Below are 59,048 nucleotides of genomic sequence, written 5' to 3' on the forward strand. Positions count from 1 at the left end.
AATTACAACTATAAATAAGAATATTAATCTCCCACATTTGTCTTCGTGAACTTTTTTTTTTCGTGGAATTCATTTTAATCCACTGCAATTTGCAGTAATGCTTCATTTCCCGGCATTGTGATTTTTCCGTAATTTCAACAATATTTCGCAACTTTGTTCGGTTTTGGCGTCATTTTTGGCAATAATTGGCAATGTCCCGTATTTTCCCGTATTTGGAATCTCAATTTCTCTCGAGGAAATATGGTCAGCCTAGGTATTCTGTATGTATTTTGAGAATTTTTCTGGCATTGTTCAAAATTTTCTTTCCACACAATCGTTATTTTGACGCTGATTAGGTACTAATTGCCATGGAGAAAAGAATAACAGGAGGTGACGCGACCAACGCGTCCGTTGAGAAAGCATGGGGAATATGGGTTGCCAGATGAAGCCAGTGATCGCTCTGTTAAAGGGACCAAGTAAGCACAAACAAACCGTGGCTTCCCATGCTTTAATATGAGAAACAACCCCGTTTTTAAAAATCATTTAAAAATTTACTATTCACTTTAGGAACTCGATTTTTTTCCCTCAAATACCGTGGATATATTTATACAATTGAACGAGAGCTTTTACAATTTTAGTTGTTATTTGTTTTCGAATATTAACTTCAACAACATGGAGCCTTTTGCAAAAATAGCCAAAATTTACCCATATCTTGTGCCCCAAAATTCCTTCTCGGCACTTTAATTTAAAAAAAATTATGCCAAAGCATGTAACACCTCAGTGCTGAGAGAGACACAATGTTTAAAGACACTTGAACTAGCGGTGTTTGAAAAATCTTACTTTTTTTTTTTTGCGAAAAACGTTATATATGCAAAACATTAGCATATACCTTATATAATGCCTTTCAGTTGTTTATGTTAAAATATTGTAGAAATACTTCCAGTCCAGGTAGAACAACAAAAACTCGAGCACAGACAATTTTAGATTTCAAATTCAATTAAATTTCGAAACTGTTTTTTGTAAAATTTTCGTATACATACCACTTCAAAAGCAAAGTAGTGGGTACAAAATGAAGAAGGGAAAAAAACAGCCCAAGTGATTATTTTCCTAAATACTATAGGCTATTATAGGCCAGAAAGATGGTTTATCGCGGCTCGTAAAAAAAGATTTTTATTTTTAATATATTTTTTTCAATACTACATCTACATAGCGGAAGGTTCGGATGGGCGGCATGTATTTCAATCATACGTATTCAAGAATATGAGAGTGGAACGGAAGAAGAGGGTGGCGAAATTTGTACAGCCTACAAGCAGCAAAACCATAAATACACAGTGGTGGAGGACGCTCGAGCACTTCCAGTACTTTGAGGCACGGGGGCGGCAAAATGCTGTTTGCCCCGGGTGGCAAAAATCCTAGCTACGGCCCTGTCAGAAGGTGCTCGAGCATCTCAGGATTGATTCAGAAATAAAAATTCCTCATGTAAAGCTTAAGACGAGCGCCCACGGGCTTCAAACACTTTCGAAATGTCCCGGATCTACGATAACGATGAACGAAACAAAAAGGCAAAATAAACAGTTAAAAGAAAAAAATTATGAAAATTGCATTTTATTGGAGCTCCATATTATTCTAATTAATCATATTTCCATAGACATTAATGTGATACATCGAATTTTTAAAATAAATTGAACGCACTGAACTAAAAACGTATGACGAGTTGAGAGTGAAAAATGATCTTCCCCTTTCAAAAATAAATTAAAAATATAAAAACCCCTTACACAAGAATAAAGTTTTATCTTTCCCCATTATTGGATTATTTGATGACTGGTTTTATGTAAATAATTAGCCATAAAATGAAATTTTCTGATTATGACGTCACGACATCTTATTGTATGTCAATATATGGTCAGCATTTGAAGAATCGAATATAGTATTTGTGCTGCCATCTAGCGACAACTAAAAACAACCATGTTTATAAAACTCGTCAATAGATGGCAATAGTAAAGCCTGTTTGATTAATAAAATTAAAGCGCCAATTTGAAATGGTGTTAGGGAAAAAAATAATAACTGATAAACATTTCTCTCCAATTTTTATAAAAATTTTGAAAAAACTTAGGCAAAATTTAATTCATGAATTTATTTATTTGTTATAAGTTTGTATTTATTTATTTTTTACGCAATTCTAAAAGATTTAAAATCCCTGCAAAAAAATAATAAAAATCAATTAAAAAACTAATTAGCGAAGGTCTGTATAATATGTATCAGCATCATCATTTATTCTCTTGAGTGTTGCGAATTTTTGTTTCTTCAGTTTATTTCATTTCACAGAAAATAATTAACACGTTTTTAAGGCCGGGATTATACTATAAAAGTTTTACAAAAGATCTTTTATAATACTTGAAAAAAAAACCACAATAAATAATAATATTGCTTACATTCGCTCAAATGTAACTGATTACCTTATTGGTAGTATTTTTCAAGTTTTATAAGTGAACTTTAATGAAACTTTTTATTATAATTCCGGCAACCATTTTGTGTGAATTAAAACCAGGTAAAGTTCCTATTTTTTTAGATAATATTTATTTAATTTTTCACTTAAGACTCGCCTACTGAACTTTGAATTGGTATTTGAATTTTTTTAAAAGTTCATGGGACCACACGCCATGTACGGTATGTTAGCTTAAAAATGCGAAAAACCTCTATTTATGAATACTGTTTGCATATGTTACTGCGGAAGCCAGAAGTGAGGCCAGTTCACGAATTGGCTGAAAGTTTCGGCCAAAGTCAGATTTTCAGAAATGATCCTGGCTTTGGTCAGCCAATTCGTAAAGTGGCCGAAGATTCCTGGTCAAAGTTCAATGCGCTGATGTCAGATGGTCCGGTAGGCTCTAAATCTATTTTTTCAATCTCCAATGTGTGATACGTGGCTAAATATAGTAGCTATATTGGATTAGCTTCATGGGAAGAGAGAGAGAGAGAGAGAGAGAAAAGGGCATTTGTGAGAGAAAAACAAACTAATATAATATAGATATGTAAATTTTCTGTCACATTTTGAAGAAAAAATGATTACTGCATTGTGACTGCATGGTAAAGTGGACATAATTACCACGGAAAAAAACGTGAACTTGGAAATGAACCAGAACCATGGCTTTTGTTATCGGACATTGGCCGGGTCAATTTACAACGAAATTGACCAATTCGCGAACTGGCCCATTTCGGGCTTTGGCAGCAACACAAAGCCCCGTTCACATGTGCAATAAATCATCCCTGGAAGTTCCCGGTAACGAGGATTTTTGCTACAAACCATTCACATGACGTTTAATTTATGCCGGTAATCCCCCTCTTCTTTCCGGAAGTCGTCACTGGTTACGTGGGTTGAACGGAAATGGTTGATTCAAGATGGCTGACGAAGGAGCTTACAGTAGTTTTGGCGGCGCAAAGGATTATGGGAGAAAAGGTCGGTGTCGACCACCAATCCACCCTAAGAAAGATGGGTTTTTTTTTGTGTGATGAGCTTCTCTCCCATCTTTTTTTCCTGACGAGGGGGAAAAAAGTTGCCATGCCGGTAATTATCACCAAAGTGACCCCCAATCTTACACATGTGAACGGCGCTATATACGCTATAGCAGAGGTCCACAGAACTCTGGATAGATTTCAAGGTGTCCGTGAGCGTTTTGAATGAACAATTTATTTTTAATATCACCACTTTGTAAAAGGATGTCCAACAAAATGAAGACTATTGCCTCTATTTTATTGGCTGAGGTGATCTGTGAATTTCAGCTTATTTGCACAAAGGGTCTATGGAACTGAAAAAGTTAAGTACTCATGCGCTATGCCGTTTATACCGTACACACAGTTTATATCGACGTCCAACAGGGGCAGAAAAACGGAGACGTTATAAACGTGAGATCGAAGTTTTTAACCCCCACTGGAATACATCTCTTATTATAATTATTTCTTGCACTGGATCTTGAACTCCTGCACAAACCCTGTCGTGCAGTACCCCATGCAACATATGCAATTAGTGTAGTAGCCAGAAACTTTTCTCTCGGAGGGAGACAATAAGTACTCCGGGTTAGGGAACAAGCTGACATTACAGTAAAGCTAACCCTGTGATTTATATACGGTGCACAATTTTCTCACATTTCTGGGACGGGGATGGGGGGCATACACTAAAAATAATTCTTTCTTATAAAATTGTATCTTTCGGTAATGGGATTTGACCATGACCTCCTAGATAACTAGACATATCTATAATGTCAGAGGTTGTGATCGTGATCTTTCTCCCCAGGTTTGAATCGGGAGGGTGAGGAGTTCCTGAATTCAGTTTTTCTCTTCCTCTGAACCATAGGCGGAGATAGACTTGGAAGTCTGGGAGGCACGCTCATTATTTCTGGGGGGGGGCACGATGATGATGATGATGTCAATGAACATATACATATATATATTAGATCAGCCGACTCCACCTTTGACGCTAAGGGGGGGGGGGCAATGCCCCCACCAACGCCCCCCCCCGTATCTCCGCCCATGCTCTGAACATTTACAGAACATTGGCTTTGCAGGAAGAGATGACAAAATACATGCTTGACAACAAAAACCCAAGTGAATCTTTATACCTAGTTGCGATCCTGACGATGACGTTCCTTCAACCTGCGGCACATTTATGGTTTTACCGCCTGTGGGCTACTCAAATTTTACCATTCTTCTCCCATTATAATCCAATTTTCTTGACTACTATTTCCTCGAGTTCACCACCCTGTGCTATATAACCCGCTTGCCCTTCCCCCCTTCTGCAAGTATACCTGTACCTCTCCAAAGTTCTAGTGTTTTGGTCACTCACGTGCTATTTTTTGGTCCTTCACATGCTTGCACATTGTTTTGCTCAGTCACATACTTGCACATACTCTAGGTCACTCACTGACCTGGCCCCACCCGTTTGGTCACTCGTTAAGTCATTCACATGCTTGCTCAAGCTCCAAGCCACTCTCTTGCTCACTCACGTGCTTGCAAACTCGGTAGGTCACTCTTTTAGTCACAAACATATAACCTTTCTTTCTTTCAAACCAAGTACAGCTCCGGTCTACCGCCATGGGGAATTTATTACCGGGTGAGCTGTGCCGGAAGTGTGAGTGTGTGTACCAAACAGTCTGAGTGCGTATATGGTGTTGTCGGATTTTTTAGTGCCGCTATATATATTTAAGAAGTGTAATGAATGAGTATTTTTTTTAACATTGTAGGCTGTTGCCCTACAATGGTAGAGAGTAGACGGGAGGGTTTTCAACCGGGAGATCTCTCGGCTCGCATTCACGCCTCGAAGTTGGGAACCACAGAGAACCAACTGCAGCCGACCACTACTGTGGCTACAGGGGGGTGGGGGGTTCCGCATCCCGGTCCTCGCGATGCGAGTCCGTCACTATGGCCACTCGGCCACCACAGCAGCCGAATCCAATAGACTGAACTAGTCCCTACCTGTATGTATTTATTGAGGGCTATACAAAAAATTTCCCCCATCTTTTCCCCATTCTATTAATTTTCTTGGCCACTCGTTCCTAAAATTTGCCATCTTTCTGAACTTGCCGACCTGGGCTATAACCCGCTAAGAACCCCCCCCCCCTGTAAATACGCCACTGCCTTCAGCCCCTCACCCCTTCCCTAAGTCACCTTTATATGAAGAAGCCAATGAAATTCGCTTTTATAATATTTTTATCATCTATTGAAAACAAACCATTTTTCCAACTTAGTTCAATCATGAAATTTATTTCTCGCATTCATGATAGACAAAGAACTTTCATCCATGAAAACATGATTATTGAGCATTAAATTTTAGTAACGATTTCACTTGAAATATTCATCTGTGATTTTAACCGCAAACCATAAAATAAAGAAAGATTCGGAATAAGGAGAACCGCTCTGCGGAGAAAAAAGCACAAAGAGTTTTATACCTTTGTCAACATATGGCTGCTATTTTATAGACCTCCAACCATCTCTATAAAACTCGATCGTTACTTTTTTACGATTGTTCGTGTATTTACATAGAATACGGATTTTGAAAATTTCATGGTACTTGCTTCGAATTTTAAGCAAGAACTACGAGCTTATGCTCATGTGTTTTATCTGATATTATCCTTCGTGTAAAAAAAAAATTGGTTTACTGTTTATGTGATCGACTAAACCAGTGTTTCCCAAAGTGGGTGATATCGCCCACTGGGGGAGAGGAAAGTTTTTAAGGGGGCGGTAGAAGTAGGTAGGTTAGGGGGTGGTAGGTTTAGTATAGGATCCTATGTGTTGGATTGATTTTGGGGGCGATGGGGAGAGAATTTTTTGAACAGGGGGGCGATGGAACAAAATGTTTTGGAAACTATAGACTAACCATAGTTTCCCAAACTTTTTGTTTTTCATCACACATTCCCTTTTTCAGAATTTTTTTTCTCTCATCGCTACCCAACTCAAGCGAACCCATAGAATTATACCTGTAGCTTCTATCGCCCCCCCTGGACCACTCCATCGCCCACCAAGTTGCGATATTGCCCACTTTGGGAAACACTGGACTAAAGGTAAGTAATTAACCCTTTTAGACCTAGTAAACACATCTCAATGGACATAACCTTCAAATGTCCACAGCAAATTTGTTTCTCGTGTGATAAGGTTCATTGTGGGCTTTTTGGAATTGACAGCAATCCCCCTTTACTGAATCATGTACTTTACCCCTTTACTCATCATTTCAATAGTAACACTACGGTGGCAACGTTACCACAATTTATGTCAGTCATCGGTGCTTCTTGGCTTATACAATAAAGTTCACTTTTATTTCTTTCCCAAAAATCATTTTTCTTCACTATTTTTTTTACAGTATACCCTCTACTTCTTATGCCATAGAAGATTTTTTAATTTGCATGAAGATAATGTGATGTCCATTGAGATGGACACTGGGTCTTAAAGGTGGCAAAACTTCTTGTCACTTTATTATGCTTGAAATATTAATCATAGGTTCATTGGAAACCGATTCTACGACAAAAATTAAAAAAAAAAACCTATGATTCGAAAGATCAGCAGGACATTTTCAGCGATTTTGTGTAATGTACAGGGTGCGCGAAAAGTCCATGAATTATTTTATAAAAAAAAAATCAATGTAAAATCGACAAACTGACATCTTACAGCGATGCTTGCAATGTCATGGTAGACCATTATTTCTGGGGTATTAAAAGAAATCGTACAAAATTTTATGATCGCTTGGATTGTACCTTGAAACATGTTCACAACAAAAACAAAATTTAACAACAGAAACAAAATTTAACAACAGAAACAAAATTTAACAACAGAAACAAAATTTTGACAAATAGTGACAGTACTCATTTGAGCTTTGACCGGTTTTTTCAAAGAGGAATGACGCAGGACCCACGTTTGAAAAATATATCAATGAAACTGTACACGGGCCGCAGTTAGGGGAAAACGTGGGGGGGGGGAAGGTTCTGGTCCCCCGAGAGCTGGATCAGGATGGTTGCTAAGTTTACTGTTTTCTGTTCGAAATTCCGGGGGGGGGGGTGTGAAAATGGACACTGGCCTCGAGCAATAATTTCATTTCTATTTGTGTCTCTGAGTGTAGAGAGAAAGTGACGAAGAACTGGGTATATTTATGATGGTGACCATATCTCCCGCATTTTCCGGGACATTCCCGTATTTTCAAGTAATTTTTACCGTCCCAACTTCAACACGTATTTCAACGAAGTCTAAAAAACTTGAATGTTTGTTCGTTATTGAAGTCAAAGATTAAGACTTTCCATACTCATAAATTATGACGATTAAGTCTTTAATTAAGAATATTTACTTCACATATTTGTCATGTTTAAACGTTTCATTTAGAAAAATTTACATTGTAATCCACTTCAATTAGCAGCAGTGCTTTAGTTCCTGCCATTGATGATATCCAGTGGTTTTAACAATAGTTGGCAACTTTTTCCCCTTTTGGCATCATTTTAGCGGTAATTGGCAATGCCCTACATTTGGAATCCTAATACCCCGTAATTTTCACGGGGAAATATGGGCATCTTAGGTATACTAAATCTACCACCATCGATCGAATGGGTCGTGGTGGCATCCCTTAGTGAGAAATCCATCAAGGGACCATTCAAGTATTACGTAAGCAGATTTTCAGCCATTTTTGACCCCCCCCCCTTGTCAGCAAACGTCAGCAAAACACTGACCCCCCCCCCGTCAGCAGCTTAGGATATTTCATATCTTCAAAAAGGGGTGGTTGATGACGTAAGCAACCTTCAAACCCCATCCTCCCCTGTCATCAAAAGTCAGCAAATCCGAAACCTTTCCCCTTCTCGATGCTGACGTAATACTTGAATGACCCCCAACTTAAAAGAAAAAAAAAAACTGCTCACCGACTGCTAACACACAAAGCCTGCTAGATACTACGTCTAGGAAGCTTTGCTGCTAACCGGAACGGAATGATATTACGCATTTTCCCGCGTTTCAAGCGCAACAAACACCGATAACAGAGATCGATATTTTGTTACGAAAAATCTTTGCTTTGAATAAAACCGATAACCAAATTTAGGTTCAGATAATTGTTAAGACAATCATTCGAGGCGTGATTCCATCACGATGCGTCTCACATACATTTTGAAGGGGTGGGGGGTGAATAAATAATCAACCAATCAACCAATTAAAAAAAAACTACGCAATTTGATGCCAAGTTCAAGGCAAAGTGATCCTTCCCCGAGAGATACTACGTTATCAGGAGATTCTCTTATATTTTACACACATGTACGCCTCTGCTTGAAATCATAAAACGCAACAATTTCCGCAATTTATTTTCATAGTACTTGGCTTCATAATCAAACATATTGCCCCCCCCCCCTCCCCACCTTCCCTCAGAATGGTTTTTGTTTGAGGAGCGGTGGAACCCCGTGGTCCTCCCGCAAGTGTGGGGCTGACAGGGCCCAATACGATTTTTATTATATACGTGGGTTTTTCTTTTTTTTGTATTTTCATACTATAAATTCAGTCTTTACTGGGGGACCACCAAAGATCTCAGCCAAGGAGGAGTGAGAGGGAGGAGGAGCCCTGCAGCAGGATGAGGGGAGCCATGTTTTCATTTCTCGAGAGTAAACTAGATCGAGCCATCTTCTATCGGTAAATTGTTTCTTATCTGCATACTTGAACTCAGTGACGTCTTAACGTATGGGCCCACCCGGGCACGCCCGGGGCGCATCAAGAGAAGGGGACGGAGAGACTCCCAAAAATAAGAGTTGATTGAAATTTTCAAGAATTTGCCAGGTACGGCCTCTGAAAAATATTTGGTCCAAGGGCCCATGATGCTCTTAAAACGGCCCTTCTTGAGCTGTATTATTATATAATATTATTATCCCGCATTGGGTGCCAAGGTTTCCGATTTTTTAGCCTCATTAAAATCTTGCAGTCGGAAACCAGATTTCTCTAATTTATCATTTTTTAGAAAAATCACTAAAGTCAGTGTTGCGAATAGTTGAAAAATTTTTCAACTAGATTCTTCATCAAAAACAACTAGAAACCGGGCTAAAACAGCCAGAATTAATTTCAATAATTATTTAGATTGCCATACGTCCCGTGTTTCCCGGGACACTCATGTACTTTCACGTAATTTAATAGCAAACTACTGGTACACACAATTTTCTTTTCTTGAAAAAGACTGGAAAAACAACTAGATGGGTTGTTTATCCAACTAAATGGCAGGAGACTGATGACCAGATCTTTCCAGTTGGAAAATATCTAAGTTGGCAACATTGTTAAAAATCCTCAATCCACTTCGGTTTTTTTTGAATGAAAAATCCCAATAGAAATTTCACTTTCACTTTCAGTCCTTGTATTACAGGTTGATCATGTTTTCTCAGGAAAAATATGGGAAGTTAGGATTTTTCAAGTAGGGATGTCGGCGATTGTGGCCAAATATGGTGCCAAAAGTAAGCAAAGTTCGCCAGCATTGCTAAAATCCACCGAAAAAAAAAATCACCAATGGTGGGAAACTGATCGCTATTGCAAATCACAGTGGATTAAAATGAATTCTACAAAAAAAAGTTAATTATGACAAATATGTGAGATAATATTTATACATCTTTAGTCATAATTATTTTTACAAGTTAGCAAAACAGTTTCGATGACAGACAGTAGAGGAATCGCGCTCGAGAGGTGCAGTGGTAAGATGCTCGTCTTCCACCGTGAAGGTTATAGTCAAGGCCCACGGGCAGAGAACATCAGAAATGGGTAATTTTCCTACCGGGCCTAGGGTGACCACCGATCGATGGCTCCTTCATTTCCCATTCAACTCCACGGGTTGGAAATTTTCGTATGGCGATATATGACTTGTGTCGGGGTGCGGTATATAGTAGAGGAGGTAAGATTCAAGTTGCGGGAAGTTAATGGGGAAGAATGTAATGTTAAATTTTTTTTTATTTGGAGAGAACAACTGCTCCCTCCGGGGGGTCCCGGGAACCCCGTATGGTGAATTATATTCGCCGGGCAGAGTAAAGCATCTCATGCAAAATTCAAGTAAGCTTTATTGAAAATGCGGAAAAATGGGACATTTTTATAAAAAAATCAGTCGGGATGGCGAAAAATACGGAAATGTCCCGAGGAAATGGACCATATGGTCAGTCTATGCAATAAAAAAAAAAAAGAACAAAAACCCTCCAGTTTTCCCTTTTATCTGTATGACATGTTTTCTTCGGTGTGAAATATTTCATCATGTGATAAACTACAGGTTTATGAAGTCTGAGAATTGGCACCTATGATTACGGATACATAGAAAGAGCAGAGATTGATTGTACGTACTGTACCGTTTACCCACTATTCTAATATATTATGAAAGGGTAGTTGAACACGATCGGTCATGGACTATTGAGTCCGAGATCATGTGACAATACCGTGATATTCTCTATTGAGATAAGATATTTATATCTAATTCTTTCACACAAAAATGAAGCGCACACATTACGACATGATGGCGGATAAATGAAATTTTCCGAAACAATACCGTTTCTGCAGTATGTTGCCAGAACGAAATTACATCAAACAGATCGAGAGTATAGGCTGTTGGGCGTCCCCGACGCTAACCAATTGCTTTCTTCCTCTCTATGAAACTGAGCACCACTCCGGTCTCTCGCCGTGGGCAATTTACTACCAAGTGAGTTTTGCTGGAAGTGTGAGTGTGTTTACGTTACACTCTAAATGCGTATATATTGTTGCGTCTGATTTTTTAGTGCTGCCATCTATATTTCAAAAGTTAAGTGAGTAAAGCGTAATGATTGAATGTTCGTACCGTTGTAGGCCTGTTGCTCTTCCCCCTCTCTCTGTGGCGAGACATTTTAACGGGGAAATTGCTTTCTTTTTTGTTTGGATCCTCTGGAAGGTCGATAGCATTTAGATTCTGACTTAATTCAGGTATAGACAGTACTATCTTAACGCATGGACCCATTCGAGCATGGTCCTGGGTCCTCAATGCATAGAAGGGCATTGTGAGATCTGGTACTATGAATACAATACTGGTGCCGCATACAGTAAATATTGCACAAAAAAGTCTGTGACTATTTTCTAGGGGTTTTTTTGCAGTATGTTATATCCAGATTATTTTCTTGGTTAAGACCATTCGGTTTGTTTTATCCACAGTGTATGTTTTAAGCAGGGTATGTTATAACAGAGGTAAATATATATATAGACGTAAATGGTCCAAATTTTAAGGATTACACAACCGTATGTTATATCCACGGTTTATGTTATATCCGGGTTATGTTATAAGTGTACTTGACAATAGTTTCAGATATAATGAAAGAAATAGTTTCAGATATAATGAAAGAAATAGTTTCAGATATAATGAAAGAAATAGTTTCAGATATAATGAAAGAAATAGTTTCAGATATAATGAAAGAAATAGTTTCAGATATAATGAAAGAAATAGTTTCAGATATAATGAAAGAAATAGTTTCAGATATAATGAAAGAAATAGTTTCAGATATAATGAAAGAATTAATCTCGGAGTTAATGAAACACATGATTCCAGAATTGATGAGAATTCAGAATGACTAAAAAAAAATAATTTTAGAACTTTTGAAACAAATAATTCCACAATTAGTGAAAAAAAATAATTTATGAATTAGTGAGAGAAATAATTTCAGAATTAATGAAGAAAATATCGTAATTTCTGATAGAAATTATTTCACAATGAATAAAAGAGTAATTGCATAATTATTGAAAGAAATGGTTTCAAGATATATAGAGAAGGAAAATAATTTCGGAATTATCACCGAAATAAATAGTTAAAGAATCATTTAAAGGGATTTCAGATTAAAATTAACCACCGAATTAATTAATTTAATCAGTAATTAATCAAAAACTTTTACAGAATTTGCGAAAAAGTCATTTCAGAACTAATCAAAATTCATAACTAATAAAAGAAATAATTTCAGAATTAAATTGGAGTATAGACTGTTAAAGTATTTAATTATTATTACTCGCGGCCCCATTGGCCCCCCCCCCCATATATTTAGATGTCACTAAATTACATGAGTTGGTGTCCCGCGGGCTTCGTGAAAAGTTTCAATATTGGCCCGCCGTATATGAAAGTTTGAACACCCCTGCATTAACCCACGCTGCAATCATATGCAAGTTCATCTGGAGCATCTCGCTTGGATTCCTGATCACTCCCATTAGCTTCACGTCATTTGAGAGTCTACTAACAATCCAATCCAGGGCCGCAACTAGATGCGTGGTCACCCGGGGCAAGTGCGCATTTTGGCACCCCCTTGTAATGTGGAAGGAGAGGTGAGAATAAATTTTGCGACCCCTCTGCTCCAGTGTCAGGGGCACGAGACCCGCCTACTCCCCCCTAGTTGCGGCCCTGATCCAATCGATACCCTGATCGAGTTTATTGATAAAAATGAAAGAAGTACGGGCCCAAGGACACGTCCTTGAGGAACTCCACTTGTGACATCTGTCCAATCAGAACATTCCCCGTTCACCATAACCCGTTTTTACCTACCTCTCAACCACGATTCTATCCAATTCCTCAAGTCGCCCCCAATCCCAATTCCATGCAAACTTTTCAAGAGTTTGCCATGTTGGGCTCCATCGAATGCCTTGTGGAAATCAAGATGAACAACATCGACGTTTTTGTCTTTACTCAAAGCCATTTTTTTCACATTGCAAATGAGACACAATGGTTTATCCTTTACAACTGTGAAAATAAATAAGTATATTTTCATAATTTTATGCATATTCATTAAGGCTTGTTCCACTTCCTGCATATGCGAAAGTTTTTAACTCAGTTTCTATTTAAATTCTCACATTTGCATTTTCCATATGCCAGAAATGGAATACCCCCCCCCCCCCAAATGAAATTTTTTTGAAAAACTGAAATTGAAAATTTCTCTATACATATTTCTATACTGCTACTTTTTCTACTATATCTATTTTACTACTATTTCTATGCTATTAATAATTTTAAAATCTTCGGCAACTCTCTGTGGCAAAAATTTTACGCTTTTTTCATTCTAGTCTAATTTTATCAAGTCACTCGCATGCTTGCAAACTCTTTAGATGACTCGCATGCTTGCAAACACTTTAGGACACTCACCATGCTTTCAAATTCTCCATGTCACTCTTTTGAAAATTTAAACAGACTGACTCTGTCCCCCGCTCTCTAGCTTGGTCTTTCGATCACTTGCATGCTTACACACAGTTTTTGTTACTCACTGAACTGTGAGCGAGTACTCTTGCTCTCCAGGTCCCTCTTGTGTTTGCAAACTCTCTGGGTCATTCTTTTGGTCATTTACTTGACTAGTACCTTGCTCTCTACTCTCAAGTGGATCTATGGGTTTTCTGCGTTTGGGATATTAAACTTTTGTCGCCCTTCTTACACACTATTTAGTTTTTTTTTGACCACTCATTCCACAAATTTTGCTACACCTCCGAAATGAGCACCCTGGGCCCACAACCCCCCCCTTCCCCCCGTAAATACGCCTCTGCGTAAGGTGCATAAGAAAGGGCTTTCCGTCAGTCAAAAATTTAGGATCAAGTAATTTCTCAGAGAAATAACTACATAATTATCGTCCGTAAGTGTAAGTTTTTTACGAGCCAATAGCGCATTGGGAGCAAAAATTGGGCATTAAAAATTCAAAGCACGTCTTTGGTGTTCGGTACGTGTAGTTGTTTTCTTCTTTTCCATGTCCTCTCTGAGAAACAACGAAAATTTCACTCGAATACCCAGTTTATTTAAAAAAAAAAAGAGATGACCAAGGCCATGTTTGATATTCCGTCGTGATTTAATACTTAAAGAAAAGTGAGAAAAGACTATTACGTATGTACCTGATCTCTCTCTCTCTCTCTCGTTATATATATATATAACGATTATTATAAATCTATAATATATATTCACACCCCTCTCTCTACCTGTTATTTTAATATGTATCTTTTTATTATTATTATTATCATCATCAAGTGAAGTGTCTCGTTTTCTTCAAAACCTGTCTCTGGCAGGTGGCGCCAGAGACACTTGCGTATGGTTTTCTTGTTAATATGTCTTATAACAACGGTCACAGATCACAAATGAAACACATTTTCCAATAAAGTCCGCTGTCAGTCGGAGTAATATTTCCTATCAGTGTATATCAATTGTCATCTTCGATATAGAAGAAAATTGAGGTATGATATAATTTGCTTTTTTACATCTGTTATCTCAAATTTACTATCAGTATTACTGTACCAGGAAATTAAATCAACTTGAATTAAATCAAAAAAATATTCAAGTATTGAATTTATTATTTTGTTTTACCAGTTTTATAGGATTTTTAATTTAATTTCATAAAAACTACATTTTTATAAGTTTGTGATTTGATTATAATACACTAGTGAAACTACCCGGTACTGCCCGGGTCCTACTGGGAGCATTGAAGAAGTGACAAACATTGTACAAGGATAAACATGTTTGTAACGCATTGTTTGGAAACTACTGTAACCAAAGTAAACGTTCCAAAAGTGACTGTTGAGGCCAAAAAACTATTGTTTTCTGACAGTTTTTCCCGCCTATTTCGGGTAGTCGCAAAGCTCTGATGAACTTTGAAAGTAGCCTATCGTTCAAGTCGGGTCCAATTTGGTATACGAGCAAACTTCGACGAAAGTCGGTCCAAAATTGTAGATTTGTTTAGAGAACATACAAACAGACAGAAAATCAATTTTATGCATATAGATCAGTGTTTCTCAACCTATGGCCCACGGATAAGAGGTGGTCCACGATGATGGTATAGCAGGTCCGCAAACAGACTTGATGAAATTAGATTATTAGATATAGAGGCATCACAAAAACAGATGTTTGCCTCAGGTGACTAAATGCATTTTTGTTTCTAGGTGTCAGTCAAAGGGACCCACTGAGCCGTAAATCAAACAAGGAGGGGGGGGGGAACAATTGAAGGCTTTCACCACCCTCAAAATTATTTCTTTCAACAAAAAATTATCTTTCAATAAAATTTTGAATTTTCTTAAATTCTGAATTATTTCTTTCATTCAATCTGAAATTACTTCTTTCATCAATTGTGAATTTTCATAAATTTTTGGATTACTTCATTAATTCTGAATTTTCATGAATTTTGGGATTATTGCATTAATTCTGGGATTATTGAATTAATTCTGGGGTTATTCCATTAATTCTGGGGTTATTCCATTAATTGTGGGGTTATTACATTAATTCTGGGGTTATTCCATTAATTCTGGGATTATTCCATTAATTCTGGGGTTATTCCATTAATTGTGGGGTTATTACATTAATTCTGAATTTTCATCAATTCTGGGATTATTCCATTAATTCTGAATTTTCGTCAGTTCTGGGATTATTCCATTAATTCTAAATTTTAATCAATTCTGGGATTATTCCATTAATTCTGGGATTATTCCATTAATTCTGAATTTTCACCAATTCTGGGATTATTCCATTAATTCTGAATTTTCACCAATTCTGGGATTATTCCATTAATTCTGAATTTTCATCAATTCTGGAATTATTCCATTAATTATGAATTTTCATAAGTTCTGGGATTATTCCATTAATTCTGAATTTTCATCAGTTCTGGGATTATTCCATTAATTCTGGGATTATTTCATTAATTCTGGGATTATTCCATTAATTCTGGGATTATTTCATTAATTCTGGGATTATTTCATTAATTCTGAATTTCATCATCTGGGATTACTTCTTTCATTAATTCTGAATTTCATCATCTGGGATTACTTCTTTCATTAATTCTGAATTTCATCATCTGGGATTACTTCTTTCATTAATTCTGAATTTCATCATCTGGGATTACTTCTTTCATTAATTCTGAATTTTGATCAATTCTGTTAATATTCCATTAGTTCTGGGATTATTCCATCAATTCTGGGATTATTTCATTAATTCTGAATTTCATCATCTGGGATTACTTCTTTCATTAATTCTGAATTTCATCATCTGGGATTACTTCTTTCATTAATTCTGAATTTCATCATCTGGGATTACTTCTTTCATTAATTCTGAATTTCATCATCTGGGATTACTTCTTTCATTAATTCTGAATTTTGATCAATTCTGTTAATATTCCATTAGTTCTGGGATTATTCCATCAATTCTGGGATTATTTCATTAATTCTGAATTTCATCATCTGGGATTACTTCTTTCATTAATTCTGAATTTCATCATCTGGGATTACTTCTTTCATTAATTCTGAATTTCATCATCTGGGATTACTTCTTTCATTAATTCTGAATTTCATCATCTGGGATTACTTCTTTCATTAATTCTGAATTTTGATCAATTCTGGGAATATTCCATTAGTTCTGGGATTATTCCATCAATTCTGGGATTATTCCATCAATTCTGGGATTATTTCATTAATTCTGAATTTCATCATCTGGGATTACTTCTTTCATTAATTCTGAATTTTCATAAATTCTGGAATTATTTCATTGATTCTGAATTTTCATCAATTCTAGGATTACTTTTTTGTTCTTTTAATTTATCTTTTTTAAGAAAAACTCTTATATTAGAATACGGTTTACAAAAAAGTTATTTTAATAAAGGCGGATTTGGTCAGACAAAAAAAAATCGTTTCAAATTTTTGTTGATAGAGGGTGCTACACGAAAGCAAATCATTGGTGATTGTGGTTCAATCACTTCTGCGTCCAAAACGTTGGTAAAGCTCCAGGCCGGCGATTCTCTCTCTCTCGTGGCTGAGATAAAACAACTTCACCAATAGTGCTTTATCTACCAAATGTGAAGATCACAAATGAAAACCTTATGAAAGCGCCAGTAACGGGAAAATTCAGAAATGAGCTGCTAATTGTACAACCCCACATCTTATACAATTATGATTTGGTTATTTCCAGTGATTTGTTGTCACACACATTTTCAATCTTATATATATATATAATTTATTTTTATCCCCCTTCCTCAGACAAACTTTTTCACAATCCACATTTAAATATACCAGTTCCTTCAAATTTTAATGAATTTTCACTCTTTATGAATTTATGGGACAGCTTGGATTTCCCATCGCGTGCCACTATGTATATCAAAATAAAACTCAATTAAATGTGATTTATTAACATGATATTATTTGAGCAAAAAAAAATTACAATTTTTCGACACCAAATTGAACGTAAATTGAATACATATATATAAGGCACCGTTCAAGTATTATGCCAGCAGATTTTTAGGCATTTTTGATTCCCCTCCCCCGTCAGCAAAATTCAGCAAAACTATGGCCCTCTTCCCCCCACTTGAAAGCAATATTTCGTCAGCTCTGCCCCCCCCTCTACCTTTTAACGCATATTGGGACCAGAGACATAAGCAGGAGGAGGGCGACATACCCTCTATACCTATGTATGGCCCGCGGGCCAAATATCACATATCCTCGGGGATATGTGATATTTGGCAAAAACCTCAAACTAAATTTTGTAAAAATGCACTAAACAGCCCTTTTACAGTTCACTTAAGTAACCCGCGATACAGTTCCAGAACACTTAAGCGGTCCGTGGCACATTTCCCTAGTGGCACAATTTTAGAGCACTTAAGTGGCCCCCGGTGCAGTTTCAAGTTACCCGCGGCATATTTACAGACGACTTAAGTGATCCGTGGCACAGTTCCAAATCACTTAAGCGGCCCGCGACACATTCCTAGAGCACTTGAAGGATCCGCGGAACATTTAGAGATCATTAAAGTGGCCCTGTAGAGAATTTATTAATAGGGAGAATGTTAGTCAGGTACCCACAAACTAGCGAAAGGTTTTTCTCATTTTCGGCACACCCAGTAAGATGTCATTAAGAATATTCCATATTTTTATAAAGGGTGGTTGATGACGTTGGCATCATTCAAAGCCCCCCCCACCCCTTCCGCCCCCCCCCCCCGGTCACCAAAAGTTAGCAAACCCGAATCGCCCTCTATCGATGCTGAGATAAGACTTGAATGACTTTTAAATTTCAAGATTCCCATCTTGAAATTTAAAAGAAACCTAGAAAACTATGAATAATCTTACATTTAAACATAGATTTTCAAACTAATCCTTCAATAAATTTGAGAAATAACGTCAATGACTATTTCATATTTATGAAAGGAATTTTTTTCTAAATTTTAATTTTCAATGAAATATTCCACACAGTACGTATATGAATAAAAAAGAACTCAATTCAAATATAACTTTTCTATATCTTAACATCTGGATAAAGTCATTAAAACTCATGAAAAATGACAATCGGTTCTAAAAAAAATTGTTTCAACAATAACATTTTTCAATCGAAAAATGAATTTCATAATACTCATGGCTTTCGTAACGCTGATTGCGTAACATATTTTATCCACTGAGAAAATATCACTGAAAAATGTCTTTATACATTTGCGAAGGATTTTATTGCTGAAGAATCTTCTTCTTGGATTTTCGCCAAGAAAATCTTTTCGTATTCATTTACTTACATAATAACCTTGAAAGTTTTCTTCAAAGAAAAATATTTCGAAGAGAGCACACGCAAATCAGCCTCTTTCCTATTCCTAATCACGATTCTTCCCGGAAAAGAAATTCCGGGAAAGATGATTATTTTTTCCTTTAAAAATCGATTTCGAAATTTATTTCGCGATAAATCTTATTGAGCGAGGAAATGCATATGTAGTGATCGTTCAAATCATAAAAATGTAAAAAATAAATTCTCTCATAGAAAAATATACGTATAACTGATAAAAATTCGTTAACCCCTTTACGATCACGGACGAAATATTTCGCCAAAAGCCAGTCGACCAAATTCAATTCAGTCTTCTGTATCTTCTTTCCTCTTTCCTCACTACCGCGAAGCTTTATTGTAACCCTATGAACCGAAGTTGTTTCTTTATCTTCCTCGTTTTTTCCATATTCCTGTTAGTGATTCCCTCCCCCCACGTATAATGTATCTTTCTACTGTATCATGTAAGAGCGAAAAAGAACACGTAGGATGAAGGAGAAAAGGGATATCTAATGTATACACTATTATCCTCTGATCTATTATAGTGCTTTTCCTTTTCTATTTATTTATTTTTCTTCCTTTTCTTCTATTTTTTTTCTTCCCCCCCCCCTTTTTGTCTAACGTGCTGTTAGGTTAGGACAAAGTTACCAGATTCATCGCCGATTCTCGTAAAACAAAGATTATCAAAATTTGCCTCCAAAAGCTTGTTCGTGAAAGGGTTAATCTAATATATAAATGTGAAAGTATGTCTGTATGTATGTTCTTTATACAAATCTACAGTTTTAGACCGATCGTCGCCAGATTTTGCATATATACCAAACAGGACCGGGATTGAACCATAGGCTACTTTAAAAGTTCGTCAGAGCTGGGCAAATGCTCCAAATGGGTGAAAAAACTCTTCGGCAACAATGGTTTTGGGGCCTCAACAATTACTTTCCGAACGCTTACTTTGGTTACCGTGGTTTCCAACAATGCATTTCAGACGTGTATATATGCCTTTACAATGGTTTGTCTCACCTTTGATTCTGTCATTATAACAGTTCATTTCTTTATAACGGTTTGTAACTTTCCCAATCCTCCCAGTAATTGAAGGAAACCCGGGAAGTGCCGGGTATTTCTGCTAGCCTAGCCCCACTGTGTCCTGTAAGTGCTAATGCGGCCTTTATCTCATCAACCACCCATCGTAGAGGTATAGTTTCAACTTAAAAAATGCTTAAAAGGCGTTTGAATAATATTCGTTGCACAAGCTGGACATATGACGTCACTAACAACAGAGAACAATAACTACGACAACAAAACTGGGAATAAAAATGTTCAACGCCAGCTGATGAACTCAATGCTTTCTTCAAATCATCAACACTCTGGCACGAAGTTATAAAATTATCATTATCCACTAACATGCGAGTTCAACTGCAAAATGACTCAGCACTGCTATCATTTTCACATCAGTTGACCAACCAGTAGACCCAAGCACTAGACCGATTACGTTCCCAAATGGATTTTGCCAGTTGTTAAACTCAGTTCAAGAACTTGCAGACAAAGTCTTCCCAAACATTGAACAAAATCACCGAAACCATGAGTGGCTTTGTGAGAGAGCGATTCTTGCATAGAAAAATGACAGTGTGAACAAGATAAACGAAAAAATCCTAAAAATTATTCCGGGAGACTTCACACTTTACAAATCGGTTGACACTGTCACAGACACAGAGCAGACAGATCTGTATTCTGCAGAATTTCTGAACTCTTTGGATATTCCGGGTGTGCATAACTTGGCCCTCAAAGTCGGAGCACCTATAATGCTTTTAAGAAATTTGGAGACACCGAGACTCCGCATTGGCACCGGACTCTGCGTGAAGAAATTGCACAATTACATCATAGAAGCAACGATTCTAACTGGATGTGCCAAAGGAGAAGACGTCTTCACATTCCACGTATCCCAATTATCACTGAAGAAATGCCATTCGCTTTCAAGCGATTACAGTTCCCGATTCGTTTAGCTTTTGCCATGACAATAAACAAAGCGCAACGCCATTTCGTTAGCAGTGGCAGGTATCAACCTACTTGAGCCCTGTTTTTCACACGGACAGCTTTACGTCGCGTGTTGGTAATCCCAAAAATTTGGCATCTACACACCAGATGGAAAAACAAAAACTATTGTGTATCCACAAGCGATTGCCTCAAGTTTTTAACTAAAATATTAAAAAATAAAAGTAATTTTTTCTTACTTGATGCAGAAATGTTTTGATTAAGAAATAATTTTAATAAGCTATACATATATTAATTTTTTACGGGGCGGGCAACGTCGCCGGGTATCAGCTAGTTGGATATAAAAACAGAAATAAGATGAAAATTGGTTATAATATATCTGTGTTGAAACGACAACTCGGCTATAACGTCAATATACGAGATATTCCCGTAATTTTGCCCGAATTTTTTTTCTTTTTAATAAGGCTTACTTTTATTCACCATATTCACTAAAATGGATGGAGATGATTTGCATAATTTTTATGAACAAGGCTATGTTTGTGAAAAGCAAAATATTCACTAATTTAACGTGATGTTAAACTTTCGTGAAATACACTTTTGATTCACTGTATACTTGGTGGGTAGTACTTTCCCGCCAAGAGTTACTTATAAGCAAGGCTCGGATTAGGGTTTCCAAATTCCCGACATTTTGGAGCCTAAGGGAATCGGAAACGGGAAATCACTTATTTACAGTAAAACCTCGTTTATACAACGTATAGGTTAGGCCTCAATTATTCTCTATACTTTTTAATGTAAAAATAAATATATCATTTATGCATCGCATAAACTCCACGACGTTTTTACTACGACTCGAATCCCATATTTTGACAAAAATGTCATGTCAATTGATGTACGTGAAAATTCTTTGAAAAGCCACTTAATATCGTGTATATAAAACACTGCACAATTAGACAAATACATTTAATACACCTTAGATTTCAGTTTGTAACCCTTAACAATAAATGTTAAAATATAATGTTAAAATTTTGTAATGATACAGTCAATAGATATTTCTAGAAATCGTGTTTCAAACCAAATAAAATGTCAGAAACAACATTCTTCATAAAACGCTTTTCATTCACAGATTATTTGATGTAAGAACGCAACGCTAAAGTGGATGTAACTAAAACAAGGCGCCGTTCAAGTATTACGTAAGCAAATTTTTAGCCATTTTTGACCCCCTCCCCGACCATCGATGATGACGAAATACTTGAACGGCCCCCAAAGCCTGGTTTAGAATCACAAAAAATGGGGCTTTCATAAAAAAAATGAAAGGAAAAAAAATAGATATTTACTTCCAAAATGACATTTTAAACGAAGTCAGATACCTTAATCGACTTCTTTACTGATTTAAAATTCTTTTTCAAGATTAGTAACTTTAAATTTCTTTGGGAGGAAATTTTCCTGCAGCTATCAAATGACGTTTCACCCATTTTAATTTTTCTTATTTGGAATATTCTCAGTCTGTATGTATGCTGGAGGTAAAGGGCGCCATCTCCATTTTTCGTCAATTCTGGGATAACGCTATTAATTTGCAGTGCTTTCATCACACTACACATAGGTACAAGGACACTAAATCCCCTTTTTCAATAAATAACAAATGTATTAAAACAAACGAGCTCCATAGAGAGGCATACTATACTGAAAAAAAGTTTGTTTGCACCTAAAACAAGTGAGTTGGCTTTCTGTGGTTTTGTAACTTCGAGGCACGAATGCGAGCTGGTCCCATTTTGAAAAGTATCTCCACAAAGAGCAGGCAGATCTTCAATAGGATACTTAGGCAGCATGGAAACTTACTCACCCACCATTTTCACTTTAAAATAAAGAAAGACAGAAGGCAGCAAGCACCACCAGAACACGAAAAATGTATAACTCTGACAACATAAATACTCACTAGCTATGCATACGCAGAACATACATTCCAACATACACCAGTTCGAAGGAAAAAAGACTTTTTTCTGGATATTATGCCTAGGTGTCAAGTAGGACTATATTAGGGACTTTTTTCCCCTACTACATTGTATGGCTCGAGAAAAAAAAAATAAAAAATCATCTCAATTTCGCTACTCATCTCAATTTTCCAACCATTTGCTGAAGTTAAGGGGAGGGGCTACTACGGCTCTACTTCAGCGCGTCAAGCTACAGAAGCCCCATTTACATGCACAATATTGTGGTAGCATTGGGAGTTCTAGCACCCGCTTGACGACTTTTCTCCTTCGAAGGAAAGAAATTGAGAACAATTATTAATGAAAATTCTTGAAGCGGGTTTAAAACCCGCTTTTTCTATTTCCTGTGTAAACGGGGCTAGAGCGTGAATAAGGGAATAATGGTCAAGCCCTGTGGTGTACATGGATAGCGCCAGGGCCGTCGTTTCAACTTTTTCCGGGGGGGGGGGGGCAAAGCACATGTACTCAATGTATGTATATATATATACATACCATTTTTAGTGCATTTTCAAAAGCCAGAGGGGCAACGGCCCCCCCCCCCTAAATGACGGGCCTGGATAGTGCGCTTTTCCGGATGGCAAGAGCACTGGGTTCGATTCCCGGGGCGGAGACTAGTAGACTTTTCTTTCCGAGATCGCTAATATCCAAAGAAAAAGTCCTTTCCTTCATACACTGGAATTGACCAGCCGTTTTTACTGCACGATGCAATGCGTTCTAGCAGACAACCTTTTCGTCACATTTTGTGTGAAGGTGCTGGAACTTCCACCCTAAATTCCGGAACGTATCACTTGGTTGCCCCTCCCATCCAGAAAAAAAAAGTTGATTTTAAAAATTTTAGCCTCGGACATGATGGATTGACATACACCGGCAACAAAGGAATCTCAGTTTTCAGATCTAAACACAGTCATAACTGACAAGTAAATTAAAATCAACTTGGATCCCTTATTCGACTACGGCTGTTTAATAATTGTGATAACAATAAATTTCACATAAAGTCTGGGGAAAATTTTCTTCTTGGAGTGGTATCGTAATTATAATTAGCCTAATGATATCTTTTGTGTTTGTCTCCAAATAATTACGAAAATTTGTGGGTCGTTATTATAGTTTTCCCCTCTTCTGAGATTTATAGTATTATGTTCGAGATTGAAACTTCTACGGGAGAGTAATATTTCTGTTCGTGTAATAGATAACGCGTTAATTAAACAAGTTCGCATGAGCTATTTTTCCATCCGGATTCTTTTCCGTTGCTACACTGTAATGAAAACTATCTGACATGCACTTTTTCTTCTCTGTGTTCATGACACTCGAAAATACAGGGTGATTATAATTGAAGTTACGATTTCGAAATTTGCGTGAACACAGAAATGCTTTCTTTGGCAGCCACGATAAAAATGTGTATATTTGTTCTATTTTCACGGTCCTAATATTCAGCAACCTGGTGCGCTCATGGCGTCTCGTAACCTTTGAAAGTGCGTAACAGATTTACGTACCCACAGACACGTGGAGTTGTGTGGAGTTTCTCTCCAGAAATACATTAGAGCAACGGTTCTCAACCTATTCTGACTCGCGGAGTCCTTTTCATCGTATAATTTCTATGCCGGAGCCCCGTTTGGCTCGAGGAGCCCTTTTTTGTACATAACTTATACGGCGGAAACCCTTCAGACCTCTTCTTTTTAATTTATTAATCAAATTTACTGATTTATTTTACTTTCCTCAAGCTGCTGCGGAGCCCCTGGGAAGTGCACATGGAGACCCAAGGGTTCCCCGGAGCACCGGTTGAGAACCGCTGCATTATAGGATCCTGCACATGTGCAGGAGACTTGCTGACCCTGGAAATGCGTAGAACGCATGCTTATCATTTGGCATGCATCTGGAGCTTACTCACCCTAGAAATGCGTAAGAAATTTGCCATTTCCTGGACATACGCAAGAATCTTGTCGACCCTAGACATGCGTAAGAGATTCGATATCTCCTGAACATACACACGAGACTTACCGACCCTAGAAATGCTTTAATAAATTTGCTGTCTGGTGCCGCGAGATGTTTTCAGGGATAAACTTATAATTAGCTCGCTCATATAAGGCTGTGATCTTCAACCAATAAATGCAGCTGTATATTACTGGTGGTGCCGCAGTTCTTACGCATCGAGAGCAACGGTGTCGCAAGATATTACAATATTCTAATATCATTCCCAAGGGTGCCAAGAACCAAAAATAGCCTCATTACTTTAACAACTCAATTCAACCAAACGGTAAACAAACATAGTAGGTTTCTGAGATCAATATCGAAGGAGACATCAATTAGATCCAGCGAATGATGGCCCGTGGCCTCAGAAAAAAACAAAATGAAAGTTCCACGTCTCATTGGCCAAGGAATCATGAAATCTCATACCGGGTTTTCGAGACCTGTAATCATATGCTAACCGATAGAAATTAATTGATAATAATTATAATTGTCATTGTAGGAAAAGTGGCATCAGATATTTTACCAAATAGTTTAGGGACCGCTTTAGCCTCATCAAAAATGAAAAATGGACTATATATATATATTTTTTCCCTTGTCCAACCTTCTATTAATTTTGTTTTCCATAATAACTTAATCTCTCGCCTTTCGGACGTCACGTGTCCAGTGTCTGATCTGATGCAGTGTTAGGTATCATCTAGTCTCGATGCCCGTGTTAAGTATCATCTATCGCGTCTTACAGGCAAATTTGTTGTTATCTTGTCCTCGGCCTTCAGAATCATGAAATTTCATTGGTATCTTTTTCTCCTTCGTCCAATGAAAAAAAAAACCTGTTTTTTTTTTTATTCTTATTATTTTTGACAAGAGCTGATATTTCAAGTTTTCCTTTAATTACGCAGCTTCTACACCACACCAATAATGATAATAATAATAAACTATAGTTATCTGATCGAATGACAAGATTAATTGGAGTCGTGTAGATGTACAAATATATGTATTTTTTTAAAATTATTTCTGTCTTCTCACTGGGTGGTAAAACTTGTTTTTTCTACGAGAAAGAAAAAACAACAACCCTATTTAATTGCGTGTTACAAATGGAAAACAAATTCGGATTATTTCGTCGATGCGCAAGCTAGATTGGATTTTTCAAAGGCGCATAAAGAAGCCTTCTTGTTGCTCTTTTAAGTTAATATACAGTAGCCATCGCTTATAAGAACACTGGTTATAAGAATCAACCACTTATATGAATCAAATCGGCAAAATAAAAACTAAACTGTTTTAACGTAGGGGGTCATTAAAGTATTACGTCAGCATCGGGTAGGGGATTTGCTGATTTTTGATGACAAGGGGAAGGGGGGGGGTTGAAGGTTGCTTACGTCATCAACCACCCCTTTTTTGAAGATATGAAATATTCTAAGTTGCTGACGTGGGGGAGGGGGTCAGTGTTTTGCTGACAAGGGGGGGGGGGTCAAAAATGGCTAAAAATCTGTTTAAGTAATACTTGAATGGCCCTAGGGGGGAAATCTTCGTTTATAAGAATCAGATTACCACTTACAAGAACCAAAAAAAGAAATTCCCCAAAACTGCCGCCGTTCATTTCAGTAGTAGAAACTTGTAGAACACAGGATTTTTGTTGTTCTCAATGTCCATGAGGACTACTTATTGTCGCTTTTTTTTTACCTTTGTGCAGTGGAACCTCCCTAACGGACACTCCTCTATTAGCGGACACATCCCGTTAACTGACAATTTTCTGATTCCCGGTCCCGTTCAGTAGGACTTTAATATATTTCAGTTCCCGTTAGCGGACACTCTAGATCAGTGGTTCTCAACCTTTGGAAGATCGCGGCCCGGTAGGATTATTTTTCCTGAGTGGAAGGCCCGGTCATAAACACGACCAATGGAAAACGAACGGGGATATATATGAAATGATGAATCACTGACGGCCCAGTTTGATTCTTGCCAGGGCCCGATACCGGGCCACGGCCCGGTGGTTGAGAAACACTGCTCTAGACTGTAAAATCAGGCAAACTTTTATTTTTTTCCCCAAACTCTAATTTATCAATTTTTGTTCATAAATCGAGAATTTATCATATTCAACGGTGATTATATGAATAATCCCAAGCTCGTATCGTTAAAAATAATAATCCGTCAATCAATTACTTGATTAACTGAACATAACCAACTATGGTCCAGAATGCTGATTCCAAATGGTAATGTTGGTTTTATTTGCACATGTTGATACGTGTGAAGAAAGCCAACATTACAAGACTGATAATGATTTTTTATATATTTTTTAATCTTATACACAATTGTTAATTCAATTTTTATTGCAAAATATGTGTAGTGCACGTATCATGTACGGGCAGAAATAATTAATTGGTTTAATGAAGGGAAGAAAAGGTAAAATTTTTTCCATATCAGACTTTTCAACTTTATTTGTGAATTACGCATAATTGCCAATGAAAGAGATAAATCAATCGAAATTTAATCAAACTTCCTTTATCGAGACGATTGGTGATTATGCATAACCACTGGTTATCACTTTTATACACGCACGCACGCACGCACGCGCGCACGCACACAAATGTATATGTTAAAATAACATATATAGTTTTTAACATTGCAATGTATAGGGACCGATATTTCGACGAATAAGTCGAATAAGTATAAAATTAGGTTCCACCGTATAATCGTACCTCCCCAATAACGGACATTAGCGGACGAAATTTTTGGTCCCCATTGGTGTCCGTTATCGAGAGGTTCTACTGTAATAACCTTAACCATCTCATACTGACCCTTGTCTCATTAGCGGACGAAATTTTTGGTCCCCATTGGTGTCCGTTATCGAGAGGTTCTACTGTAATAACCTTAACCATCTCATACTGACCCTTGTCTCTCCCCACCCCCAAATAGTGAATATTACAACTTCGTAGTAAAGAAGTATAAGCTTAAATGAATGACAGAACTTATCGGCAAGAGGTTTATCATTTAAAAAAGAAGCTGGTTAGGAAACCAATTTATAGTATTTTGGGAAAAAAGTTACCGATAGGCTACAGTAGTGTTCAAAAGTCATTTGACAACAATAAATTTGCCTTCGAATTTTCGTATTTGAATTTTCTAATGAAATCTTTCCTATGAAACTCAAGCACTGAATACAAACTATTATGACAAAAAAAAATTGCTTATCTACACTTTGTAAACTCGGGAAAAAAATCACTATTATGGTTTGTCGAAAGTCTTTTGACACAAAACAAACAAGAATGCAAAAAACTAATAAAATAAAGTAGAATGAGTCAACTATCTTCATTGGAAAATCTTTGGATCGTATAACTACTTTCCATGTTTTGGGCATAATACAAATACAAATACAACACCACAACAGGCAAAATGCCCAGTGAGGTGGCTGAGAAAAAGATGCCCGTAAAAATATGGATGTGAAAAATACAGCAACCCAATTAAAAATGTAATTAGAAACATTATAAACAATATATACACATGATAAAATATTATACAATGCCCATAAAGAATGCTTATGGTTGTCTTATTTTAAGTATGAATAGCTTCTCGATTTACCCCAAAATGTTTATCATACTTCTTTTTAAACGTGTCAATTGTGTTACAATTTACTACCTCCGGGGGTTAGCTATTCCATTTATTGACAACCCTATTAGAGAACCCCCCCCCCCTGCGACACCATAACCTTGCATTGTCCCTTACCAATCGATACTGGTGTCCCCTTGTAAAAACAGGCATGGATCTAATAAGTTTTTCTCATGGTCAATATGTATTTTTTCCCCACTCTTTTTTTCACGCAATTGCTACTTCTGTTCTGAATGTATATTAACGAGATCCCAGAAACCCTCAACTGTACCACAAGACTTTTCGCTGATGATTGCGTAATCTACCTTACCATAAATCACGAGACAGAATCAATAACTTCTTCAACATAATCTCAATTCCATCTTCCAATGGTGCTCCACATAAGCAAACACTGCTCAACATTATTAAAACGGTTCTTAAGAGAGTTGCACGTAAACTTCCGCCTCTAGAATTTTCTTACTCCATCAATAACTCCACTATATTCCGGGTTTCTCAATAACCTCTGTGTCATCATTTCAGCAGACCTGCGCTGGAATAAACGTATCGATTATTTCTAACAGAGAAATGTCTCAATAAACTTTTCTTCCTTCTTCACCGCAACCTTAAGCATTCTATTCGCGATGTTAGACTCCTCCGCTACCAAACCTATATTTTCCTGTTCTTCCTATGCCCTCCGAAATTTGGAGTCTAGGAGTAGTGAAATGTGCGTTTCTGGGCCGTAGAAACTTCTATGGGAGACGTCGCATTTCTCTACTACTGAACACCGACAGAAAGACCTTTTAGAAGACCGAGTAATTGTCTCGCGGTGTATGTATGATACGTGCGTTTCTGGGCCGTTGAAGCTTCTATGGAAGAGTAGTAGTGAAATGTGACAGCAGTAGAGAAAATGCGACGTCTCCCACAGAAGCTTCTTCGGCCCAGAAACGGACATTTCACTACTACTACAGCTAGCAATATCGAGAAGCTGGAACCAGTACAAAATGAATCATCCCGCTTTAAAACGACAGTTGGTTCTCCTTTGTGTCTATTTCCGAACTAAAACGTGAACTTTATCTTATCCCTCTAAATACTCACCGTCTTTTTTTCTCGATTAACCATGCTATCTAAAATTCTCCATGGACTTCCGGTAAATAAATTTCGATACTTCCGGTATTATCTCCAAGCCAACATATATCTCTTGACCATCAACATAAGATAAGCCCTATCTGTGCTTTCACCGACTGCTTTAAATTTAGTTTCTTTGCATATCATAGCTGACTGGAACTTATTCCCCTCCATTGTCGTTGATTCACCCTACGCCCTTTATATTACCGGAAAATTTAAAACATTATCTCTGCCATCATCAATCGCATTCTCATGTATTGGCCAACATTATTGTATAGATAAGTAATTGAAAAAAAAACCCCATCGAATTTACATAATTTCTTACTCTGACTATCAAATTCAATTCATAAATGTTTGATGATAATGAAAATACATGCATTTCCGTCTTCAGAAAATGGAAGACAGACGCCAGCATCAACACTAGTCAAGCGCAACTCAGCAATATAAATACGTTAGGGGCCACACATACACTCAGAACACACATTTCGGCATGTGGCGATTCGTTAGAAATTATGCTGAGGAATGTGTACGAGGTGCATGTTCGGTTAAGTAGTAGTAGTAGTAGGTCCGTCATCGTCTAGGCCGCTAGTTATGTCCTTGCCTGACTGCTGCACTCTCACGAGGGCGGGTATGTGGCGTCACTAACGCCTTTCAATCTTGGCCGCAAGTCGTACTTCCTCACTTGGCTGTTGCATTCCCTTGATAGCACATACGTCGGGTCTGTGCCTCCTCTTGGTTTTCGTGCTCCTCTGGCTTTGTCGTGCATTTGATGCAAGTTTTGCTCCAGTATCCTGACAAGACCTATGAGGCGGCGGACGTTCATAGTACTACGGAGGGTCCTCATCTTCCAGGCTAAGGTATGAGACTCCGGCATCTTACCTAAGTGGAACCGGGCCGTCTTTGGACACTGCGTTGTATAATGCCAGAGGGTTCCAGAAGCTCCACAATTACAAGCACAGTGAGTTGAGCACTTACACCGTTCTAAATAGACCGGAAATGGGCCGTGCTCTGTGACCACTATTATCTTTTCTGTGGGCCAAACATGATAGTGGCACCATCATGTTTGGCCATCCATCGCACTAGACTGCAAAGGCAGCGAATATACTGATCTTTCTGCACAGGTTCCTAAAATTCATCTTCGCGCCAGCCAGCTGTTAGAAACCTTCGTAGAGACCTTTAATTGAAGCATTAAGATTCGGATAATGGCGCCAAAATATGTTTCATTTATCCCCCCAATTGTTTTTAAAATTTATTTCTAAATTAAGTACTTATTATATTTTTTTCATTTTATTTTGTAAATAATGCAAATGATACTTTTGGTTAATATGTTTCTCCAAGCAATTTAATTATTTCACGCAGATCGTCTCGTTCAGTAACAGCGGGAAAAGTTAATTAGCGATGCATAATTAACCATCAACTAATTGAAGAACAAATTATTTCTTTCTGAAAAAGAAAACTAGATTGTTTTAAGGATTTTTTCGGTTATTTATTATCGTAGAATCTCAAGAATTGCACTTTTTTTATTAACGTTCATGATAATGAGACAAAATTATTGAAATTGCGTTTGGAAATTAATTATTTCGTTTTTTTTAATGCAAATTCGGTTGCACATTCTTACGTCGATGGTTCCCGTTGATGTGATAGAAATCAGCGTTCGATTTAATGCCTGTATACAGGGTGGTTCAGAAAAGATGGGAAAAAACTTTAAGAGGTGATAGTACACACCAATACAAACAATTTCCATCAACGAATGCATGGTCTAAGGGGCCATTCATTACGTAAGCAAATTTTCAGCCATTTTTGACATCCTCCCCCCCCCCGTCAGCAAAAGTCAGCAAAACACTGACCCCCCCCCTCAGCGAAATTTCGTTAGCCGCTTAGAATATTTCATATCTTCAAAAAGGGGTGGTTGATGACGTAAGCAACCTTCGTCCCCACCTCCCTCCCTCCCCCCCTTGTCATCAAAAGCCAGCAAATCCGAAACCTCTCCCCGCCCCGAAGCTGACGTAATACTTGAATGACCCCTAACATGAAACGCAAACGCTCTATCGCGTTTCGAAACTGCCGCTCAGCAAACGTTGAAACGGCATTCCTGTTGAAATTCGGCGAGAGAAAAATAACGCCATTTACGCAAATACAACCTGGGGAAGAAGTATTAACCGTATGTAAATCTCCGTCACAGTGAATAAAAGGCTCGCACGCCAGCCAGGTGAAGTTATTCCAGCGTGGAACCGTTCTAACAGTTGTAACGTACGGAATAATGGCGCAATTTGTTGGCGGAACTGCCACCATCTCCAGAATCTTGTCTTCCACACTTGCTGTTCTGGCAGTACTTGTACGACCTGCATCAGACCGGGAAGCAAGAAAGGAATCCGTTTCGCACAGCTGCCGATGCAAGCGCGCATATGTTTTTCGGACTGGGTAACCGCCTGTGGGGGCAAACGCTCACCGTACATTCGTGCTGCTTGTGTGGTACTTCCGTTTGCATCTCCGTAAATGAAATGCACATGTCTGCTTTTTTTCAGTATTAATAAAGTGCGCCATTGTCCCGTACGTTAAAACTGTTGGAACGGTTGCACGCTGGCATAACTTCACAGGGCTGTCATCCGCGCTTTTGATTCACTGTGACAAAGATTTGCATACGGTTTCTTTTTCTTCCCCAAGTTACATTTGTATGCATGGTGTTCTTTTTCTTCCGATAAATTTCAACACTAATGCTGTTTTAACGTTTCCGGAGCGGCCGTTTCGAAACGCGCTAATGCGTTTGCGTTTCATGCGAGACCATGCATTCTCTGATGACAATTGTTTGTATTGGTGTGTACTTTCACTTAGGCGCGGTAGTCCAGGTCGATAAGGGAGTTCATTACCCGGTTCGTCCTTCTCAGAAAACTTTTCTGACACAGGGGTACAACAGGGCGACATGACCACAGAAAAAAAAAAAATTTCTGCCGCAGGGAGTCCCGCGTCGAGGGGTTTAGCGCACCAACCTCTCGATGAACATAAAAAAGACTGCCGTTCGAAATCAGGAATAAATTGTAGGTCCCGGTCTAATTAGCCCTCGTGTGCAGAAAATGACCGTGGTGCGATGAAAGTGATCAAATGGAGTACTATCACCTCTTAAAGTTTTTCCCATCTTTTCCGAATCGCTCTGTATTTAGAAAGCTGCTATGCGGTCGTATGGACATCGTGCTGCTCTCTTATCGTGAGGGTCCAGTTCAAACCCTGTTGACGTACAGTGGTAGTCGGCTGAAGTTGGTTCTCTGCAGTTTTCGAATTTCAAGACGTGAATGTGACCCGGTTTCTCATTTACCCGAGCATTCATTTTTTTGGAATTTTCAAAATGTTTTTGCATTTTTAATACTCAAAAAATGAATTAAAAACATAAATGTCTGTAAATATTTATTTTTCAAAATTTTTTTAATTATTGTTTCTGTGAAAAAAATTTGCACTTCACTCAAATTTTTTTTTCCAGCCGAGATGATGCAGAGTATATTCATCTTCAAGTACAATCTTTTCCGGAAGTTTACTGCTAAACAAACTTTTTATGCATTAAATCACCCTTTTCCTGGAGGCATATCCTGGAAGAAATCTCAAAAACTCTCTGAAAGTTTTCAACTTTAAGTGCTGCCTTCTGATGAAAGGCCCCCCCCCCCAAAGTTCTCATGTGTTCTTTATTTCTAACTCAAAATTAACACAATCCTTCAAGTCAGAGCTTGACTCCCTGAGGTCAAAAGAAAAAATTCTACAGTGGGAAAAAACAACCCACACGTTTGTGTGTATGTTTCAGGGTCTGAAACAAATTCATTTCATTCATATAAAAAAGTATCGAAATTGATATAATTAAAAACAAATTTAAATAGAGTAATTTTGAAAGAAATGTGAAAATTCAAAAGGAATGTGGTCATCAATTAAAAATGTAAAATTAGTCAAACCGCTAATTACAATTTTTCCCGCTATTGGCGTCGGAAAAGAAGTTCACGTCACAATTCACGTCGCTTATAGATTCAAAACCGATTTATGGTAGAACTAGACTTGGGCAGCAAATATATATACTTTGCTATTATAAATGCGGGGAACACCGCAAAACTAGGACCCCTGCTGCCACCTATTGAATAAAAACAAAAATATCTGACATAAATCTCGAAATAAAATCATTGTTGGTTTGAAAGTACCGTTATTTTACGTATTTTATGTGACTAAGTACACATGAACCAAATCTTGACTCACACCACTTGCATTATCAACCCTGCATTTTTTTGATAATGAGAGCAAAGGAAGCCGGATATGATGAATGGGGGAGGGGGGGGGGCGCAAGGGAATTGGGAATTTGATCACTAGGGCAAGGGAGTTCGGTATTTTATCACTAGGACAAGGAAGCCGGATTTATGATCAATGGGGGCAAGGGAACAGGGCATTTGATCACTAGGGCAAGGGAATTGGGAGTTTATTTTATCACTGGGGGCAAGTAAGCTGGGTATTTGATCACTAAGGCAAGGAAGACGGATTTATGATCGATGGGGGAGAAGAAGGGAGCTGGATATTTGATTACTAGGGTAAGGAGTTGGGAGTTTATTTTATCACTGGGGGCAAGTGAACTGGATATTTGATCGCAAGGTGGCAAGAGAGCTGGGTATTTGATCGCAAGGTGGCAAGGGAGCTGGGTATTTGATCACTAAGGCAAGGAAAACAGATTTATGATCAATGGGGGGGGGGGGAGCTGGAAATTTGATCATTTCATCACTAGGGTAAGAAAGCCGGATTTATGGGCACTAAGAGTAAAGGTGTTACGAAGGATAATATTTGATAATTTAGCAAGGAAGCCGATTCAAGATCAATAGGGGGAGGGGAAGGCAAGGTAGCAAGAAAAGCAAAAGATTTTCTCACAGTTTGAAGAGAAGTCAGAGCAGGGGAGGGGGGGTGCATGGAAGATGGGTATTTGATCACTCACTAACGGCAAGGAAGCCGGATTTATGATCAATGGGGAAATATACGTATGCTGGTGTATCATCACTATGGCAAGCAAGCTGCGAGTAAGTATTCGATCGTAAAATTCTGGAGTTGGAAGGCATGAGCAAAATAATCATTGAGGTAAGAGAGTATTAATGTCAATAGTGTTTTCGAACTACTGGTTTCAAGCGATAAAATCAGTGAAAATCAATAAGTATACTGAATGAATGCATATCTTTTTTCTGTTTCAATTGCTTTTGGCAAGTTTCAATTTTTTTATTCGCTCACATGTATATAAGCTGTAGTCAATGATTTAGAATTTCATTTGGGTAATTGCCTCTCCCTTATAATTTCGGGAGTCCCATTAAACTGTGACATTTTAATAGAAATACGAGACAGTCTAGTAACCTTCTATTGCATGAGAATTCCAGAGCAGACTATTCCCCCGCCCCCGTTTGTCTTTGTGTGGATGAATTTTAATTAACCCAACCAAATGTACTCCCAACATTGGGTTCAAGATCAAAGATGGACAAGTGAAAAAGTGAAAAAAATATAAACAAAACGAAAAATGACGAAATTTTCGCAACAAACTACTACACTTGACCATCGCCAGTCCAAGGCCTAAATGATAAAAAAAAAAGGTGAAGAAAAATCCAAATATTTAATCAATAAATAATCAACTCTTCTTTTTTTTTTTGATTATACAGGAATTAACAAACAAACAAACCAAAAAAGGGTCGTTAATGAAGAGCGTTCGGTTTCACTACTCGATTCTCGTGACGATAAGGACTTGAAGTGGACTTTCTCCTGATCACGTGATCGATCGAGTCCCAACCTTGGGCAGGAAAAAAAAAAAACAACAACAACGCATCGTGTCGGCATCTGACTTTGTGATTCGGAAACAGTGAGGATCTTTCGTATTTTGATTGATGATCGTTGATTCGTTCGTATCGAGAATTCTCCCCGTTTGATGTCAAGTGATTTTTCTTCTTTGCCGTATAATCGATCAAAAGTAAGTATTTCTTTTTTAATCATGTCTCACATGTTGATATCAATTTCACACGAAATGTCTTTTTTTTTTTCTCATCGATAAATACTTATGATGTCATTATGTAATATTTGACTAAAAGGGTAACGAAACGTGATCAAATCACATGGTGAGAAATATTTCAATAGAGTCCCCCATGGATGTTCCGAAAGTCCATCACAATTCGAATTCTCATAGAAAATAGTTCAACACTGAAATGTAGATTGTGGTACGATAAAGATTCCAACATTGTTGGGCTGATTTGGTAGCTTCTTCTTGTAGAGTCAAGAAATTGTACTTGAGATGCACTAGGTCAGTGTGCTTCAACCCCTTTACACTTGCGGGACTGTGAAAATACAGTCGAATCCCGCTATAACGAACTTCAAGAGACCAGAGAAATCAATTCGTTATAAAGGAATTCCAGAATTTTTTTCCATTATTCCCATGTCAACTTGTCTGGGGAAATTAGAGAAGTTTTCGTTAAAACGATATTTTCGCTGTAACGGTATTCGTTAAAACGGGAATCGACTGAAGTCGAACAATTTTGCGGTCCAGTGAAATTGAAGGATTGGGGGAGGGCGTGAAGTACAAAGTCGGCCTCCCACTTATTCAAACAAAATCTCCTTTTATCATAATTTGTCTCACGAAAACAATGTTAAAGTTAAAGCTCTCCGCTTAATCGAATAAGTTCAGCACTTTTTCCCCGCATAAGGGGACTTGATAACTTTAACATGGTGAAGCACACTATAGAAATACCATTAAAAATAGTATTTAACCGTAGATTTATTTCAAACTTTTTACAAACTTTAAACATTAAGACAGTGCCTGAACTAGGCAGGTGCAACAGGTGCACACGCACAGGGCCCACTTGGAGGGCGAGGGGAGCCTAAATGCCCAGAAGGAGCCTAAATGCAAATTCTTTTACAGGAATGGCGAGTTACGGCACTAATCTAAGATATAAAAAAACTTTTTACCAGCACAGCATAGTAGCACATACAATCAAGAACAAGTATAAAAAATTTGAAAAAAAATCAATGGCTAAACACTATTTTGGGGACCATTTAAGTATTATGCCAGCAAGTTTTTAGCCATTTGTGACCCTCCCCATTTGTCAGCAGAATTTCGTCAGCTCTGCCCCCTACCTCCTAACGCATGTTGGTGGGATCAGAGACGTACGCGAGCGGGGGAGGGGGGGGCATCTGGGGGCTCGTGTTCCCACCCCCGGACGATCAAAAAAAATTTTTTTAGTGCAAAATATACTTTTTAAAAATTTCGAAAGAAAATATTTTTATGTTATTAAAATCAATTTCTGTTAATTTAAATTCTATTTGAAGGCTAAGAACTCAACAATTTCTTCAGAAATTCATTGTGACCTACCCTCACCCTCAAAGCCATATACCCTTGGCCCGCGGACCAAATGTGGCCTGCCCCCCCCCCAAAACCTAATTTTGTAAAAATGAGCCAAGCGGCACATTTACAGATCGCCCAAGTGACTTGTGGCACTATTCCAGAACATTTAAGCGGCCCGTGGTAAATTTTCAGATCACTCAAGTAGGCCTGTGGCACATTCAGAGATCATTGAATTGACCTGCGACACTGTTCCAGAACACTTTAGCGATCCGTGGCACATTTAAAGATACCTTGAGGGACGTGGCAGTTTTAGAGTACTTAAGCGGCCTCCAGTGCGGTTCTACATCACTCAAGTTACCCGCGGCACATTCCCAGATTACTTAAATGAAAATTGCGGGTCACTTCAGTGATGCGTGGCACAGTTCCAGAGCACTTGGATCCGCGAAACATTTAGAGATCACTAAAATTGCTCTGTAGGGGACTTATCAATAGGTAGAATGTTAGTTCAGGTGCCCACAAACTAGCGGAAGGTTTTCTTGTTTTTAGCACACCGAGTAAGACATGCCATTAAGAATATTTCATATTTTTTATAAAGGGTGGTTGATGATGTAAACATCGTCCAAACTCTCCTTTCCCCCCCCCCCCCGTCATCAAAAGCCAGCAAATTGGAAACTCCCTCCCCCATCGATGCTGACATAATACATAAACGACCCTTTTAATGATATTTCTATGACAGCCTAGTGTTTCACCATGAAAAAGGTATCGAGTCCTCTTAATACAGTAATATATTGGACCCAACACGACAACTGTTAATACACATCAACCACTATATACAGTAACACCCCGAACCTTTAGGCGACACGTAGAACTGATGACAACCACGTAAGTCTAATTCGCGTAAGTCGGGGGTACAATTCCCATAGAAATGCATATAAATGCATCAGTTACTTGGTACCACATTTTTGATAGAGAACACCCGTCTTTTCGTTTCTTACTATGACTGCAATGCTATGGTGCTCTTCTATGGCTTCATAAAAATCCAACTTGCATTGTGATTGCAATGCGGTCCAGTAAAAAAAAGATTGCATTATCCTAAAATTTGTGAAAGCCAGAAGAATAGACATTAGGTGAATATCACGGGTTGAACGTTTTTGAATGTTTCGATAACACCTTTGCTCTTCGAAGGAAATGAGTTTGGAGGCAAGAAAACAACTTGAAACAGCCATGAGTTGAAATTAAGCCATAGGTGGAGATAGACTTGGATGTCTAAGGGGGGGGGCACGGTCATTATTGCTGGGGGGGGGGGTACGATGATGATGATGCCAATTCATATATGCATATATGCATTAGATCAGTCGACTCCACCTTTGACTATGGGGGGGGGGGCAATGTCCCCCACTTCCCCCCGTATCTCTGCCAATGCTTTCAGCCATGAGTTGAAATTAATTGAAAGTTTCAGACCAGGTGCGTTGTCACCGAAAGAGTGTTTTATACAAGGTGTCCCGTAAGTACTAATGCGGCCTTAATCTCATCACCCGTAGGGGTATGAATCCAATTTATAAAATGCTTAAAAGGCCTTCAAATATTACCATGTACCAGAGTGAAAATACAGTGTCGCAAAATCAAATCAATCAAGTGACCTGGGGCAGTTTTTTAGATTATTTAAGTGGCTCGCGATACATGCTTAACTCACCCTTAAGTGACCCCCCCCCCCACACGGCACATTTCCAGACCACTTAGATGATTCGCAACACATTTGCAAATCAATTAAGTAGCCTGTTTTAGGTGGCTCGCGGAGCTTTCTTACCTCACGTAACTGACACACGGCACATTTCCAGACCATTTAAGTGACCCGCGGCATATTTCCAGATGACTTGATTGACCCGCGGCACATTTCCAGGTGATTTAATTGACCCGTGGCACATTTACATATCACTTATGTGGCCCTTTAGATCAATGGGGCGCTCGGCCCCCCCCCCCAGGGGGATAGCGTATAAGCTGGTTCATCTCAGGAGACGTGGGCTACCGTGGAGAAATCCGACAACATCCAAGCCCGGCAAACCAACCGCACCAGGCCAGACAGCCACAATCCAACCAGCAGTAGGACCCCACCCACAATTCCCCCCTCCACACATCCTCCCTTATGTGGCCCGCGACACGTTTCCGAACCGAAGAAGTGGCCCGCACTCTTTCAAAGATTGAGCACCCCTTTATGCACACTGTACAGTCTAGGGGAAAACGAACATTATAACGGGGTTTTTCTCTGTTCTGGCATCACATTTAAAATCCATTAAAAACAGCAGCTTCCAACCCACCTTTTTTTTTTTGTTTCATTAGCGCCACGTTCCTTATCTGTAAAAAAAACAAAACAAAAACATCACACAGCAATGATTTCATCCCCGATCATCGATACCGCGTCTGATACTCATTTTCCGCGATAGCACGGGGCTCTAAAATGCCGTCGTAGGGGGTTTCATATCAATTTTATTTTGCAATAATTTAAAGGTCATGTATTTACATTTAATATGTAGTTCGAAAGTGCTAAACCTATGGCCTGTAGGCCAAACGTGGCCCTTGGAGTCATCTGATATGGCTTTCGACCTCAAAGCTAATTTTGTAAAAATTAGCTAAACGACACATTTACAGAGTACTCAAGTAACCAGCCACATATTTACAAGGAACTGCTCCGTGGATCACTTGCGTGACCCATGGAGCAGTTGTTCTAGAGCATTTAAGCTGCCTGCGACACATTTCCAGATTACTTAAGTGATCCGCGGTGCATATACAAATCATTTAAGTGAATTGCGATTTTATTTATTTAAGTGGTTTTTTTATTTGTTTTTATATTATTTATTAAGTAATATTAAATATATAATATTTAAGTGGCGTGTGGCACAATTCCATAGCACTTGAGCTGCCCGCGGTGCAGTTCCACATCACTCAAGTTACTCGTGGCGCAGTTATAGATCACTCAAGTGGCCCCCGACACATATCCTCGCTACTTAAGTGGCCCTGGTACATTCCCAGATCACTTAAGTGAGTCGCGGAATATTTACAGGTCACTTGAGTGACCCGCGGCACAGTTACGTAGCACTGAAGAAGCCCACGACACATTTCCAGATCCAAGGGGGAGGGGGAACTTCTTTCTGTTCAAAAGGCCGACATAATGGTCGGCTATAGAGTCGGGGGCCGCATCAGTTGTGCAACTTCGGTGTATAAGCCGCTACATTATTAATTGAATTAATTAGTTATAGTTATTAAATTAATGTCGCCACTATAAATATGAAGCTTGTAAGCAGTTTGTTAATCAAGAAATCTGCTGTTGGAACCAATAGTTCAAATAATCTTCACAAATGTAATTTTTCTCACAGTACTTTTACCTTGTCGTGGGCCGCACAAAATCACTTCACGGGCCGGATGCGGCCAGCGGGCCAGCTGTTGGCCACCCCTGCCTTAAGTGATCCGCAGAACATTTAGAGATCACTGAAATGGCCCGTGCTGCAGTTCCACATCGCTCAAGTAGCCCAGTAGCACACGGAGCGCGGTAGCCCGGTCGATAAGATGCTCGCCTAAAGTACCAAAGGATGTTTAGAGGTGTCGCGAGTTCGATACCCAGTTCGTCCTTGTCTGAAAACACTCCTGACACAGGGGTACAACAAAAGACGGCGATTTGACCGCAGCAAAAAACTGCTACGGCAGGGAGTCCCCCGTCGAGGGGTTAGCGCACCAACCTCTCGATGAGTATAAAAAAAAAACAAGCCTGCCGTTCGGAATCGGCAATAAGTTGTAGGTCCCGGTCTAATTAGACTTCGTGTGCAAAAAATGACCGTGGTGCGTCAAAAATGATCAAACCCAGTAGCACACTGACTTAAGTGAATCGTGTGACATATATACAGATTACTTGAGTAACGTGTGGCACAGTTCTGGAGCTCTTGAGTGACACGTGGCCCGGTTTCAGAGCATTTGAGTGACGTGTGACGCAGTTCCAGAGCACTTGAGCTTCCAGCGGTGTTTTTCCACATCACTTATGACGTGTATCACAGTAATAGATCACTTGAGCAATTCCCGATTCTCATATCCTTATGACTTAAGGAGCCCACGGCACATTCCCAGATCGCTTAAGTAAGTCACGACACATTTACAGATCACTTGAGTGACCCGCGGCATAGTTCCATAGCACTTAAGCAGCCCGCGACTCAAGAACAGAGAGGCTATTGCAACTGAGAGATACCCAAAGTACATACGAGACATTTTCAAATCAGCGAAGAAAGTATTCTTCAAACTTTTAATACCAGTGAAATTAAGTGAAAATTTTCGCCAACTGGCAATAATACGAGAAAAATTACCTTAAAATTTTGACTTGTTTTGTGTTATACAGCATTTCTTATATATTTATACTCTATTGTTATGTATGCGAGAAACACCTTTGAGCTGTCACACCAGCTGCCACCTAACAGATAAAGGCGAAACTATAGAACCTGTAATAATTCTTGAAGGATTAGGAACTATTCTCTAACAAAAACTAACTGTTGGATTTATAAACCGGCGTGCAGCACGAAAACGAACAATATGTGATACGATACCAGAAAATTGCTCATTTTTCACACTGCACATAAGTGTGAATTTCATGTGCTAAAATACCGGTTGTAGCATTGTATACGTTACTGCCAAAGCCCAAAGTGCTTTTCGGACTGGCCGAGAGTTTTGGCCAAGGTCCTATTTTCAGAAATGATTCGATCTTTCGAAGTGGCCGGAGATCTCCCTGGCCAATGTTCGATGAGCTGATGTAAGACTGTCCGGTAGGCGCCAAATTCATTTTTTTCATCGCCAATTTGTGATTTGTGGCTACATATAGTAGCTGTATTGGGCTAGCTCCATGTGACGAAAGACAGAGAGAGAGAGAGAGAGAGAAAAAGAGAAATTTGAGAGGAAAAAACTGAACTACTAAAACAATGAAATAAACAGATAGTTCTTTTGCCAAATTTTGGAGAAAATAAATGATTACCGCATCGGGACAGCAGTTTGATGGGTTGCCATAGCTAACGTGGCCATAGTCACCACGAAAAAATAGGCAAACTTTGTGATGACCCCGAATCATGAGTTTTGTTATCGGACTTTGGCCAAGGATCTACGGCCACTTCGCGAACTGACTGGCCAAAGACCAAAATTCGGGAAATTTACAACAAAATTCGCCAATTCGCGATATGGCCGGCACTTCACGGACTGGCAAATTTTGGACTTTAGCGCAATGCATAGGCGGAGACTTGGGAGTCTGGGGGGGCACGGTCATTATTGCTGGGGGGGGCACGATGATGATGATGCCAATTCATCTATACATATATGCATTAGATCAGTCGACTTCACCCTTGATGCTGGGTGGGGGGGGGCAATGTCCCCCCCACACGCCTCCCCGTATCTCCGCCCATGGCGCAGTGACATATACATATCAAAAGGAAAAATGAATGTCTCTCTACAACACTATCACTACTAACACCGACATTGAATAATAATATTCATAATCTCGGAGTTGAGAATATTTTTGAAATGTCCCGGATTACACTATGTAATTCTAAATATGATGTGGACGGGAAAATAAGATCCCGAGCCTCTTTTATTGTGGTCGAGCGATAGATTCTGAATAGAATTGGCGTTATCTTCGAGTTCTCTCTCACAAGTTCTGCATTATTATTATTATTGATGAGGTTTCGAAGCGATGTCTGGTTCGTATAATGCGGATCAATTCTCCATTGCACATTATTCCGGGATTTACCTGTAGAATAGCTTCTCCCCATTTCTGGATAAGATGGTTATGAATCAATTCTATGAGAGGAAAATATTTATAACCCGATTGTGTGCGCTGGATCATAATGTACTACACAGTCGAGTTCAACTGCCGCTCGAGTGCAAAGCCTCCTGTGCTTGTGCCGCCCCGAAAGACGACTCTGGTGGGAGGCTGAATGGGCTTTGGCCTGGAGGTCTCTGGAATCCCACTTCCTTTAGGAATTCATGTCTTTGACCATACGTCCCACTTTTAAACGAACTGATTTATTTTTCGGAACACAATTATTTCACCGCCGTCGATTACACCAGATAACTTTTTCCACATTACCGCTTTCGATGATGAGCCATTATATTTTGTTTCTTGCCATTTTTAGAGAGGATGAAGCTCTTCTCATTATATTAGAGCTAGAAGTATAATAAAGCTAACTTCTCATTAAGTATAGAGCTAGGAACACTAAAAATGGTCGTAATTTAAACAGCCAGAAAGGCACTAAAAATGCTTAAAATAGGCACTAAAAAGGCATTTATAATTTATGGAAGGAAGTTAAAAAAAACAAACTAAAAACTGAGGTATTATAAAGGTCCAAAAAATAGCTGAAAAATTGATTGCGCTAACAGCTCTAATGGAAAATTATTCTATAACGAATTAAAAATCATTCTAAAATTAATGAGAAAATTAATGAAGAATGAATTTTTTTTAATTATTTCACAAACATAAACATATTTATTTATTTATCCACATCTCAACAGGCAAGCATTGCTCAATTATAAAGATGGGCAAGAGAAAAGAAATACAAAATACAAATACACAGAAGGGGAATACAACAAAATACAAAATACAAAAAAAAAAAACTACAACAAAAAACAAAAATGAATGGAACAATTATTGAAAATACGATACTGAGAAGTACACGCGGTGAAGCATAAGCATAATAACATATAACCTTTAAGAAATTCTCTTATAGTTGAACATAACTCTTACAAAAATAATACACAAATTTAAGGATATGATGCACAAATACCAATATACGGGGTGATTATAAAAAAACTATCCCAACGTATAGGCCCCTAACTGTCATACCATTCACAGAAACTGAATGAAATTTTGGCATAAGGTATTTTGAGGTATGCGCTCAAGAATGATATGGAAAAAAACAGTGTCACTCCAACAGTTACGGTTACAGTGAGAAAATTTCGAAAATATCAAATGGCAACACCAAGTTTTTTGTATTGGAATGCGATCTCCATACTGAAAAACACCAAATAGCGTTGGAATGGCACCTGTAGCACGAAAATCCCCGGAACTAGGCAAGGAAAAAGTAAAAAGGACTTTGCCGTGCACCAGAGCATTAATGTTCGTTTCATTCGTCACACCGTTTCTTCGGCTGAGATCCCAGCCTGATTAGTCCTCCACAAGGTCATGTGGAAAATTTGTGAAACACAATAAAATGCTTTATTTTATGCTGCTTCTCTGTCCTTATTGGTTGTCCTCACTTTTAGCCTATCTACCGCCGGTGATTTTCATGCTACAGTTGCCGTTCGAACGCTATTTAGTGTTTTTCACAATGGAGATCACATTCCAATACAAAACACTTGGTGTTGCCATTTGATATTTTCGAAATTTTCTCACTGTAACAGTAACTGTTAGAGTGACACTGTTGTTTTCCATATCATTCTTGAGCGCATACATCAAAATACCTTATGCCAAAATTTCATTCAGTTTCTGTGAATGGTATGATAGTTAGGGGCCCATATGTCGGGATAGTTTTTTTATAATCACCCTGTATAATAAACAAGCAAATACGCACACAATACATCACTTATTTGCTAAGCTTTGCCAAAAAAAGCGCAAATATGTTATTCCCTCCATTGAAACCCATTTTAAAAATGTTTAGGACAACAACTTCCATAGAGTAACATGGGTAGAGTAAATATTCAAATGTCATTTTTTCACGTATTACAAATTTGCACATTCATGTTTCTGTCAAAGGGGGACGACATTATATAGCTTCATTATTTGTTAATCTATTTATATACTTATTTACAGCCATTCAGTGGATAGTTTCGTAGTTTCGTGAAATGAATAGAATATGTTTTTATAGCGTCAACTAATATTACAAAGTTACCTAAGCTACGTCTGCTATGAATGAGTAGCATCTGAAAATATTCGATTAATCGATTAAATTTTTTTTTTTTGATTAACCTGTTAAAAATTTTAATCGATTCCTAGCCCTAATAAAAATAAACAAAGGAAAAACTTACACGCACAACACAAAAAAAAGGACAAAATTCTTAATGTAGTAGTACAGTATAGTATAGAACCGACCACGCCCGGGCTCTGTCGCTTTTGCGATATAAGCTCATTGATCGTTAGATCGTGGGCGTGCCGGAAAAAAACTCAAGCCGGCCCGAAACCCCCAATCCCAGGGCACATCACCGCTCGACAAGCCAGGACAGCACCGCGGGCGCAATCTCCCCCTCAGCCCCGCCGACGCGGCCCACAACGCCCCAACACGCCCCGCGAAGGGAGACTCCCGACCATCCTGACGAACCTCCACCGCGCACACGACGGTATGACGCACACGACAATGTATGACGAGAAACTGCCTGGATGTTGGGCAGCACTCCTCCCTGAGCTATGGTCACTCCGGACAAGAGCTTGTTCAACTCTTCGTCGTTCCTGATCGCCAGCTGCAGATGTCTGGGAATGATCCTGGTTTTCTTGTTGTCTCGCGCTGCATTTCCTGCCAATTTCCGGCCGGTATACCTGGCCGCCGTCCTGGAATACCTATTCCAGGACGGCGGCCAGGTATACCGGAGCTCCGGCACCTACCCTCTCGGCGTAGTTGCCTTTTCGAAGGAGACGGTGGATACGGCCGACGGGAAATTGTATACCGGCACGGCTAGACCTGGTCTTGCTCTTCCCCTTCACTTTTCCTCCATTTCCACGTCCAGACATGTTTAATTTTTCCTAAAAAATGATCGGAACGCCGCTGTGGTGGTCGAGTGGTTATAGTGACGGACTCGCGATGTGAGGATCCGGGTTCGAACCCCACAGTGGTGGTCAGCTGAAGTTGGTTTTCTGTGGTTCCCAACTTCAAGGCGCAAATGCGAGCCGATCTCCCCGTTAAAAAGTCTCGCCACAGAGAGCAACAGTCCTACAACGATAAATCATTCAATCATAACACTTCACTCATAGTTAGAAGAAAAAAACTGGTGGCAGATGGCAGCACTACACATAACAAACATTACACAGAAACAAACTTTACGTCAGGTTGCACTACACGTACACGCACATTCCCGCATGTACCGATTCGTTGGGGGGTTCCGTGGGGGGGGTTGCATTTGGGGTGTAGCAGTAGTAGGTAGGGGCCTCCAAAAAATGGCTCGAGGATCCATGATGTTCTTAAGTCAGCCACCTCGTTGGGCAATTTGCCTGTTGTGGCGTTGTATTTGTATAATAATGCTTTTTTTTAAATACCGCGTGTGTGTGTGTGGGTATATTGTGTGTATTTCTAGTGGTAATAAATTATATAATTTCGGAGCTAAATAATAATATTTAAGAAAAAATTTCTTTCCTAAAAGTAGGAAAACGATAAATTATACGAAGATTTCTAAGAATTGAAGAAGAATGAGACTGACCCCGACTCACAAGATTTTGAAAACGTTTTTGGATTGAGAATAAAGGCCAAAAATTAGTTTTTAATAATCAGGAAAACCACATATTTGCACCGTAATTTATAAGTGAATAAAACCATGCATATATAATACGAGTCTTTTCGAAAATTAGAGGATAATTTCTTAATTATATCATAAAAATCATATACTGTATATGAAACAAAACGAGGCTTTTTAAGTAATTCATGAACGTGGGATTTCCATTTTAAATAGCTGCCCAAATTTATGAACCCAAGTATTTAATACTATTTACGTCGTGAATTGAATCGCAATTACAATCAGGTTTCAAATCACACAAGCAAGTGTGTGAAATTTAAGACCAAGATATGTAAATTAGTTTGCATGAGATCTAAATTGATGTATTTTGTTTTAAATTATCAACATAGCCATAGAACCATTTTTAATTAATATCAAATCGTGGTTATTATGATTCTTAACGCTTTCAGTGGAAATCACGAGGTATCTCGTCAAACTTGATCTGCTATATTTCATATACCTCGAAATATCTTGACTTCTAAAAACGCATTGAAGTTGTTTTTACAGCAAAACATATTATACATTTCCCCCCCCCCTCCTTCCACTCAATCAAATGCCAATGGGTGGAATCAGCTCTTGTTCAAGGTTAGATAAGAGAAGGAGGTAGAAAAAAATGACTGTGTGTTTTTCTCAAACCCCCTTCTTTCAGCACTGTAAAGAAATGCACGCTCAGTATATTTATTTATATATATATAGATAGATATATATTATAGTAAGCGAGATGTGGGAGGAGTAAATTTTCTTGTTGTGTGTGTGAAGGTGGGGGGGGGGGCGTAGTTTTCAGCTCGCAAAAATCGAAAGAAAAACTAATTCTTCGTCAAAGTAAGTGGCAATTTGTGAAGGTTATCGCGATTCCAAATGCGGCAGTTATAATGCGGATCAGGAAAATTAAAGGAAAAAACCGCTAAAAGGGTTAAGATCATCATATGAATACATCGATACAGAATCATCGGCACAAGTGATTATGAACCATTTAATCTCCAAATTACATAGATCATTAATGAATATCAGGAAATGCAAAGGACCCAATATGTATCCTTTTGGGACTCCTCTATTTATTTGGATATAATTACTCAAATTATCCTGTATTTTGACTCTTAGTTGATGTTATGTGGTAAATATGAGGTGAATCTGTTTAATATATGACCTCGAATAGCAGCCGACTTAAATTTTTGAATAAGAATGTAATGGTTTACATTGTCAAAAGCCTTCGGAATATCTAAAAATACTGCAACAGTAAATTTGCTCTTGTCAATGATATTATAAATAAATTTCGTAAGAAAAGAGAAAGGCGAATTTTCATCACCTCGTTCTTTCAAACCAAATCAGAGTCCTGTAAAATGCAAGGGTGTACGATTAGCAGCTTATTTCTAAATTTATTTATTTTTTTTTAGTTTAACGCTTCGGTTGCGGGAATAATCGGAAAAATGCTTCCCTCACTACAGGAGTGTAAAAAAAAAATCAATTTGTTTCTTTCAGTTTTCTTCTGTGAAAGAGAGATGGCAATCAAACTCAGATATTTCAAATTCAATGCAATCACACGCAAAAATATATATGTTACTGCCAAAGCCCGAAGTGTTGGCCGATTCGCGACGGAGCCAGCCCAGTCGACCAGACCAATGTCCGATATTCGGGCTTTCGCTGGAACTCATGTATCGATCCTATATACATCTCTATACATGTATCACTAAGATATCGATATTCAGATTCCTTTGATCGTTAGGGTTGCCATAACTAACCATAATCATTACGGTTAACTATGGCTAATTATAAATGGCCATAATTATCACGCACACAACAAAAAAATGCCAATGCGGTGATGACCCCGAATCATAGGGACCGATATAGGGATGTATAAGGATCGATAAGTAAGGGCCGGAAAAAGTCTGAATTTCGGTCGGACATTGGCATTAAGACGGCACTGGATCGGTTATCCGAAAAATCAGTTATCCGAACACACCCAGTCTGCAGTTGTTTCGGATAATCGATGCTTTACAGTACATGTAAATATGAATGATACGAATGCAAAATCTGAGTTCGAACCCAAAAATCACCTACATGTATGCTAGTGATAGGAAACTAGACAATAGATCACTACTCAATCTCATATACAGTCGGTTATCCCATATACAACAAAGATTCCAGCACAAAATATCCGATTAAGCGGGATATACAATTATGCGGGAAAATTTTCAATTGCCATTTTACAACGTTAGGATAGTTTGCATATTGAAAACTGATGAAAGATCAATATTAATATAGCTCCTCGAATAAATCAGACATAAAAAATGAAATGAAAATTATATTTAATTTCGATAACAATACCTAAGACCAACCGTGGTCCCCTCTCTCTCGGCCTAGGGGATATAAGCTGGTTCGTCTCAGGAGACGTGGACCACGATGGAAAAGAATACTTTTAATTTATTACAATTCCAGATGTTTCATGAGATAGGCCTCCGCACACTGCTCGTTACGTCACGCAAGTAGTACCATCCTCATTCAGAATATTCAGAGGGAAAAAAATCCGCTGCACGTACTAGGTGCCATCGTTGTGTGCAAAAGAAACGATCGCGCACAGAGTTGGTGATTTCTATGCCCAATATCCAATCACCGTGCGGAAGGGTTAACAGTTGACGTGTGAAACGTTCGATTAAGCTGGTAAAAGTAGTTGAAATTACCGTATTAAGCGGCGGAACTTTAACATTGTCTCTGTGGGAGAAATTTTTTTGCCCAAGGATTTTATCCGCTTTAGCGGGGGATGGGGGAGAATCCGCTTATCCGTTATGAGATTAAGCGGAACGGCCTGTACGTGTGTGTATACATCCTCCCACACAAAATACTACAAGCAAACCCATCATAAAATGGAGAAATTATATAAAAAAAAACTGGAATATGTGCGTACGCCATCTATACGTCATTTAAAGAATTTGATCGTAAAAAAGGAAAAAAAAGTTCTAATCATCACAGGATGATTGAGCGTTATATTAATAAGAGAAACAGACGTTATATTATAATAAAAATACCCAAATTAAAAACAGATGATGGGTCTCGAAGTTGATTCTGTTGTTGGATTTTAGGTCGCAGCTGAAAAAAGGTCAAGAACCCTTAAAAGCTAGATCTTTCCTGACCGTTCAGTCCCGTTGAAGAATCGAAATTGATTCTTTCTATCTTCGAATCATTTAAACACAAGCGGTCTATCCTCTCTGTAACCTATTAAACACTCCCCTAACCCCTTCAGAAAATGTTTACATAATTTACGCTAATTACTCATCGCATCAATCAGCATATTCTCGAGCTTCCAACCCCTTGCATGGAGATAGCGCGCACACACACACACGCTATCTCTAAACGCTTCTCTCTCATCGGCAATTTTTTCTTCCCCCTTAGCACTTTGGGGCCCCCTTATCAACTAAGGGGAAAAAAAGTAATTTGTCTTATTACAACCGAGAGGACGTCGATTATATAGTGCGAGATAAGCTCGAGGCTATCGCATCTTTCTAGAAGCAGATGCAAAGCAAAGAAAAACATTTTGGGCCCTGGATGGTCATTTCCTCGTGGCTTTTATTTCTAGAAAATTCTATCCCAACACCCACACTATCTCCCCGCTCTATGTGTTTTTTTAGTTCGGTCAAGCACCTACATCTCTTTTTTTCTTACGAGTCTTGTCTCCATCATGGTGCTGGAAATTTCCAGAGAAAACGGCTTTTATCTTTCCAGTTTAAGTTTGAGAGAATGTTTACAGTGTCGGGAACATTCTATATAGAGTAAACACGATTCGCGCGAGTGTTGACATTCCCCCCGAGAATCTTCGAGAAAATCGTATGAAAGTCTTAAGACAGGCTTTACTTTTAATGAATACTTCACATAGAAATACTCAAAGCAGAGAAATGTACAAAAACACAGGAATATTCAGTTCCTCTAAGAGGGTTTTTCCAGGGTTTTTCCGCCATTGCTAGGTTCGAGAAGCTCGCTGTTGATCGATTTGGTATAGATGATTGATAACTGACATATACAGGCAAACTCGGTTATAATGACAAAAGACAGGGTGTTTCTGAACCTCCGACCCCGGGGGGGGGGGGACATGCGGTACCCCATAGTACACGACGTAAAATGTATCTTAATTTTAGTTCATTTTCAAAGTACACTTGCAAAGTACACTTTCCGCAAACCTTTATCCGGCGTGTGAAAAGTTTTCCGGTAAAAAAATATCAGTACACACACATGCATACCCAGACTGATCATATTTCTTTCAATAAAATACGAAATACCATCAATTATTACACAGAAGAATTGTAAAAAGGCCGCAATTTTTGCAAATTACAACAAAAAATTGTCAAAGGCACGTAAATTTGCCAATTACAGTGAAAAGATTATCAAAGGCAAGTAAAGTTGCCATCTATCACTGAAATTGCTGAAAAATCACCAATGGCAAGAAATAGAAGGCTCCTGCAAGTCGCAATGCCCAAAAAACTCATCGAATAAACGTAGGATTTTTTTAACAAATATGTGAGAAGAATGCATTTATAGACTACTGGGGGGGGGGAGAGGTTCTGCCCCCTGCCACCTGTGGCGGCCCCCCCATCGTTTTTTCTTCACAACGTATCTCTTGTTTATTTCGTTCCACTTCATCAGAGTTCGTCTGGGGGGAAGGACGCTCACCGTACATTCGTGCTGCCTCTGTGGTACTTCCGTTTTTAGCTCCGTAAATGAAATGCATGTCTGCTTTTTCGGTATTACTAAAGTGCGCCATTATCACATTATAACACGCGCGTTTCACATTATGTTGTAACGTACGGGAGTACGTTGCAACATGTTAAACCATGCATTCTTTGATGACCTTCTTTCTGATGACCTCTTTCTTTTCTGAATCACCCTGTATGCATATTTATTATGATTAGGGTGACTACCAATTATAGCTGAAGTCTCTTTCACATTGGAGGTCGTTAAAACCGAGTTTGATAGCATTTTAAGAGATCGACTAGCTCTGCTTCTAAAAAAAGGGTAACAATCCTTCTATACAAATAGCTCTCGAGAAAGAAAGGGGATTAGTGTTCTTGTTTGATACGCCGCCTATCAAAAAATTATATGCTGCTAAATACGCTGGTGTTCAAAACTAAGAGAATACATTTACTCGTATTTTTCAAAATTTAGTGGGAGGAGGAGGGGGGGGGGCAAGAAAAGTGTGAATGCTTCCCGAATTCAGCCAAACTGTCCGTAGAACCAAGTCCCCTTACCTATGGCACATGTCCATTGGGAGCCTACATAACAGGAACTGTTACAATGATGAGTGTAAGTATGTTGATAGCCAAGCTGTTATTTCCAGCTAATTACAGGGCCACAGAATATTACTTTATCCCGTTGGCTCATGATGTCGAGAGGTTTTGCATAGAATTTCCACAAGAGGGAAACTCACTGAACGGGGGGTTCGCCGCTGTGGTGGTCGAGTGGTCACAGTGACGGACTCGTCCTCGTCCGTCTACAGCATCCTACTTCGTTTCCTCTTATTTTGACGTAGAATCTTCCAGGTTGGCTCACAAATACCGTACGGTGATTGGATGTGAGAGGAATAGAAATCGCTAACTCTGTGCCCAACCTTTTTCTTTCTCCGTTCAACGAGGATACTAGCACATTTTTTTTCTCTGGACATTCTGAGTGAGGATGGACTACTTGCCTGACATAACGAGCAGCGTGCGGAGGCCTTCTGTCTCAAGGAGGTGCTGGTTGTGTTCGGTTTGAAAGAAAGAAGCCCAGGGGGTCCGGAAATCAACCTTATTTACAAAATTAGGTTTATAAACTAGTTATTATAAAATTATGTTCTATTCCATTTAAATTTACTCAAAAACCAATTCGTAAGTAAAAAAGTGATTCCCTTTCAGGATGACGGTATGGGGGCCCTGGATAAGACGGGGGGGGGGCATGGGCGAAGGAAAAATGTGCAAGAAACTCCTAGAAAAGAGTTTCAGAATTCGGTATAATTTTAGTTAGTCTTAGTATTATGACCATGATGTGACAAAAATGATGACATGAATTTTTTTTTTTTAATTTCCAGCTGGATCTCGGTAATGGAATTGCAGGTAGCCCAGCTGTGGTCTTTGATCCTTTTATTCATTGGAACTTTCATCTTCGGGATCCTTCCTGTCTTTTGCTTCCGGTATGGATCTTCCACCATCCGACGAGGAAGAGGCAATGGAAGGACTGATGCTGCTGCTTCGTACCTCGTCAACTTCGGAGGAGGTATCTTCCTGTGTTTGGCACTTTTGCACCTGCTGCCGAAAGCCAGAGACGAAATTACCGCCGGCTCGGATATCGAAGACATCAACGTCACGGGGATAAACAGCGCAGGTGAGCTTTGAAATATAACTTTGAAACATAAACGAGTCTATCTGATATCACCGATTTGAAAAGTATTTCAATACCAAGACATTATATATGGTATTTCTTACAAGGTCACAGGCACCATTCCCACTCGTCGCCAGAATCCTCCGGACATCACCACAGCCACCACAGTCTTCCGTTGGCTGAATTCACCATGGGTTGCGGTTTCTTCCTGGCTTACATCGTCCACGTCGTCCTCCAGATTCTGCTGAACCGTTCGAAACCGCCTAGGAATGAGCTCCGCTCGGAGATCCACGACCGATTCTGCAGCTGCAGCATGAGGAACATCGAGTGTAACAGACTATACAAGCACAAGCCAGTGACGCCACACCCTGCGGCACTGTCTGAGAGGAGACGGAGGAGCGCAACCTGGGACGGCGCTCTGATGGCCTCCAAGAGGTTGCTAATGAACAAGTACGTAAGGAAATGTTTTCCTGCACAAAGTTACGAGGATTACCATGCCGGGTCACTCAATTCGTATTGGTTTTGAGATATGCGGTTTTTTTAATGAAAGGGGCCATTCAAGTATTACGTAAGCAGATTTTTAGCCATTTTTGACCCCCCCCCCTTGTCAGCAAAGTTAGCAAAACACTGACCCCCTCCCTCCCCCCCGTCAGCAAAATTTCGTCAGCAGCTTAGAATATTACATATCTTCAAAAAGGGTGGTTGATTACGTAAGCAACCTTCAAACCCCCCCCCCTTCCCCGGTCAGCAAAAGTCAGCAAATCCGAAACCCCCTCGATGCTGACGTAATACTTGAATGACCCCAAAGCACGGTAGTTATTTTTTTAATAGTGGCAACAACTCTGCAATGTAATTCGTACCTCCGGTTAGTTGCATACCTGCCCTGCCCGAAAGCAAATTGACTCGCCCTTTGTTCTACATGCTCACGGACAATGATTGATATGAACTAAGAATATTATGAACGAACGGTCTAATATGGTACGGTCAAAACATTTTGAAATAGAAGCAGCAGAGAGCTGGATGAAATCGGACGTGTGAAACACGTTATGCAGCTTTTTGGTATCGTCAATGACTTCGAAAGGCTTGCGGACAAGGCCGGACTTTGAATCCTGCGGACAACGCGGCAGAAGAAGGCGCCAACTGAAGGGACCAATGGGGCGATTTCTTAGGGTGATTTATAATCAGCAAAACATTATTCGCTTACACTTTCTTTTCTTACTTTCAAACAGAGCACAACTCAGGTCTACTGCCATGAGCAATTTACTGCCTAGTGAGCTGTGCCGGAAGTGTAAGTACCAAAGGGGGTCATTCAAGTATTACGTCAGCATCGAGGGGGGAAGGGAGGGGGTTTCGGATTTGCTGACTTTTGATGACAAGGGAGGGGGGGGGTTGAAGGTTGCTTACGTCATCAACCACCCTTTTTGAAGATATGTAATATTCTAAGCTGCTGACGAAATTTTGCTGACGGGGGGAGGGGGTTAGTGTTTTGCTGACTTTTGCTGACGGGGAGGGGGGGTCAAAATGGCTGAAAATCTGCTTACGTAATACTTGAATGGCCCCTAACAGTCTGAGTGCGTATTTAGTGTTGTGTCTGGTTTTTCAGTGCTTCCATCTATATTGCAGAAGTGAAGTGTGATGATTCAATGTTTGTACCGTTTTTAGGCCTGTTACTCTCTGTGGCGAGACTTTTAAACAGGGAGATGGGCTCGCATTTGTGAATCGAAGTTGGGTATCACAGAAAACCAACTTCAGTCGACCACTATTGTGGCGACGGTGGGGGTTCGAACACGTATCCCCGCGATGCGAGTCCGTCACTATGACCACTCGGCCACCACAGTGGTTTGCTTACACATAAAAAAATGTCCAGAACTGGCTCGGGTTGCAGGGCATCTGCGTAACCTTACACACACAGAGCCAAGATGGGTGAAAAGCCTTCAATTGGCTAATTAAGATGAAGAAAACTTTTCGTGGCACTTGCTTTAGGACAGTTGAAGACATTTTTAGGCCTTAGGCTACCCTCTTCGCTCTGTTAGGCCAGCGTTTCTAAACCTTTTCTCCCTGGCAGAACATTTGAGGTAATTTATATATATTCCAGGACAGTGTTCTTCAGCCGCATGTTCAAGTCGCACAGCGAAACATTTCTTCACATTCCTGAAGTCACTGCATGATTCGGAAGCTGCAGTATTGCGGTGAGAGAAGGATGATTCTGAAATTTACATTCACGTGAAAAAAATTGTTCAGCCATGTCAGTAATGTGAGGGATGATCAGACGTAACAGTTGTTATAATTTGGTTTATTTTTGTATGAGTTTGGCGAAATTTTATGTATAGGCTGAGCGGGAGGTGAGGAAGACAACCATTAGTGTGGAATGGACTTGCCCTAGGAAGGCGCGCGGAATCATGTGATATGTGCTGGCGGTCGGTCGGTCGACAGTATGTTCACTGTATACTGCCTCCCTTTGCTGATGTTTGCAGAGAGAATTGAAATGAAGAACAGACAGTGCTTCACGCGTTCAGTTATATTTCATAAACGTCGTGACGTACTGCGTACTAGCGCTAGTTCTCACGATAATCTTTATTCTTATAATTGTAGCGCATGAGCATGTAATGAGAAGTCTATTTACTCTCTCTTCGAGGCAGAGTTAGTATGTAGCTAACACTTGGCGTAAACCAGGAGTCTTCATCCCATGGCCCGAGGACCAAATGTGGCCTTCCGAGCTTTCTCCCGTAGCCCCCATTTTGAGAAAATAGCTACTTTTTAATAGGAAAACGATTACAGTTATACAGGGTATATAATTGTATAACGAAAATTATACAGGGTGTCCTGTAAGTAGTTGCACGGCTTTTATCTCATTAACCGTCCGTCATAGAGGTATGTTTTCAAATTTAAAAAAATGCTCAAAAGGCGTTAAAAAATTACGCTGCACCAGTTTTGAGAGTGAAAATACAATGTGTAACAAAAAATAAAACCCAAATTTTATACTGTTCCCCAACTTTCAACTCCAACTTTCAATTAGAAAGTTGTTGCCCTTTCCCTCCTGATGCCAAAAAAAAAAAAAAAAAAAAAAAAAATCCCATGTTTCCAAGTGCTATATTCACAGAGATATTTGAATTCGAAAAACCTAGGAAGTTTGTGTGGAAAAAACAGCGTTAAATGCGGGTAAAACGTTTTTTTCGCATTTAACGCTGTTATTTCCCAAATCTCCTCCGTGTTTTTTGAATTTGCATCTCAGTGAATATTGCACTTAGAACCATGCAATTTTTTTGTTGTAATCAGGAGAGACAGGACAAAAATTCTCTTACTGGGTTTTAGGGTACACGGGAACTGCATATTAATTTTAATTTTGCTGCACACTGTATTTTTACTCTCAAAACTGGGAAAAGGGTAATTTTTTAAACGCCTGTTGAGGATTTTTAAATTTAATCATACCTCTTCGACGGACGGTGGATGAGATAGGTGCCGCGCTAGCACTTACAGGACACCCTATACATTAAAAGAAATCGATAGAGAGCACTTTCCAGTGAAATTCGCACTGCGGTATTTAGTACTGTCATATACTTTATAGATTCAATAGTTTTGTGTGAATTTGATACATTAAAAGGATCGTCGTAACAAATTCGCGAACCCGGCGCCAAAACACTTTTTGAGACCTATGATTTTGTATACAGTATTTCGAATATTGCCCCCACTATTGTAAACAACCCTTGCATATAAAATACACTATTTTATACAATACTTTCATGTTTTCTAACTGTGAATATTCCTAATTATATAGGCCAGATGAAATAACTCAAATACTGAGTCCACCGGATATTCTACAATCGTCTTTCATATCGCATCCGCAACCGAACTACGGCACCGTTGATCCAACAGCGCCGCTACTGGGATCGACTCAACCCTTGACAACACAGGACAGCCACGGCCGACTGATACACGGTGAAGGCGGAATAACCATAGCCACGAGGCCAGTTGCCGTGCCACCCCACTTGCCGAATATACCAGAGGGCGAATTGCCTGGATCGACACCCGTCACGACGTCTCCCATCTCCTTGGGCTGCGTGATGATCGTACTGGCGCTTTCGATCCCCTCGATAATCGAAGGATTGACCATAGGATTCCAACAAACTGCTGATGAGACCTGGAGCCTCTTCCTCGTCACGGCAATACCCAAGTTCGTTGTGTCTTTCGCCACAGGGGTCGTCGCATTCTCCAGTGAGAGCAAGATAATTCTGACCACGGTCTGCTTGGTCATCTTCTCCATCATGTCACCGACAGGCATCGCTATAGTGATGCTTTCAGACATGAATGACATGTCGTGCATGGCGGCAGGGATACTTGACTCTCTAGCCGCTGGGGCGATCCTGTACGTCATCTTCTACGAGCTGTGGCCCAAACAACACCCGAACAACGCGTGCAGTCACAGTCGGTTCGTCGTAAGGCTGTTCGGTCTAGTCTTCATGATAACGTTGCAATATGCTACAACGTTTCTCTGAAGAGAGAAAGCGGTATTGGAATGAGATGATGATACTAACGTGGTGGGCATTGGGAACCAGTAATCCTAGTCCATGTTATACGACCGGATGGTGTGCTGGAGCCGTCAGTTGGTTCTAATTGGATAACAGGACAATAGGAGGAGATTAGGCAACAAAAGAGTACGCTAAATTTTCAACATCAGATCTCCTGTCGGAGATTTGAGTGCTTGACCCAAAAAGTGTTCTTCTTCTCCCCTCCTCCTCCGTTCGATTCCCCGTATTATTCTGAAAGATTTCAAAATTTTATTTGACGCATTCTAAATTTTATCCATTGCAATATTTATCGTCATACAATTTTTTTTATACCTTTTAAGGCCATTGATTTTACATTGAAAAAAAAACAGGTAGATCCTTGATATTATCATGATTGGAAAGCCTCAGGATTTCAATCGGGAGCCTCTGAAAAACATCTATTTCGGAGCCTCTGAAAAGTCTCTATTTGGAGGCCCTCCTCTGAAAAATTTGTAATTGGGTGTCTCTGAAAAACCTCTAATTTCAGACCCTCATCAGAAAAGCCTCTAATTTCGGAACCTCATCAGGAAAGCCTCTAATTTCAGATACTCCTCAGAAAAGTCTCTAATTTCAGATCCTCCTCAGAAAATCCTCTAATTTCAGAACCTCATCAGAAAAGTCTCTAATTTCAGGTTTTCCTCTGAAAAACTTGATTGAGAATCTCTGAAAAGCCTTTACTTTATATTTGTGAGCCTCTGAAAGGTTTCAAACCCTCCAATTGAGAGTCTCTGTAAAGCCTCCGATGCCACCGCTGTATCCAATTTGGTTACGAGCCAGTTTTATCGGCTCATACAACTAATCCCTCGGCTGTTTATACTCCATGTTATAACCATGCGTAGATGAGTGTTATCTTATTATACGTAAACGTTAGTTATATATATATGAGCATGACTCGTGGAAATTTGGTATCCGTTACTATGTAACGAATTTGTTTTCCTTTTTTTATATGGCACATTGTGTATAGAGCCTTGTATTTAGAATTTTTATATATTGTATAACATATAATAAACTTCACTGAAGTACGAATCTAGTACGCTTTTTCCCCCCCGAACATACATGTGTTGTGGAGGGCGATCTCGGGGTTCACGGAGCAGAAACAACTGATAATATTAAAGCGAATTATATACGCAACTTATAGGGGTTGACTTTTCATTAACTTTAACTATATACAGGGTGTCCTATAAGTTCGCAAATAGTAAATAGTTTAAAATTCATAACTGAAGGAATTGGTATATTTGAATGCGGTTTCAGGAAAAGTTATTCCCACGAAGATGAGAGAGAGAGAGATTTTTTTTTTTTGGTATTGAAAAAAATAGTTCACATTTTTGTCGATAGAGCGCACTGCACAAAGTCCGACAGGAGCGATTGGACCCGAACTTTTCTTCACTCTCTTCTTCGTCCGGAACGTTCGCAAAATACGGCTGGCGATTCGTTGCTAAGGTAATACAGATTCACAAATAGGGACTTTATCCACCAATGTCAGCATCACAATGAAAACCTTATGTAAGCACCAGTAGCAGGAAAATTCAGAGATGCGCTGTTAATCCTACTCCCTGCATTTTATGGGACTCTGGCTCTCATATTTCGAGTGATTTTGTTTTGTGCAGTGCCCTCTATCAGTAAATACTTGAACTAATTTTTTTTCTGCACTAACCCCCCTCCCCCCTCTTGAAAACTTTTTCGCAAACCGCATTCAAAGGCATCAATTTCTTCAATGTTTATAAATTTTTAAACTATTC

At 39.1% G+C, this 59,048-nt stretch overlaps 1 protein-coding gene across 2 annotated transcripts; it reads left to right on the forward strand.

Moving 5' to 3' along the window:
• The first annotated feature begins 14,480 nt into the window (after window positions 1-14,480).
• LOC149088494 (uncharacterized) lies at window positions 14,481-58,335 on the forward strand. 2 transcript variants are annotated; one of them, XM_089247737.1, is made up of 5 exons: window positions 14,481-14,655; window positions 35,262-35,566; window positions 52,476-52,768; window positions 52,873-53,215; window positions 56,541-58,335. In XM_089247737.1, the coding sequence occupies exons 3-5, from the start codon at window positions 52,489-52,491 to the stop codon at window positions 57,256-57,258; spliced, it is 1,341 nt and encodes a 446-aa protein (XP_089103863.1). In that variant the 5' UTR covers window positions 14,481-14,655; window positions 35,262-35,566; window positions 52,476-52,488; the 3' UTR covers window positions 57,259-58,335. The 2 variants fall into 2 exon arrangements, with proteins under 2 accessions (XP_089103863.1, XP_089103870.1); XM_089247744.1 differs by lacking the exon at window positions 14,481-14,655 and adding an exon at window positions 22,080-22,146.
• Window positions 58,336-59,048: the final 713 nt, after the last annotated feature.

Source organism: Pholcus phalangioides, unplaced genomic scaffold (genome assembly GCF_987345545.1).
Source record: "Pholcus phalangioides strain wild (caught in Gottingen) unplaced genomic scaffold, Ppha-v1.0 ptg000003l_1, whole genome shotgun sequence".
Lineage (NCBI taxonomy): Eukaryota > Metazoa > Arthropoda > Arachnida > Araneae > Pholcidae > Pholcus > Pholcus phalangioides.

What these genes read in the sequence shown, in the direction of transcription:
- LOC149088494 (XM_089247737.1), top strand. Translation starts at nt 52,489, where the DNA reads ATGGAATTGCAGGTAGCCCAGCTGTGGTCTTTGATCCTTTTATTCATT. An exon ending in CACGGGGATAAACAGCGCAG is followed by an intron (nt 52,769 to 52,872) that starts GTGAGCTTTGAA and finishes ATTTCTTACAAG; the next exon opens with GTCACAGGCACCATTCCCAC. An exon ending in AAGAGGTTGCTAATGAACAA is followed by an intron (nt 53,216 to 56,540) that starts GTACGTAAGGAA and finishes CTAATTATATAG; the next exon opens with GCCAGATGAAATAACTCAAA.